We start from the raw sequence: 71,659 nt of genomic DNA, 5'->3' as shown, positions 1-71,659 counted from the left end.
ATTTGAGCACAAGCTAGGCTTCCAACCATAAGCAAGCCTCCAATATAACTCCAACAAGCACCAACAAGCTCCAAACTCACAATAATCAAACTATATACACATAAATCATCACAAATCAACCTAGGGCTCATTATAATTAAAATTTCACAAGGGTTCAAGACCTTTTACCTTTTCCAACAGCTTTGAAAGCCAAAATCCAATGCTAAGCAAAGATTAGAGTGAACCTAAATACCCAAAAATCACAAAACCTTACTTAATCAAAAGCCCTAAACTCAAAATTTTGAAGGGAAGAACTGAGAAGATTTCATGGTTACCTCACTACTTTCTTGGGTGGGTTTTGTAGAGCTCTCCACGAGGAGCGCATAGCCACAAAAGATGCGGCGATTGAAGCTCTATAGCTCAAGATATGAGCTTGAGAAGAAAATGGTGAATAATGTTAATGGAAGGTTTCTTCTCCTTCCTTTCTCAGCTAGTGGTGTTGTGTTGTTGCTAAAATTGGTTCACTTAAGTGTTTATATATGTTGGGCTTGGGCCCAACTTGGGTCCGGTCCAACCCGTTAGCATTTTTAGCCCGTTTGACCCAACTTCGGGCCACACCTTTAAAGTTAATGCCCGATTTTCAACTTATATTATTTTTCTAAGATTTTTTACTGTTTTCACTTTTTCTCGCGCAGTACCGGGTAGACTTGAACCGGTTCAACTGGTTTGACTATCAATTCGCGATTTTTCGCGGTTTTTTTGCAGAAAATACATTTTCTGACTCAGAAAGATCTACTGAGTCCAAAAATCATATTTAAATCCTCAAATTCTCACTCTAATATTTCAGAACCTAATTTGGGCAATATTAATTACTTAATTTGGCAGTTTATTAAGCTCGGTTCTTACACTCCCCCCATCAAATAAGAAATTTTGCCCTCAAAATTTAACGATTACCTGAGAATAGCTTGGGATAATCTTTTCGCATCTCGGACTCCAATTCCCAAGTATGTACTTCAACTCTTGCTCGCTCCCAAGAAACTTTAACCAATAAAACTTCCTTTCCCCGCAGTTTCTTCACACTAGTGTCATCAATTCTCTGGCGTTACTTGGAAAGTCAAGTTCTCCCTCAACTCAACTGATTCTGGCTCCAACACATGAGCCACATCTGACGTGTACTTGTGGAGCTGTAACACGTGGAATACGTCATGCAAGTTAGACAAGTGAGGTGACAAAGCTACTTGATATGCCACCGGCCCGAATCGCCTCAGAATCTCAAACAGTCCAATGAACCTCAGATTCAACTTCTTGGTTTTGATCGCTCTTCCAATCCCAGTTGTCGGTGTAACCCTCAGAAATACATGTTCTCTCACATCAAACTCTAACGGCTTCCTCCTCTGATCTGCATAGCTCTTTTGTCGACTCTGAGCAGCTAAAATTCTCTCCCGAATCTTCTTAATCTTCTCAGTAGTCTCTGCTACCAAATTAGGACCCAATATACTTACTTCACCCAACTCATACCAACAAAGTGGAGATTGACACTTCCGTCTATACAAGGTCTCATACGGAGCCATCCCAATGCTCGCATGAAAGCTATTGTTGTACGCAAACTCTACCAATGGCATGTAACGATCCCAACTTCCAGGTTGATCCAATACACACGCCCTCAACATATTTTCCAACATCTGAATAGTTCTTTCTGCTTGTTCGTCAGTTTGCAAATGATATGCGGTACTGAGACATAGCTTCGTACCGAAAGCTCTTTGAAATGCTCCCCAAAACCTTGATGTGAATCGGGGATCATGGTCCGACACTATGCTCGATGGTACACCATGCAACCTTACGATCTCCTTAATATACAACCTCGCCAACTCCTCCATTGAACAGTTCACTCGGATAGGCAGAAATTGCCATTGTCCCCTTCCTTCTCTAATGGGCCATTGAGGCACATTTTATTGAGGCCCAATTGTGTTTTGTATATGATTTTCTCTGAATTTTTGTCATCAAACAAGATTTTTGTTGAGATTGAACCCTCTAAACAGTTAGTAGCTTCCATTAATTGCATGTCTAGCCCTTTATTATTATTTTATTCATCACGATAAAAAATTTTCTGGATAACGTCGTCTGCGCCGTCATTCGTGCCCTACTTTGCATTGGGCTTGACAAGGCGTGTTCCCTTTTCCTCTTCCCTTTCGTTACTATTTTGCTTTGTAGTTGCTGGTTGGTCGCCGCTTGCATTTTCTTAATAAAAGGCTTCCGGCGATGGTCTGGCTACCACTCCCCTACACTGTTGCTTAACTTCTAACTCATTTTCATTCACAAAAATTTTATACTTATGCCCCTCAAGGGTCATCATGATTCTATTATGGATAAAAAGGATCCATCTCCATATCTTGTGCTCGTATCACATTCGATAATTGTTCCCCATATTTTTGTAACTTTTAAAAAAAATTTTCTCACTCCAGCCATGCAGCGACATACCATATATAATGATCCATATTCTTCTGCTCATGTTCATCTCATTATCTGACCAGGGTCTAACTTTTCCAAAGTAGTTAAGCAGAAAAGATGAGGTCAATGCTTCTTTCATGTTTAACCTGAATCAAATTCTAGCATCATTTTGAATGACCTCATTCTTCTTACTTCCTTTAGTGTGTGACATTCCTTAAACAAGTTAGGAATGATTTCCTGTTTGTTTAATGGAAGGATTGTTTCCCCTATAAGGCTTCTTCTCAATCTCTCCATGTTATTCACATTCCCTTCGACCTCCCCTAACAGAATTGGTTCACCTGTCCATATGGTGCCCATACTGTTCTTTGCCTTATTCCTCAAAAGCACACTCTTGTACGACTTCTCTTCATTTGTCATTTGATTTCCTTTCTCTCTCCTGTCTTGGATGGTCTTGGATCGGTTATATCGCTTTGACTTTTCTTTCCCAAACTGCATCCTTTCACTATCCACCTTGCTCCTCTTATCATCATTCCTCTTATATTTGGCTTCTTTTACGATCAAAGGGACACTGTCCACTTCCCAGCTGTGTAGGTTTTGCATTGCACGTTGTGCATGGTTATTGTAAGCATATCTTACGAACACGAATCTCCACTTTGAGCAAGTTCTTTGCTTTTTGCTAAGAACACATCCATCACCTGTCCCTCTCTACTAAAGATCTCCCAAAGTCATTGCAGTTTGATTCTTGTGGATAGGTTATCCACAAACACCATATAAGTGGATCTCTCTAATTTTTTAAAGTTTTCCACTACTTCTTCCACTCTATTTGCTCCATAGTTGTGATTGGCTTGGTTCCTTGGTTGGTAACTTGGCATTGGAATATATGAGGGCCTGACCCTATTATATTTTCTTCTACTACCCATTGTCCCTGTTCCCTCACCTGATCTATCTGGTTTTTTCTTTCACCTCCCACTCCCTTTATATGCATGTTTAGCAAATGCAATGATATATTTTGAATTGGTTTGGGAGGCTTGTATTAGAAAACCGTAGCTAACAACGATTATGATGTTAACTTAGATGTATCTAACTCAAACATCAACTAGCAGGGACGTTACTAGCCTAATGTGTAGGCCACACGTTAGATCCGTTATTCTGTTTAGATGATACACAAGAGGAAAGGGCTACCCTTATAGGTGGAGCCACCCAAGTGTGGACTATTTGATTTGATTTCTGTATTGAGAACTCCCTTATTGATTCACTTATTAGTATTAATTAGTATTTTCTAATTAAAATTGTAACACCTTAATATTCAAATTCTTAGGCTCGAGTAATAAGTCAATGATAATAAGGTGGTACGACTCTCAAGGTGGATTTTTTTTATACATAAGTATAAGTATAATTGAAAAGAGTATTAATCGAGAAGCTTCAAAAGAGTGAAAATAAAATCGTGAAGTCGTAACACTCACGTATCGAAGCCTAAGAAAATTCAACGCGTTCGGCTAACGGATGAAATAACTACAGCATATAAGGAAGAAATAGAATAAAACAGAACAGACATAAATATAAGTATACTAGCCATTAATCACAACCCGCGAAGTTTAGGTCGACCAAGGTTACAGTGTTAAAACAGTTGACAACAAAAATTTTTATCTCTCCCAGAATACCTCTCAACCTCTGTAGGCAAGTTCCAAAATAATATATATACATCAATGAAAGTTTTTCCAAAATAAAAGGAGAGATCCTAAAACAAAAGTAAATCAAAAATCCAGTAAACTTCGCTGCTTCCCAGATGAACCACTACTCATTGTTGAGCACCAAGACTTGCATCTGAAAAACAAAAAATATGTATACGGAATGAGAACCCCCGACCAATGGGTTCCCAACACGGTAAAAATGTCAAATAAATACAATGCACTATAATATAAATTCACTAAGCATCTTAAACTTCTTATCTTGTCATGTCCAACCTAAGTTCTCACTAATCCATAACTTGGCAACTATCATAGGGGATTCTAATTCTAACCCAATACCCTTCATACTTCACCACCTCCCAACCGACTAACCCAAGAACCGAATCAAACACAAATAATACAGATAAGTAATATACAAGTGAGGCAAGTAAGTCAATTAACAAATAATTATGAAACATGTACAATTAGAAAAAACAAAGCAATTAAGCAAACCCAAACAATTCAAACATATACAGATGATGTATGTCTATCCTCTGGCTAATGAGTATCATCTGTTGGTTATCAAGCAAAACCCGACATGTTCGGTAGCTAACCCGAACACTGTCTTTCTGTTGCACATTAATATCATTAGAGAGAATATGTGTCCTGTCACCATTAGAGGGAATACGTGCCCTGTCACCATTAGAGGGTATATGTGTCCTGTCACCATTAGAGGATATATGTGCCCTGTCACCATTAGATGTATATGTTCCCTGTCACCATTAGAGGGTATCGGTGCCCTATCACCCTTACAACCAGAGAGAAAATACAAGCATACTCACATTCAACATTTTCCATTCATGATTCATTTACCACATTCATTCATTAATCATATATGCATCCACAGCATACTCACCATATTTTCACGCTTCCTCAATTAATCATAATCATTTCATCATCAATCATATTTCAGCATTACTTCTTTATTCATTTTCCCTTACATTCATTCATTCATTTTTTTCAAACTTCTTCATCTCTAAGTTACCACTCCCCCTACCTTCTTCTCACTGCTCAACATACAACTAAGGTTTAGGGGCTAAAAGAGTAAAAATAGAGGTTTAGAGGTTTGAAATTAGGTTTTAAAACGCAAAATCCACTTTGCTGAAAACAGGAGTCACGCGTACGCGTGGTGAAATTTGCCCATCTCGCATATGCATTACCTCGTCCGCGTACGCATGCATGCCAAATAGAAACTTCCATCCGCGTATGGAGGGGTTCGCGTATGCATGCATTGCAGATTAGTCAAAATGGCTAAGTTTGTAGAGTTTCAATTTTGCCTACCGAACTTCCGATGCACATAACTTTCTCGTTTTAAAATATTTTTCATCCGTTCTTCGAACGGCGTAAACTTCACGGACCCAATTTTCATGTGAAATAAGTTTGAAACAATTTGGGGGGTCCAAAAGCCGAGTTATGGCTTGTCGAAGTTTAATAAAAAATCAAATTTTTCACAAAAGCTCTTAAACCTCTATTTTCACCAAATCAAACTCAACACCAACTTTCTATACATGCAAACAGCACCAAAACATACCATATCACATCAACACAGCCCCACCTTCTATCACAACTAATCATGCCTTAATTCCTAAACAATCTCATACAAATTCATCAAGCTCAACTTCAATAATCAACAAATCCTCATGTTCAAACATTTATATATTACTATCATTCATTCAATTCATCATCTCATCAAATCACCAATCAACAACCATCACTTACCATTCTTACCTCTTTTTGGCCTCTGGTCTAAATTCACGGCCTCCGATCCAATATTTCATCAATTCAACACAACTTATAAACACACAATAATTATCCAACACCAATATCAATTTCATAAATACAGTATCACTTTCCTTCATGCATTCTCTACTCACATCAATCTATTCAAATATATCATTCAAGCTTAATCCTAGGGGCATCTAACCTAGAAATACACATCATATCACACGGTACTTAAATGAAACTTAAACCGTACCTCTTTGAGCCAAAACAATTGAGCCTCTCTTTGGAAGTCTCCATCAACCTTAGCTTCAATCCTCACTAAAGCTCCACAAGCAATATCAATCCCTACTTGTGCACCAAAAATTACCCAATACTCTAACATAACCAATTTTCACACTTATAATCAACCTAGGGTTCATGAAATTGAAAAATCACAAGGTTAGAGAGTTTCTTATCTTAATCCATAGAATTTGTTGATGAAACTCATCAATGGCTCATATTAGAACACCCCTAAATAACCAAAACTACAAGATTTTTTCAAAACCCAAACCAAATTTGAAATAAAAGGGAAAAAATAAAACTGGACAGAGGTCATTGAGAAACTTACCAAAATACCTCGATAGAATTGAAGTCGGTGAGGAGAGCAACGTGTGGCTACAAACGGCTCGTCGATTGGAGCTCTGTAACTCAAGTTATGGTGGTTTGAAGTTGGTGATGAATAGTGTCAGCAAAACCCTTTCTCACTCTCTTCTCAATCCGAGCTCTTTCTCTTTCTTTGAAGGAAATGAGTTGAAAGCTCATTAATGATGAATATATATGCTGGGCCTTGGGCTCACTTGGGCCCAGTTCGTCTGGTTTGGTCCGTTCGGCCTAATTTTGGGCCAAATTTTTTAAAATTATTGTCAAAATTCTTAATTTAATTAGTTCTATCTCATTAAACTATAAAATTCTATTTTCTAATTTCTTTAAATAATAATTAATTTATTCATTAATTATTTACTAATTTTACGGGTTTTACAAAATTCACTTTAATAATAATTTTTATATGGTCTTATGTGGATTATAAATATATTGTCTAGTCATTGAATTACAAAACTCATTCTATTTTTTTAAAAATATTTTTCAGAAATAAATAATTAAATATGTGAGCTCTTCTATTCAAGAGTAAGGATCTGCAATGGACATCTATTTCTTAGCTTGTTGAGTTCTTAGACATTGTATGATTCATATGTCACAGGTAGGATCCAACCATTTTGATCTATTTTATGTTTTTGTTAAGATAATGTATAACTATTCAATCAAGTATTTGTAAATTTATTAAGAATATTTGTAACTTTCTTATTCAATTTAAATTCGAATTCGTTAAGCTTGCTAGAAGATAATTTCCCTTAGCTCCGGTATGCCTCATTTTGGATCGTGACAGATACATATACAACAAAGTATAAATCATACTTTTTGTTTTTAATGTACCAAAATTCTTTAATGTTTAATTTAGTTAAATTTTATTTTTAATTTTGGAATAAATTTTAATTTTATCCTTCAATAATATCTATTTTTATGATAAATAATTATTCAATTATTTTTTTAATTGCATCTAAATAAATTATTTTTAATCACATTATTACTTTCATTCTAAATAAATATATTTTTTAATTTTATTCTTAATTGCATTACTTTTATTCTAAGTAAATTTATTTTTTATTAAAAATAAAATAAAAATAAATTAAATAATTATCTGTCATAAAAAAATTAAAATTATTGAAAAAAATAAAATTTATTAAAAAGTTAAAAATAAAGTTTAATTAAATTAAACATTAAAGAAGTTCGGTATATTAGGCTGCGTTTGTTTACGGGAACGGGACACTAAGACAGGAACACAGAGATACAAAATCATGTTTGGCAGATGAGACATGGACAGAGACATTGTGTCCAGAGACACTGAATTAGTGTATTTTGTATCCATCATGACAAGAAGGACACATAGACACTAATAAGGGACACAATTTATTTTTTTATTTTTTCTTTCATTATTCCTGTTAATTTTTCATAATTATACTTTTTATTATTATATTTTTCTTCTCAAATTTTTTGAATGAAAGAAAATGAGAATAAATTAGATTTTCATAATTTGTTCTACTTTATCACCAAATAGAATACAAGAACACTAAATTCTGTGTCTTTGTCCTTTATATCTTGTTCTTAGTGTCTTGTATTGTCCTATTCTCAGAAACAAACGTAGCCTTAGAGATAAGAAAATATAATTTATACTTACATACATACTTTTTTTTTTCTTTTTCCAAAAATTTATATACTAGTCATTCTACAAGTATGAGTAAAAATCTTAAATTCGTAATGCAATTCCTTCAATTAAAATTCATTATCATTTTACTTGATTTGGTAATTCTTTTAAGAGTAATGTGTCTTTTTTTTGTCCCCAATATTTTCGTTCTATTTAAATCTCTAACTAATGTTTTAAAATCATCTCAATTTTGTTTTACTATTAATTCTGTTAACAGATCGACAGGACAACATTGAGATGATTTTAAAATATTTGAGACGATTTAAACATTTGGGACAACTTTAAGATTTACTCTAAATGTTGGAGACAAAAACAATACTTTACTCTAGTTACACAAATAACAAAATTTTATTAATTCTCTATTAAAATGATATTATCTCTGTAAAATGCGACCGTTTTTATTTCACTATCAATTCTAATATAAATTTTAATTCTTAATTAGTTTATTTCTTATATATATCAAAAATAATATTTTAAAAATATTCTATTAAAATAATTCTAAAAACCAAAACCTTGTAAATGCATGCACTCATTTTCCTCAACCTTTGAAAAAAATAAAAATAAACGAGTAAGAGATCCTGTTTAACATGCAAGTGAGGCCCAAATTAAACAATGAATTTATATAAGTTTAACTTGAGAATTTTTCTAATTAATATCAATAAATATTTTAAAATTATATTTTATTATAAATTATTTTAAATTCTAAATTTATATTCTAAATTTCAAATTCTCTAAAAAAAATTTTTATAATAAAAATGACTAATATTTCCTATTAAATATATTTCTTCATTTTATAAGATGTCCACAGAGATAACAACAATTAAAATAATCTCATAATTGGTCCTTTTGTCTTTAAGGATCAAACTAGCGTGAATTAAATTTTTCTTTCCGCCAAAGGTTAAAGGAGGAGCATATCAATTGAGTCACTTAAAAAATTAATTATAAATTTAATTGAACAATATTTGTATACTGAATACTCCTTAAAATATAGCTGCCCAATGTAACATCCCAACTTTTTGAATCAAGTCATTTTTTTAATAATTAATTAATTAATTAAAATGGTAATGATTTAAGATTTAAATTTAAAATTTAAACATATGAAAGCACTAGTGGTAGTAAATCTCTAATCGACAGTAAACAACCTTTTAAAACATAGTCATAACTAATTCTACATTTATTAAATTTGAATGATATTTTGTTATATGAAAAGATAAGAATACTAGCTCTATTCCTTAAGTTCAATATAAAATCAAATTCAAATTAAATTAGATAGATAAATCGGTTACGGGTTCAGAGTAGAAAATCGCACTCTTATCAGCCAGCCTAATATACTAACAGTATTTCGAGAATATCTCAAGCTGTGGTTATCCGATTTACTTTGTTTAAGATTCGTTTTAAAGCTATTTCAATTTTCTATAAATTTGTATCTAATAACTAATTCCAAATTCCAAACGTATAAAAGTTATAGGGCTCACAAAGTGACGATCCAGATTGAAGATTTCACCTAAATGCCTCCTAACATAATCTGCACATACCTGAGAGCTATTTGATCCTTCCTTTCTCATTCTATTCCCTTTTTCTATACAAAACATTCTAGTATACACAAAGTCTAGCTATGGAACAAGTCTATCTTCACTAACAAACCGCATCTATTTGCATCGAAATACCTATCGGAACTTTACTCGAGGTATGGGGTTTTGTACTAATTTTTATATGTCATATCTTAAATGTTTTTGAACATATATGTTAGCATTGCACGTCATGATATAATGTCTCTCTTATTCATACGCATTATGCATTATAATAACAATCTTATATGCATTAAAAAACTGAGGGAATGATCCTTCGGTAAGGGAAGGTGACCCCCAAAAACAAGATAATCGAGATGATCCTTCGGTAAGGAAATGTGATCGAATCGAGATGATCCTTCGGTAAGGGAAGGTGATCGCCAAAACGTTTGGGATAAGAACCTTCGGTAAGGGAAGGGGACTCCCATCAATTTTATAATAATATATCTTGGTTACCATAACTTCCTTCTTGTGTATGTCTAAATAACATTAATTGTAAATTGAACTGAGGGAATGATCCTTCGGTAAGGGAAGATGATCGATCGAGATGATCATTCGGTAAGGGAAGGTGATCGCCAAAACGTTTTGGATAAAAATCTTCGATAAGGGAAGGGGACTCCCACCTTTTATACCGGTTTGAGCTCAATACCTTCCATAAAAGCTACGAGAAAAAGTAATGAAAAGTGCAATGAAAAGTGTGATCATGATTGTTCTTCTTTTATCTTTTTTTTTTATTTATGATTATGTTTATTATTGTATTCAAAGATCCTTCTTTTTTTCCAAAGTTCCTTTTTGTATGATGTATGATATTGTTTAAGATCTTTATTTTATTCAGATCTATTCTGTTTGACTTATCTATGGCAATGTTACTGTCCTTCTCTTATTTATTATTTATTTCGTCTTGCTTTATGGCCTATGAGAACATCATACCAAGGTTTATGAGTTACCTTCATATGTTTTAACGCTATAGGCATTTTGTATGCATTACACGTGTCATAACATAAGTAAATGAGAAGCATCTAAAAGTCACCCCACTCCGACTAATCAAGACTTTTGAAAATAATAATTGAACAACATTGCATCATCACTGTTTTATTTTAAAACTCGGAGTGGCTGGGGATGGATACGATGACACCATATAGATAAACTACTGAGAAACTTTTGTTTCTCACCCCTCTCTCCGTACCATCTTCAGAAACGATGCAGTACGAAGCAATACAGTTGAGGTGAAAAGACAGGTGCACTAGTGGGAGCAAGCTATCGAGGACGTAGATACAAAACATTAAACGTTTACTTTAAGAAAGAAGAATATGCGATTGTTTTAGCCAAAGTTAAACAAATTAAGAGAATTAGGATTTCCTATGTGTCTTGTTTTATCCTTATTAACTGATTGTAATTGTAACTATAATGTTTCCCTTTTATTTGGTATGAGTAAAGCTTGTCATTATTGTGCCTTCGTAGTTTAACACACCGATTTTTCATGTTAGTATTTTTAAATCCACTTATATTTTTCAACTAGTAACTATTCTAATAAAAAACTAATTATTCAATATTTTTATTTATAAATTATTTTATATAAATATTTCACATTTGTTTTAAAAGAAAGATTTCGCAAGATTTTGAATATTAGCTACTAAATATAATCCAAATAAAGCTTAACTCAATTTAAAAGTATTAGGGTGTTACACCCAATATTTTAAAATTATTTTATTTATTTTAAATTTTATTAGACTCTAAATCATAAATTTTTAATTATAAATCATAAACTATAACTCTTCTAAAAAATAAGAATTTTTAAAATTAAAAAATAACTAATATTAACTAATTAAAAATTTAGTTTCTATATTTTCTCATCCTCAAAAACTAAATTAGGGACGATAAAGGCTTCTATTATTGTAGTTTTCCAGGATCTTTATCAGCAATTACAAATAAAAATTTCGTATAACAAAATAAAAAATGAAAATTTTTTTTTCTTTCCTATGCTCTTGAAGAAAAAAGAAAGAAACTTAGTAAAATGTATAACATATTTTGGCAACTTGGACTTTGGACTAGAAACAAGCCAATTCATAGTCAAAACCATATATGTGAAAGCAAATGCATATGTGTGAAAATAATTATCCTCATCTAGTAGTAGTGAAAGAGCACAAAACCTGAGAAATTGAATTTGTATCCTACCAAAACACAAGCTCAGCAAGAATAAAATTTGGAACCGGGTCATTAGCTTTTTGCAAACAACGTCTTAAAAGTTTTCATTTCTTAAAAAGAATAAATAAATAGCATGACAAGGATATACCTCTTAATCTTAAAAGAACCTAAAGAAAAAACACACACAAAATTTATTATAAATATATTTGAATGAATACTTTTAGCCTATTAATTCTTCATACTCGTGCATCATCAGTTTCTCTTCATATTTTCTCCAATTGCATCTATCATCCTGCTTTTGTTGTTCGAGATATTGGAAGGAGTTTAAGTAGTCATCATCTCCTTTTTCAACTACTCCATCTGTAGCTCCGATTTCTACTGTTACATGGTCTTGCGTTCTTAGTGTTCCAACATGCGATTGAGATTCCGATTTGGAACGAAGAATCATGAGAGAGTAGCAAAAGATGGCTGCAACGATGGAAAACATCAAGTTGATCTTCATGAGTTGAACAGTTAGGCATCCAAGGAAGAAACTGAGGAGCTCAGCTTCAAAGCCAAGATCAATTTGCCATGACAGGGACAAAGACATCAAAGCAAAAGAAGCACTCGAAAAAATGCCTAGTAGGTCTGGTTTTCCGTTGTTAGATTTATCATAGAAAAATGAGTAGAGAGAGGTTAGTAGCAAAACCAAAACACCCACGTAAGCTTTAAGCAAGAAGCTCCTTGAAATCCTGTATTTCTTGGGAAATAGCATGATGATGCTGATGCTGAAACTTAACAGGGTGTAAAGAATGATCTTCAACAAGTTCCACTCTCCAAATAGACGTTTGAAAGAGGAACTCTTAGCATAACAGAGAAATCCATTGACACTTGACATAAATCCCACAAATCTCCATAGTCTTTTCTGGTTTAGATGGTAGGAATTCTGGGTTGGCATGCCGCTTAAATTTACAAGTGCAGAGCCTTTCAATTGTGTCTTGAAGGTTCGTGAAGTTGTAGTGCTGAAGGTCTGAAATGGCAGCTAGTCAAATGGCAGTATTTAAAAAATAAGGACCGATTGTGGGATTATTTTAATGTGGCTACTCCAATGAATAGGGTTTGATTTTTATTTGAAGTAAAAGTGTTATTTTTATTCAAAGTGTTGCTAAACAAATAAGTTACACTTTTTAAACAAAGATCATCATGAGAAGATGTTTTTGACACCTTCATAGAAGTAGTTGCCTTATTTTAATTGTTGTTATCTCGGTGGACATCATATAAAATGAAGAAATATACTAGTGTTTAATATCACGAGAATATAAATTTTTTAAATTTATGTTAGTTTTATTCGGAAATTATAGATTATGATAAAAAAGATGTATAGAATTATACTATTTTTATAAAAAGATCGTAAGGAGTAAAGTTTTTATCGACTAAAAAGATTAGAGTCTCTGTAGATAAAAAAAATTAAGTAATAAAATTTTTAATTATTATTTTTATGTAAAAGAATTTAATTTTTTACTAATAATTAATTTTAAATTTATTATCTAAAATTTGAAAGAATCTAATGTGTATATTTTTATATTTAATTAGATATTAAAGGCTTTTTGAAAAGTTTCAAAAACTACTTTGAGCTTTTGACTTACGAAAAGTTATATTAATAATGATTGGTATAATTTTTTAATAATATTTTTAATTTTTCGAAAAGTTGTTTAAGAGCTTTTGAAGAAGTAAAAAAAAAAATTATCTTCCTCTCAAAAGCTATTTTATCACTCCTATTTATTAAATAATTTTAAAACAAATACTTCTATAATAACTTTTCAAATATAAAATAATTTATTTATAAGCTGCTTTTAATATAAGTAGTCCTTATGTTTTAAGCTATGTTTTCAAAAGAACTTAATTATGTAACCAACTTAGGTTGGTCGAGTGGTCAGCTCACTTGTTCGCTTAAGCAAGTGTCGAGGGTTCGAATCCCGTCTTGTGCATGCAGCAACTCATTAGCCAGCGGCAAACCCTTAAATGGAGCTCAAATAGTCCTTGACCTGTCGGGTTGGGGGATATCGTGGGAAACCAAAAAAAAAAAACTTAATTATGTTATTTACCCAAACTGATCCTTAGTCTACTCTGTTACACAAATAAAAATAATTAATTTTTATATTTGTAATTTAAAAATAATTTTTTTTTTATAAAATATGATTAAATATTAGTATAAAATTAAAATATTTATATTGATAATTATAAAATTAACTTAAAATAATTTTTTTTAAATAATTGAATCTTGATTCGAATTATTAATCACAACATTAGTATTCTCTCCAAATTATATGTAATAAATATTTGAAGGGAGAAAAGTAAAAATATAGATTAAAACAATAAGCGTTGAAAATTTGAAACTAAATAAAAATTTTAAAAATATGCATATAATAATATACAATATATTTTTTATGTGAATAATATTACGAAATTTTTTTTAATTATAAATTTAATATATTTTTTATATATATTTTTATGAATTTATTTGAATTATATTATTCTATTAATTTATTTTTTATAGAATAAAAAAGTAAAAAGAGATAGAGGATGAGAGACAAAATAGAAAAGATAAAGAAGAAAAAAGAGAGAGGGAGTTTGTTAATTTTGGAGAGAAAAATTTTATTTTAATTATAATAAAAAATTTCTCATAATACATTTTGGTTTGTCAAATTAATAATATAAAATATAAATTATAAATTGTATAACAGTGGAAAGAGTATATATATATATATATATGGATGTGAGATGGATTATATACTTCATCATTGTAATTGGAGAGTTTTTTAAATTGTGGAAAGTAGGAAAATTATTAAGTCTGATTTTTGTATCTCAAATTTTTAATCATATTTAGAAGTAGAAATTGGAGGGTTCGATTTTTGTACTTCAAAAAATGGAGAGTCTGATTTCTGTACCCAAATTAAACGGTGCTACATTTTAAATTAGTACCTCAATAGTCCATAGTCCAAAAAAACATTGTTGTCTTCCTAATATAAAAAATAAAAAGTGGAGAAAGATAGATAATAGAATAGAAGAAGGGAGTTTATTAATTTTGAAAAAAAATATTTTATCTCAATTTTAATGAGAGGATGTTATGTGATACATTTTAGCACTACAAGATTTTTATTACTTGGTGGAGGTTTTATAATGAAAGTTTTTAAAAACCTCCACAACACCATCTATTTGTAGCAATTCATTCAGAGTAGTGCTAGGGAGCCAATGGTTTAAACGTACAATGTGTACAATGGGCTAAATCTTTGGTTTATGAATAAAATGAACATCACCTATACTATCCAGAATAACCATAACCAGGGATAATAAACATCTCATGTTATAAAAACTTAATTTTGGGTTCACCAAGATTCAAACTCTTGACCTTCTGAATCTCGAACTCTAATACCATGTTCTGAAACCACTCATCTCCAAAGCATAACCTGACAGGAAAATATAACATTAATAATCATATCTCTAATACTTTCTAAACCTTCATTGTCTACATTGTACGCTTAAGTCATTGGCTCCCTATTCTTTCTCATTCACAAAATTCCCCTAAATAAAAATCTCAGTATTTACACAAAATTAAAATACCCACACATCTAAAGCCCACCCAAACACTCAAAGCCCATACTAAAATGAAACATAGGCTTAGTTTCGAGTGAGGGAGAGAGTGAGCAAGACCTACTAATGAAAACCCTAAATTGCAGCATCTTTGTCGTTGTCGCCATCGCCATCGCCATCGCCATCGCCGTCGCCGTCGCCGCCTCCTCGTCACCGCCACAGCCACAGCCACAGCCGTTCATCTCCTTGCCGCTAGCGCCAATACGACAACGTGCTTTGACAATCTCTTTTCCCGTTGTCTCTTCCGTCGACGCATCTCCTCAGGTCGCGACGTGGTAATTTTTGAGATCTCCTTCTACATTCTATTGTGCATTCCTTCAGATTTGCATTTCTTCTGCGTTCTTCCGTCGAGGCTTTTTTGTGATTTTTATGATCTCCACATTAATTTAGTTTGATAGATTACTTCTCTGATTTCGGATTTGGCTTGTTACTTTTGTGATTATTCATTAACTTGATGGCAATAAGTAATGATATTGTTGCTTACTGACTTCGCGACGAAATTTTTGGTATAGTGCAAGAAATTTTTGCTAATTTTTAAATTTTGATTTCGCGACGCTCTTTTACTTTGATACTAATATATATATATATATATTTAAAATCCTGATAAATTGATTTTATTTAGAAACAGCTATGTTGCTTACTTTATATTTTTTTTCATATATATTCTCCAGGGAAAGAAAATTTGATATCGAAAAAACAAAGCTAATGTGTGCTAACATGCTCAAGTGGAGGAAAGAATTTAGTTCAGACACTATTGTAGAGGTATTGCTTTGAATTCATTAGATATGTCATATTATCATGATTAATTATGAGTTTGATTTAGGGTGTGTTATTGTATTGGACTTTGATTTCAAAGAAATCAATGAAGTGATAATCCTTCCTTGAGCCTTAGACTACAACGAATATCCATGTGAGTATGAAGAACTTTACCTTAAATCCTCTTGTATTTGTCATGAAAAATAGGTACAACCTAATAACTAAAACTTGTGATTTATCTGTAAGTTCTTGGTAACTAGTATGATACTAAATTGCTTGAAAAATGGCTTTTCTTTTAATTCTTGCTTGATTTTTGTACATCTTTAAATTGTATTCGAATAAAAGAAAACCGAAAAAATAATAAGGTGTATGTTGTCATGTTTACTCGTATGCAATGCAGTTACGTCGTGAGAGGATTGATGAAAGAATGAAGGCATTGCAGGAATTAGTTTCCAGCATCAATAAGGTTAGTGGTTTTAATTTCTATGCATTGGTATTACAAATTTTAAAATTTGAATATCTTTGGTTTGCTTAGATATTGTGAATTTATGTTGTTGTAGACGGATAGAAATATTTACAGCCATAGATTTTAAGCATATTGAAGCAGGTGAGAAATTAGTGGTTGGCTTTTGATACCTTGTCCAGTTGTACAAGATGAAATTGAACTCCTAACCTAACATTAAGTCTCAAATAAATCATGCTAGCTAGGTTTAAGCATAGAATTTCCATTTTTTTTCCTAAATAAGTCAAATATGAGTAAATTTGAATATTATCTCTTTGCTCATGTTGAACCTCCTTGTTAATTATGTGTGCTTCGCCACTAATTACTCTTGATTGTTGCACACAATGGTATATGTATATATATATAGGCTTGAAAAGATATGATTCTAGTTCTAACAGACTAATAAATCAAACAATTTTGTTGAGTGGGTGTTTTTTTTTTTATATTTTACCATTCAATTATACAAGTGATGGAGCCCAGACACTCATGTTTTATGATGTCTCTCAGGATGAGCCCCCAAGTGAAAGGAAGATTGCCAAATTGTGTGAATATGCTGCAAAAAAATCCTTTTTGGATTCCAAAGGTATCTTTTATTTTTCATTTCATTCATATAGAAGTTTGAGAAAGGGGGAAGGAGAATAATATGAATATCCTTCAATTAATTGAATCTGTTGCTGAAGTTCATGAAATCTACTTTTCCCGCTAGATAGCAAAATATTTTGAAGAAAGGTGCTACAAGGAGCTCCGATCTAAGCACATCAAACTTGTCAATATTGTACCTGAAACTTTCAACAAGTTGATTTCTCATTGTAAAGTGCAAATGTAAGTTTTTAAGTATTTGGGTGGGCTTTGCATTTTGAGTGTCAATTTGAATTTTGATTTGAAAATTGAGTATATGTGAAGATTCAGACAAAGTGATAGAATTTTTTGTTGTTCAACTCAATTTCTTATCTTGAATAGTGTGGAAATTGGAATTGTCTCTCATAGTGTATAGTGTTATGTTATATGCTGTTGATTTTGTTGTTAAAGCTCTATTAAAGCTTGATCTTTAATGATAGTCTCAAGGTACTTTGGTCATGTATAATGTCCTTTTATGTGGCGAAGTTTGTTCCTCGACCATACCTCCGTCATGGCTAGTGCCTGTTTGTATAATGCATCTCTTGTTTTAATCTAGTGTAGGATTCCATGATTAAGTGGGTTTTATTATATAATTTTTTTTGCTAACTATTTCTCATATTTTTATCACTTCCCAGGATTGAAAAATCTCAAATCACAGTTATACTCAGCTGTCGAGTATTTTGAACTTTCATACACCAATGATGACCAAAAACAAATGTGAGTTACTTTCTGCGTGCTATTATATATGTATGATGGTAGCATTATATCCCTTATTCCCATCTCTATTTTGTTTTTTCTTTTCATGTTATGGTTGCAGATACGTAGAGACATTAAAGGATTATGCGGTTCCTAAAATCTTAGAAATTCATGTCGGTCCTCTTTTAACACTTCTGGATACTCTAAGTTGACATCCTTCATTATTGATAAGTGTTTGTATCGATCCATGTAGAATAGAAGTTTGCATTTAGATGTTAATATCATGATAATTTCAGATGTTTAGCAGTATAATATCTTGTTAGCAAACTAGCTTCGTTAGCACGTTGGGTTGGCTACCAAATAGCTGAGTTCAGTTTAGTTTGTTCTTAATGTAATTTGTTAAATCAACAATAGTGGTTTATAGTTTTCTGATCCATTTAGTTTCAATTTTAAATGGGGGCACCGTTCAGTTTGCTGCAAATTTTTTATATTTGAAAATTTAAATTTTGTGAGGGTTTTAAATCGCCACAAAAATTTCAGAAAAATCGCCACAAAAATTCAACTCAAACCCCCCCCCCCACAAAGGAGATAAAGAACCGCCACTAAATTATGTCCTGGGAGTTCTGTAAAATCGCCACAAATAAGCTCGTAACACCACAAATTTTGGAGGTTTGAGAAACTTCCACAAACCTTTTTATGGGAGTTTCAAACCACCACAAATTAGAAAAAATACCGCCGGAAATCAACTTAAATCTTGTAGTGTAGTTGTTAAATTTGTAATATAATATAAATATATTTTTGATGGTTTTCAGTGGTCTTTGAAACAGCTTCTGGAAATTTTTTGTCTTTTTGTCTCGTACCCAGCCACGAGACTTTTTCTTTTGTCTCGTACCCAGTCACGAGACTTTTCTTTTAGTCTCGTCGATCAGCACGAGATATTTTCAGTTTTATCTCCTGGGCAACAGAAACAGAAATGGAGTAGAAGAGAGAGAGAATTACACCAAGATATATCCTGGTTCAGCTGCTAAGTGCAAGGCATCCTACATCTAGTCTCCATCACAACAATGATGGAATTTCACTATAATCATTCTTGATTACAAATACCAATTCTCCCTAGGAACTACCTTTCCTATCCAGGACAAGTCCAGAATCTAAACCCAATCCTGAACTTGACTTGGTTACTGCCAAGCTTTCACTGCAAAGTGCTAACCCAACTTGCAAGGGGATTCCCACAGAATTATGAAACACAACACAGATGTACAAAGGACCTCTAAGGACATTTATGGATTTTTTTTTAATTTTGCACTCTCTGCCTTTTTCCGCTTTATGGCTTTTTCATTACAAACCTCACTGTTTGTCTTTTTTCCATGAGACTCAAGACATGACAAAATTAAACAGAAAAAGTACAAAATGAAAACATTGAAGGAGAAGAACTTATGTAAGCTTGGGGAGCTATAGAAACTCTGTGCTCACTCTTTTCCTTGAATCAAACCCTGACTGTTCACCCTTACTTATAGGGAGAAGCCTCCAAGGTTGAAACTAAACAGACCCAGCTAATCTTCTTCTTCTTCAAGTCAGAACCGGTTCGGCCAGAGAGAGAAAAGAGATAACCCGTGCAAAACCCAACATGCAATTACCTCTAGTCCTTCCTTGGTCACCAATCTTCATCAATCCGAGCCCTCCATCCTTGCCTTGCTCTCCAAGATGAACTCCTGGCCCTTGATGCTTCATGATGATGATAGCTTCATCTGCTCCAATCTCTGTCTCTTCCATCACGTAGCCACTGTAGCTACCTCCTGTGGTGGTTGAGCAACATCAGAGTCAAGCCATCCTCTCCAAGGATCTTCTTCTCTGACCGAAATCTTATCTTCCATTTTTAGGTATGGAGAAGCCAAGATCTTATCACCAAATCTTACCACAAGTGATAAGAATCTTAGCCACAGCATACTTTTAGTTTTTTTTTCTTGCCATCATTGTGATGGTCTTGTAGCGTGCTTCTTCTTCTCTACGGTGGCTAGTTGTAGCTTCCATGGTTTGCTGTGTAAAGACCGAAAAAGAAGAAAGAAATGAGAGAGAGGAAAGAGAAATTATGAACAATAATTAATGAAACAAAGAGAGAGAATAAAAGTGAATTAATTTCCCACTCCCTTTGCTGAGTAGCGTGTAGCTTGATGATGTCCATCAAATCAAAGACCAACTCTCTCATGTTTCCAATAAATGTATTAACTTCACTTTAATGAAATTTGAATTTCACTACATAATAGAAATGGATTCCGTTGGAAGCTAGAAGCAATACATTTGCTTTCTCTCAAAATTGGTTTCGGACCAAGCATTGGATCATTTAACAAAGATTTCAATTGGGCTTGTAGCAATAATGATTTAAACTGGCCCAAGTAATGTGATAACAATTCAGCCACTAGAAACAAAACATTTTTGCATCAATGCTGAATGTATTTTTAAAACACTTGGGCTTGCACTAATTTTTCTTTTATTTTCGGCCTAATGCAAAATCTGCATCACAAAATTATTTAAATTAGCATATATGAATTGAATTCAAGTTAATAATTTTGCAGTTAATCATATTAATAATGTTTGATCATCATTAAATTAAATTAGAGTTTTTCAAACTCATCAATTTCCCCCTTGATGACAAACATTATTAAAATTGAAATGGAAAGAAATTTAAGATTAGAGTATAGAATACTCCCTTTGCAGATTAGTATTTCTTCCCTTTCCAAATGTTACAAGGCTCCCCCTTAATACATGCTATTTTACCAAGGGAAGCTTTATACCTGTAACTTTAGAAATCAAGCTTAGGCAACTATGTTATTCAACATATTAATTTTTTGATGTTGAATGCTTGATTTATGAGCAGAATTGGATGACAAACAAAACTCTTTTGTTATCATAAAAATGATTTTTCTGCTCAAACTCTTTACAAAACAATTGATGCAAATAAACATTGATGTTTCCTGAAGTTGCTTTTCAAGTTATTTTAAAAGTATTTTCCAATGAATAAATCAGAGCAACTTAATCATAGCAAGAAAAATTTTTCTAATCAAGCATGATCATCTCAGACCATAGCAACTATCAAACTTCATATATCACAACTTAAAGGAACTGCCAAAAATAAACCCAAAACAACAATCATTTTATCAAGGTAAGACAAATGCATCACAATTACAATCAAACAAGCATTGCATTTTACCAAGATAAACATTAGGCAGCAGCAGCAATCAAGATAGAACAAATGCATTATCAACATGCATTATCAACATCAAATGTATCATCTCAACAAGACATTGAAACAAGGGTGATCATGAATTTTCAAAAGAATTTCATCCCTGTTTTGTTAATTTCAATTTTTCTGCACCATTTCTCCCCTTTTTGGCATCAAGGGCTCCTGCAAAAAATGACATAGAACACAAAATATGTAAAATATACACAAAATGTTAAAAGTGTATCATCAAGTCATAGGTCCAACAGTATCCAAACAGACAAAATAGAGTATCAAATTGAGTCTAAACATGCCAATATCAAATATTAAACAGATTAATCATCAGATAAATGAAGCTCAGATTCCTCAGCCCCTTCGTCACTAGCAGCTCCCAACTCCTCCTCAAGGCTCTCCAGCATCAGACTTACCCTGTCCTTGCATCTCATCCAAGCCTTTTCATTTTCATAGGCTAGCTTGCGTGCCGCCTTATGGGATTGTACCATGAGCTCCGACATATTTGAAAATTCAGTGAGAATTTCTTTGATAGATTCGGTTGCCTAGGAGGACTCAGGCCGACTTTCATATTCACTATCCGAAGCCACAGATTTCTTCCCTTTGGTTCCTTTAACAGCTCCTCCTCCTTTAATCATAGATAACTTGTTTTCTACAGCCTCATTTAGGAGATCAATTTTAAAATATTCAAAAATACTTGTTAAAAACATCCCATAGGGCAGATTCGCCTTCTTGGTGCTTTTAACTGATTCTCACATGTGTCTGATCATAAGGTAATCAAATGATATAGGAGTAGATGTGACAAGAGCAAAAATGATGAGAGAGTCAGAGAATGTTACTCTATTATGGGAGCCGCTTTGAAGGGTCAGGATGTGGGTGATGATCCTGTGAAGCAAAGAGTTGGTAGGACCGAGAGCTTTGTGGGTAGGAGTTGTGCCATCTAAGCCGGATAGATTTTCACAGATATATTGGAGGACAATTTTGTAGGTGACTCCGACCTCGGAGTCCCATTTTTCGGCCATATATGCTCTCGGCCCCTCCTCTTTGTAGCCTAGAGCCGTCCTAATAGTTTCAGTGTCAAGAGTTATGTGAACCCTCTTCACATAAGAGTGGATGGTGCCATCAATCAGTCGCATGTTGGCATAGAACTCACGTACCAAACTGGGGTAAACCGGTTTCTGGATGTGGAGCAGTGGTGTCCATTGGAGAAGTTCAAACAGAGAAGAGACATTGATCCCTTTGTTGGTAAGTGAGTCGAGATTGACGAGATAGGTGGCACAAAGATGGCATTTTTTCAGAACCTCCTTATGAAATTCATATGAAGCGCATGAGTTGAACCTGGCAGGATCATAGTGAGAGTGTGGTTTGCTGAATTTATTCTTGAAATCCAAGGACTCCAGGTTTGATGGTTCCTTGGTGTTGTGCAGCACGAACCCTTTTGTTTTCTGGGCACTCCTTCCGGATGTGGCCCTTTTTTGTGGTGATGGCAGTGGTGATGGAATGGGTGAGGTGTGTGATTCTTCCTCTTCCGCCACAGGAACCTTTTCTTTCTTCTTCCTTGAAGAAGTTTTCGTGGCTATGACCTTCCTTCTCATGGTGTCTGTTTGTTTCGAGGGTGGTGAGGAAGAAGATGAAGATGTAGAATGAATATGGATGTGGGTGTGAGTTTGAGGTGTGGATGATTTTTGAGAGAATAGAATCCTTTCACTTTTTCTAGGGGTGGTTTTCTTTTTCATGGTAATGAAAATGGAGAAGTGGAAGATGGGGGGTTGAATTTTGAGGGAGGAGGGAGGTTAGGGAAGCATTAAATATGGAGTGGAGAGAGAATTGGAGGGAGTTTAATGACCATTAAGGAGCGGTTAATACCCAAAGGAGTTTCTCTTTTATTTGAAATAAACTGAAAAGTGGTTTCCTAGAATCAAGGGATTAGTTGAAGAAAAAGATTTGATTTGACAACATCCTCTTCCAACAAGATTTGATGAGACAACAAAAGGAGATTGTGATTTACACAAAGAGAAACTAACAAAACGGTCAGAGTGGGGTCAAGGAAATTTGGTGGGGCCCATAAGAATTAATTTCGACGTAGTCTCCCCCTTGATCACAGCCCTTCCAACACACTCTGATTTTTATCTCCTGCTTTCCTACGAGACAAAACTGAGCAGAATCAAAATTTTCACAAGTTATCAATATAACTTAAATCAATCATTCCCAAACGTTTTCTCAAAGTGCAGAATCTATCTTCATAGAGGGGTTTTGTAAAAATGTCAGCAAGTTGGTCTTCAGATTTTACAAATTGAATATCAATAGTATCCTTTTGCACATGTTCTCTAATGAAATGATATTTAATTTCAATGTGCTTGGTTCTTGAGTGCAAAACAGGATTTTTTGAGATGTTAATAGCACTCATATTATCACAAAATAAGGGTATACTATTGATCTTTAATTTGTAATCTTCCAACTGCATTTTTAACTAAATTAATTGCGAACAACATGCAGATGCAGAAATATATTCAGCTTCAGCTGTGGATAGAGCCATTGTGGCTTGCTTTTTGCTTGACCACATGTTGAGTGAGCTTCCAAGGAAGCAACACATATCGGATGTACTCCGTCTATCCACTCTATCTCTCGCATAATCTGCATCACAAAATCCTACTGCACAAAAATCATCAGATTTAGGCTACCACAAGCCATAATCACTAGTTCCCTTAATGTATCTAATGATGTGCTTAACGGCTGAAAGATGGGATTCTTTTGGATGAGATTGAAATCTTGAACATACACCCACACTTTGAACAATGTTCGATCTAGAAGAGATAAGGTACATGAGTGAACCTATCATTCCTCTATACCTTGTTTCATCCACATCTTTGCCATCATCATCCTTTTCAAGTTTTGTGTTTGGATGCATTGGTGTACCCATTGGTTTGGAACTTTCTAGGCCAAACTTTTTGATAAGTTCTTTTGCATACTTTCCTTGGTGAATAAAGGTACCACTAGGAGTTTGTTTAATTTGGAGGCCAAGAAAGAAAGTTAGCTCTCCCATTAAACTCATCTCAAACTCACTAGTCATGAGTTTTCCAAACTCTTCACACAAGGACTCATTGGCCGAACTAAATACAATGTCATCCACATAAACTTGAACTAGGAGAATATCATCATTAGATGTTTTAATGAATAAAGTTGTGTCGGTGGTTCTCCTTTGAAAGTGATTTTCCAATAGGAAGGCACTAAGCCTTTCATACCAAGCTCTTGGAGCTTGCCTAAGGCCATAAAAGGCCTTTGAGAGTTTAAAAACATGATTTGGAAAATCTTTATGTTCAAAGCCGGGGGGTTGAGCCACATACACTTCTCTATCAATAAAGCCATTAAGAAAAGCACATTTAACATCCATTTGAAATATTTTGAAACCCTTATGGGCATCATAGGCAAGAAGCAACCTAATTGCTTCCATTCTAGCTACCGGAGTAAAAGACTCATCAAAATCTATACCCTCTTCTTGATCGTAACCTTGGGCCACTAATCTAGCCTTGTTACGAACAACTTGTCCATCCTCACCAAGTTTATTTTTAAAGACCCACTTAGTACCCGTCACTTTCTTACCATCCGAATGAGGTACTAGTGTCCAAACCTCATTCTTGTCGAATTGAGCAAGCTCTTCTTGCATTGCTTTGACCCATGAAGGATCTTCAAGAGCTTGTTTTACATTATTGGGCTCCATTTGTAACAAGAAGGCAAAATTGCTTGGTTCGGATTGTCTTTTGGTTGATGATCTTGTTGATACACCTTGAGAGGGATCACCAATGATAAAGTCATGAGGATAACCCCTCATGGACTTCCATTCTCTAGACTTCTGGCACTACAAAATTTATATATATTTGTGGGTATTTTTTAGTGAGAGTTTTTAAAACCTCCCTAATATATTTTATCTATGACATTTTTGATAAACTCCCACAAAATAACTAACAATAAAACCCATTGTTATCACTTAAATTATCATATAATTAAAACTCTTTTCAAAATCCAAAAAAAAACTTGAAGAGAAGAGAAAGAACAGAGCATGAGAGCTCACTGAAACCCTAAGATTGCGATAGCCATCACCACCGCCATCTCCGCCGCCGTCGCCGCCTCCTCCGCCATTGCTGCCGTCGTCACTACTAAAGTTCATCTCCTTTATGCTGTTGCCACTGAGATCGAGCCAAGACGCCTCCTTTATCAACGCGTTTCTAGATCTTGAGAAAGCACCTCTTCTGTCAACTCTCCTCCGCAAATGACTCTCGTGTTCTCCATCGGCATTCTCTCGCTTCTGCATGCTCTTCTTCGTTCCACTCATTCTCAATTTTCGGTTCTCTTTCTCTTTTTCCTTTTTATTCATTTCTTTATTTTTCATTTTCAGATTCTGAATGCTTTGCTATATGATATAACATTCAATGAGTTTTATTATCTCTTAATTGATGAACATTGTTTCAAATTCGCAAGCACTCCAAGTGTTTGATGAATTGTTTATTCTCTTAATCATTGTATTAATTCTTGTTCGGTGAACCGATACTGTGTCTTATTTGCTCACTGTAAATTAAATATGATCATATCATAATTAGACTCTCCTGATAATAGCATTTCCCCTATTTCATGTCATACTGCAAGTGGCAGCAACTATACTATATATTTGGCCACTATATATTTACGAGCAATGAATTTAGTAGTTCATTGTAATGAATTTTTTGTTTGATCTATTCAAGTTCAATTCCCTGAGTATATTGTGATCTTTTCAGGTTCTTGTAGTGTTATAGTATATATATGAAGTTTTGTTTGTTATTCTTGTTTATAGTTTTGATTTAGTAGATTGAATATTACAACTTAAGAACTTTTCTTTACAACATTGTTGGACAGGTCCTGATGTTACTGGAAAGCATAGGTGGATCAGTGCTAACAATGAAATCACATATTTTGGTTCATCTTTTGAGGTGAGTATTCTTGTTTTCAATGTTATCATCGACACTAATTTCTCTGCTTTGGAAGATTTCAAGCTCTCTAATTGTCAATGTTAAGTACTATTACGTCATATAAACAATCATTTCATTCCTTTCTTCCTGTTAGTTCAATTTTCAGTTTGCTAATGGGTGGCATTCTCAATTTTTTTCCAGAATTAGAATAAGTTATATAACATCTGGAAGATTACCCCTGAGAGAGTCATCATTGCTTCTAAGATATAAAATGTCCTATCTTGGTTTCTTTCTTTAGAGAAGAGGGAAAGATATCACGCAAACTTGTTGAGTGTATTAATACATATTATATTGTTTCAGTATTGTATAGAGACTGTGAAGTCCAATTCAAAAATAGAAGAGAGTAGTTATGCAACAGGGCCTTCCTCGCCCTCTCCACCTCTTTGCCGTTAGAGCAAGTGATTCCCACAACGGTAACCATGCAGGTCTACTCCACAAGCTTGGCCTCTCCGACGCAGAATGCGAAGCCGCTGTTGTTGCCAGTAACGTCCCGGAGGCACCTCCGATTCCCCCTAAACCAGCTTCTCTGGTTGGAACTCCCGTCGTCCCTTCACTTGTGAGTCTCCGATTCAATTTTTGAATAGGAACCAAATGTGTTGACTTTAGCCTTGCGCATTCTTGCTGATGATTTAGAAAAACTTGTTGAGTTAAGCAATTGATTTGATTTGATTTTGTATCAGCCACTTAACAGGCGTCCTCGACACAACCGGAGGATGCCGGCGCTGAGGGAAGCTTTTCAGGAGACAACAATATCGCCTGCGAATTTCGTGTATCCAATTTTCATTCATGAAGGTTGGTCTTGTTTTTACTTGTTTTATGCATTGTTCATGTGTAGTGGAGGTAGTGTAATATGCTATGCTGGATCTGTTTTGATTCGTAGCAATTGAACTTGTAGGTGAGGAGGACACTCCAACTGGGGCTATGCCGGGATGCTACAGGCTTGGATGGAGGCATGGACTTGTGCAAGAGGTTGTTATTTACTCTTGTTTCTGTATCTCCTACTAAAAGTGCTCTAGTAATCCTCCTTAGCATTACACTTGATTAATTCCCTTTTTATGGATTGGCTTTAATGTTTTCTAGCATTATTCATTTATTTGAGTTACTTATCAGAACTTTGAAGCTGTTTAAATATGTTCAAGACGTTTAGATAGATTTAATTGTTTCTTTAAATATCTAGGCTGGAAGGAACTTGGCTAGTTTTGTTTGGGTATTCTACTTCCTGTCCTGAATTTTATCATGTTATTTTATAGTGTTAATAGTGTGGTGCTTTTTCCTAAAATTCCAGATGCCTTGAAGGTTCTATTCTGTTACTTACATACTCTAGATTTTCTGTAGTGTGATTTCAGTCCTGTATGACAGATTTTTTCCTTATAGTCTTCCACAGGGAATGAAGCATTTTTTCCTTATAGTCTTCCACAGGGAATGAAGCATACAATGATAATGGTTTAGTGCCTCGGTCAATACGTTTGCTCAAAGATAAGTTTCCAGACCTTGTAAGTGAACATAATTTGAGGTTAATATTTTCTGGTGCTAACATGTGAGTTCAAACAAGAACTAACTATGTATTGCATTACACTATGATATACATAATAAAGAACTATCTTCTAATGAGCGTTGAAGTCATACAAATTATTGTAGCATGACTTATAGGTCAGAGGCTGCTGTCCATTTGGTACATTGCGCCAGGCTTGGCGGTGTACAAATTTCTAAGATTAAAATTGACTTTATGGTCCTAAGAGACCCACAGTACCACGTATTTGCACTTTTAGGTATTAAAATTGACTTTATTGCTCACATGAATTCACACAAGAACGCTAAAAAATGCAGGTATACTAATACTACAATACAATACTATTAGATAAGAACATGTATATAGTGAATAAAAAAGTGATATGTCTCTTTGTGTGTATTTTAATTTGCAGGATATGTATGACAATTTTAGCCAAAAAATTGAAGATGTGATGACCGCAAAGGTAATTCCATTCCCACTTGATGGAGAATATACTTCTTTCTTAAACACTGGCTGAAGAAATCATCCAAGCATAGTTAAGCTATATATAAACATGCTATATTATTAGTTAACCTATTATCTAATTATCGCTCACATATATAATTATTCATGTGTATCTTTAATTTTTCATCAAGCTGAAATTATTGATAGAAACCTTGATTCTTATGGATCAGATATGGTTGGAGAAGAGAAATGTCACGTATATAATTAACATGTGTTGTTAATTATTGCTATGAATTGGTGGTGTAGTGGACATGCTACAATCTTGCAAAGCTCAAATGTTGCTTGGGAATATAGGGTCAGTGGTCTTTTCTGGTATGCTAGTGGAGCAATAATTCAGGCATGAATCTTATATTACATTAAATATCTTCTCTGCATGCTGCTGTTTTTTTATTTTCTTCTTTTTCAAATTTCAATCCTCCTAAATTTCGGAATTTAGAAAGTGAAGTAAGCCTGAGATTTGATATTATGCATTGAACATGAACAGGAATTGTTGTTTGGAGTAATGGCTATAGAGATTAAAAGAAAGGCTCCTCATTGTAATAGAAATTCCTAAATACTTCTGTTTTAGCTTTAACAGCTACTGGAACAGCTAGTGTAAGCATTAGGATTTGTTAACTACATTGTTAGTTTGTCATTATTTCTAGATGATAATGATATTGCAAATACATTTATCTAATTATGTTCATTGTTCAGGAGTTTGGACATAAGTTTGTATTTTATCATGTTATTTTTAATATTTTCTAGTTGTAATTAATGTGATTGGTATTTTTAATATTTTGTAGTTGTAATTAATGTGATTGGAAAATAGTGGTACAATGCTATATTTAGTTTTAATGTATTTCTTTTCTTTTAATTTTCTTCTACATTTTTAATGTCTTGTTTAAATATTTCTTTTTAATAATAAATGATTAGTAGTGTAATAATAATGTAGATTAATTTTTAAAAATTATATTGACAGGTTTGAAATCTCTATAGAATAGTTATTATTTTTAAAATGAAAAATCTTTTTGTGGGGGTTTTAAACCGCCACAAACATTGACCAAAAACTGCCACAAAAGACCAATATAAAACCCCCACTAAACACACACAAAACCTCCACTGAATAGATTGTGGAAGTTTTTAAAAACCCCCACAAAAGACCTCGTGGCACCTCAAATTTTGGGGGTTTTAGAAACCTCCACAAACCATTTGGTGGGGGTTATAAACCTCCACAAATAAGAGAAAAAACTGCCACAAATAAATAAAAATCTTGTAGTGTGGATTGGTGTTGAGCTTTGATGAGCTTCTGTGGATCTCACTGTTTCAGTTTCTCTTGCTGGCTCAGGAGATAAAATGGAAATGTCTTCTCCAATCTGACGAGACAAAACTGGACTGGCAGATTCTTCATTCTGCGCAGACTTGGGATTTTCTTTACTTGTTCCAGCTTCTTCACAATCTGAATCATTATCTATCACAGTACTGGGAATTAAATTAGAATCACAAAAAGTAACATGTATGGATTCCTCTATGGTCCTATGTTCTTTGAGATAAATCCTATAGGCCTTGCTAGTGGAGGAGTATCCAACAAACATCCCTTCATAGGATTTTGGATCAAATTTGCCAAGGTTTTCTTTATTGTTAAGTACAAAGCATTTGCATCCAAAAACATAAAAATACTTAAGATTTGGAGGGGTTCCTTTCCATAGCTCATAGGGGGTTTTCTTCAATCCTTTTCTAATAATTGTCCTATTCAAAATGTAACAAGCTGTATTTACAGCTTCAGCCCATAAAAATTTAGGAATCTCATTCTCACAAAGCATGGCCCTAGTCATCTCTTGAAGGCTTCTATTCCTTCTCTCAACCACCCCATTTTGTTGAGGGGTTCTAGGGCATGAAAAGTTATGAGTAATTCCAAAGTCATCACAGAATTTTTCAAAGTCTTGGTTTTCAAATTCTCTTCCGTGATCACTTCTCAAATGGGCAATTTTTAAATCTTTTTCATTTTGAATTTTATTGCAAAGGGTTAAAAAAGCATAAAAAGCATCATTTTTATGAGCAAGAAAAAGTACCCAACCAAATCTAGAGTAATCATCTACCACCACAAGACCATAGTATTTACCTCCTAAACTTTGAGTTCTTGTTGGACCAAAAAGATCAATGTGTAACATCTCTAATGGCCTTTTGGTTGAGATTCCATCTTTTGGTTTAAAAGAGGATTTTATTTGTTTGCCCAATTGGCAAGCATCACAAGTAAGATCCTTATCAAATTTGATATTTGGAATTCCTCTACCAAATTTGTCTTAACTAGCTTAGAGATTTGGTACATGCTAGCATGACCCAACTTTCTATGCCATAGCCATTTTTCAGATTCAATAGAGGTATAACATGTTACATTATGTTCTTTCAAGTCCTCAAGAGTTAATCCATATACATTATTGCACATTTTAGCCTCAAATAAAATATCCCCAGATTTTTCACAAACAACCAAACACACAAACTTTCTAAAAATAACTTCAAAACCTAGATCACACAATTGGCTTACACTAAGTAAATTATGTTTCAAACCATTTACAAGAAGAACATCATTTATACAAGATGAAAAGCTTTTACCAACTTTCCCAACAGCCACTATCTTTCCTTTAGCATCATCACCAAAAGTGACAAATCCTCCATCATATTCATCAAGCTTTATGAAGAAGGTTGTCTTTCCGGTCATATGCCTAGAGCATCTGCTGTCCATATACCACATATTCTCCTTCCGTTTGGATGCTAGGCATACCTACAAAACAAGCTCAAGTGACCTTAGGTATCCAAATTTTTTTGGATCCTTTCACGTTAAACCATCTCTTATGTCCTAAGCCATTATAATAAAAAACAACTTTATAAACTTTATCACCTATCATCCTCTCACCAAAAAAGCATTGAAGCGGTTACATATTCTACAAAACCTTGGAGTTGCTGTTTTGTTAAAGCTTGTTGGGTTTTGAAATCTTGTATCATTTGAAGATGAGGCAATGTTTTTAAAATGAGGTTTCTCAACAGATTTATAGAACCCCAAGCCAGCTTTATCATAAAGAGATTTTTGACTAGCCAAGATTTGATTAAGATTTTCAGAACTTTGAGTGAACTTGGCTAAGTCTTCTTTAAGCCTTTTGACTTCTTTAAGCAACTCTTCATTTTTTTTAAAACAATTTACATATGCAATAACTGAATGGTCACTTTCACAGCTCCTAAGTTGGGCTTTTAACTGCTTATTTTCTTCAACAAGATCACAAGCGGTTTCGGCCTCCCTTAGTTTTTCTTTGAGAAATCCATTTTCTGCTTTAAGAATGATGATTTGTTGTTCAAGTTCTTGATTATCCAGCAAAAAGCATCTTATTTTTTTAGAAAGATGATCTATCATAAGGTAAAGAGATTCAGTGTTACGATTAGGGATGATTACCTGTTCAACGTGGTCAGCCATAAGACATGGTTGAGACATGGTTTCGGATTCTTCATTGTCTTCAGAATCATTTTCCAGATCTTTCCATGATGCCATCATACCCTTTTTCTTTCCTTTCTTCGGCTTTTCTTCCTTCTTCAACTTAGGGCAATCATATTTGAAATGCCCCATTTCCTTACAGTTGTAGCATGTCACCTTGCTGATATCTTTCTTCTGTTTTCTTGAGCTGCCTCCTTTGCCTCTCTCCTTGAGCTTCACCATTTTTCTGAATTTTTTGGCAAACAACACAAATTCATTTTCAGAATCACTGGATTCATCATCCAGGGGGTTAGTTACAGATGTAAAAGCAATTTCTTTCTTTTTTGAATCCTTTTTCAAATAAGTGTTTTCAAAAGCAAGTAAATTTCCTCTCAAATCATCATATGTCATGGAGTCAAGACCACTACTCTCAGAAATAATTAATGCTTTTGTTTCCCACTCTTTTGTGAGACATCTCGACACTCTTCTCACTAGCACAGATTCAGGATACTTGATTCCCATAGCATCCAAGCTGACAATGATGATGTTGAAGCGCTCAAACAATTCATCAATGGATTCTCCTTCCTTCATTGTAAACATTTCATATTCTCTGTTTAACATATCTATCCTAGTTTTCTTTACAATGGTGGTTCTTCATGAGTAACTAGAAGTTTGTCCCAGATTTCCTTTACCGTTGTGCATCGTGATACCCGTTGGTATTCCTCAAAGCTGATAGCACAGTTGAGTAAGTTGATGGCCTTGGCGTTGAGTTCAACTTTCTTTCTGTCTTCTTTGGTCCAGCTTGCTTCTGGTTTAAGAGAGACAACTCCTTCAGCACTTGTGACGGTTGGATATTGAGGACCCTCCAGGATAATCTTCCAAAGTCTGTAATCCACTGCTTCCACAAAGATATTCATTCTCTCCTTCTAATAGGTGTAGTTTTTCCCATTGAAAAGAGGAGGTCTGTTGCTTGACTGTCCTTCGGTCAGGTTGTAGGACACCAGATTTGAGCCACTGTTTTTTGTCATCTAGATCTTTTCTCCAAGATGCAAAGCTTGATCTCTTTGAGACCAAGCTCTGATATCAATTGATGGTTTTCAGTAGCTAAGAGAAGGGGGGGTTGAATCTTAGCCCCTTTTTCACTCAATAATACTTGCTGGTCTTTGAAACAGCTTCTGGAAACTTTTTGCCTTTTTGTCTCATACCCAGCCACAAGACTTTTTCTTTTGTCTCGTACCCAGCCACGAGACTTTTCTTTTTGTCTCGTCAATCAGCATGAGATATTTTCAGTTTTATCTCCTGGGCAGCAGAAACAGAAATAGAGTAGAAGAGAGAGAGAATTACACCAAGATATATCCTGGTTCAGCTGCTAAGTGCAAGGCATCCTACATCCAGTCTCCATTACAACAATGATGAAATTTCACTATAATCATTCTTGATTACAAACACCAATTCTCCCTAGGAACTACCCTTCCTATCCGGGACAAGTCCAGAATCTAAACCCAATCCTGAACTTGACTTGGTTACTGCCAAGCTTTCACTGCAAAGTGCTAACCCAACTTGCAAGGGGATTCCCACAGAATCATGAAACACAACATAGATGTACAAAGGACCTCTAAGGACATCTATGGCTTTTTCTTTTAATTTTGCACTCTCTGCCTTTTTCTACTCTATGGCTTTTTTATTACAAACCTCACTGTTTGCCTTTTTTTCATGAGACTCAAGACATGACAAAATTAAACAGAAAAAGTACAAAATGAAAACATTGAAGGAGAAGAACTTATGTAAGCTTGGGGAGCTATAGAAACTCTGTGCTCACTCTTTTCCTTGAATCAAACCCTGACTGTTCACCCTTACTTATAGGGAGAAGCCTCCAAGGTTGAAACCAAACAGATCCAGCTAATCTTCTTCTTCTTCAAGTCAGAACCGGTTTGGCCAGAGAGAGAAAAGAGATAACCCATGCAAAACCCAACATGCAATTACCTCTAGTCCTTCCTTGGTCACCAATCTTCATCAATCTGAGCCCTCCATCCTTGCCTTGCTCTCCAAGATGAACTCCTGGCCCTTGATGCTTCATGATGATGATAGCTTCATCTGCTCCAATCTCTGTCTCTTCCATCACGTAGCCACTGTAGCTACCTCCTGTGGTGGTTGAGCAACATCAGAGTCAAGTCATCCTCTCCAAGGATCTTCTTCTCTGACCGAAATCTTCTCTTCTATTTTTGGGTATGGAGAAGCCAAGATCTTATCACCAAATCTTAACACAAGTGATAAGAATCTTAGCCACAGCATACTTTTAGTTTTGTTTTTCTTGCCATCATTGTGATGGTCTTGTAGCGTGCTTCTTCTTCTCTACGGTGGCTAGTTGTAGCTTCCATGGTTTGCTGTGTAAAGACCGAAAAAGAAGAAAGAAATGAGAGAGAGGAAAGAGAAATTATGAACAATAATTAATGAAACAAAGAGAGAGAATAAAAGTGAATTAATTTCCCACTCTCTTTGCTGAGTAGCGTGTAGTTTGATGATGTCCATCAAATCAAAGACCAACTCTCTCTCATGTTTCTAATACATGTATTAACTTCACTTTAATGAAATTTGAATTCCACTACATGATAGAAATGGATTCCGTTGGAAGCTAGAAGCAATACATTTGCTTTCTCTCCAAATGGAACTAGTGAAGCTGTAATCCGTGATGTCCTGTGAAAGAGTCTCTCGCTGCAACACCTGCATAAAAGAATTAGTAGAAAAAATACCTTTTTTGTCAAATTTTCAAATAACTGAATCCTCTCTATCACTCGATAATCTCACAACCCGAAGCCGATCATGAAGCTGGGTGAGTAACTCTAACTCCCATTGGAACAGTTCTCTCCTCCACTGGAGGTTCCATACCCACTCTAACCCATCCCAGAACCCACAGTCCCCTATTACGAACCCTTGTTGATTTGAAATAGAGAAGAATCTCGGAAAACTATCTCTCAACGATCCACTTTGTAACCAAGCATCCTCCCAAAAACGAGTTTTTCTACCATTACCCACCTCCATAGACAAACCACTAATCATCATATCTCTGACATGTTGCTCCTTTATATTAAGCTGGCAGATATCTTTCCACGGGCCCCCTCTTGATGGCAAAGTTTGGTTTGACAGCACTACAGTTGGGTCCAACTGATTGCAAGAGCATACAACTTTCTTCCCCAGCGGGCATTCCTCCTTTGAGAAGCGCCACCACCACTTAAACAGAAGCACCGCATTTCTAAGTAAAGCATCTCCCACCCCCAAACCACCTAGCTTTTTTGGAGCTTGAACTACCTCCCATTTCACCAGGGGTAAACCGTTATTCCCATCCTCTTTACACCACAAGAATCTTCTCTGCAGTCCAATTATCTTTTCTGCAACCGCCTTTGGCATCTTATACAAGCTTAAGTAGTAAATCGGTAGGCTATTGAGAACAGATTTTATGAGGACCAACTTACCCACTTTATTAAGAGATCTAGCTTTCCATAAGATCAGCTTCTCTTTCACCTTGTCTATGATTGGTTTCCAAGTCCTTACCAACCGAGGATTAATACGAAATTCCTAGGTACCTAACAGGTAACACAGCTTCGGCACATCCCAACAAACCACACACATTCGTCACCCATTCCTTCTCACAGTTGATTGAAATTATGCTCGACTTATCAAAGTTGATACTCAGGCCAGACATTAACTCAAAGCACCTCAATAGCCTCTTATAATTCACAAGCGTCTCTGTGTCCTGTGGACAAAACAATATCGTATCATCTGCAAACTGGAGATGCGACAGTTCTATATTGTCCCTTCCCACTAGCAGTGGAGAAATTCTTCCATTTCTTACCGCATCGCCCACCATCCTGTGTAGCACATCAACAATAAGAACAAACAGGAAAGGCGATAGGGAGTCTCTTTGTCTGAGTCCTCTCTCCATCTTGAATGGTTTGGATAGAAAACCATTGATCAACACCGACATAGACGTTGTAGTCACACATTCTTTCACCCAAGTCCTCCATGTAATACCAAACCCCATCTTCTGTAGCACTATATCCACAAAACTCCATCTCACTCTGTCGTATACTTTCTGGAAGTCTAATTTAACAATAGCCGCCTGCTTCTTTCTCAACTTCAGGCATTGGACCGTTTCACAAGCAATGAGAGCACCATCATGTATTTTGCGGTCCTTAACAAACGCAGATTGAGTCTCCCCCACTAACTGTGGCATCACTAACTGCATTCTTCTTACCAGCACTTTGGATATCACCTTATAAACACAGCCAACCATACTAATCGGTCTAAGGTCTTTGATTTTCTTAGCCCCCACAAATTTTGGAGCTAGCGCCACCCAAGTGACATTAGCATCTGTTGGTAACTTAGCAGTCTAAAAAAAGCCCAACACAGCTCCAATAAACTCCTGACCAATCTCCCCCCAACACTTCTTTATGAAGTTCATATTATAGCCATCACCACCCGGTGCTTTACTGGACTCACAATCCCAAACTGCCTCTCGTACTTCCTCGACTGATGGCATTTCCTCTAACACTGCTGCATCGTCTTCATCAATCTTCTTGACCAGTCCCTCACGGATCCCAACCAAAGGAGCATGCTCCTGCCTATACAGTTCTTTATAAAAGCCTGTAATCGTAGTCTTTATTCTGGCCTGATTTCGTATCAGTCTTCCATTAATCACTAAAGAATCGATTATGTTGTTCCTCCTTCTTGCCGATGCTATGTTGTGGAAGTACCTAGTGTTCTTGTCCATTTCTCGAGCATGTTGGGATCGGGACATCTGCTTCCAATGGATCTCTTTTCTGACATACCACTTCGCACAGCAAGTCACTAGTGCCTTCCTTCTAGCCTCCATTGTTCCATCATAATTACCAGCACTAACCATATCATCAATCTTCTTAATCTCTTCCTCAAACTTTTTTATCCTGCTGTCCATGTCCCCAAAATTATTCTTGTGCCATCTTCTTAGCGGTACCATCAAAGCCTTCAGCTTGTTTGTGAACGTATCATCTCCCAATCTCCTCTACTCATCCTTTACCAACTTCAGAAATCCTTCATGTGTGAACCAGAAATCCAAACTACGAAAAAGTCTCGGACTGGCACAAAATTTAGAATCTTCTAAGATCAACGGGCAATGATCAGATAGACCTCTCGGTCCCCCTTTCAAACGAGTATCTGGAAACTCCTCAAGCCACTCCAAACTGACCAAGATCCTATCAATGTGGCTACAAAATTGTCCTCGGAACGATGTGAATTTCCGATCGGTCAATGGTAAATCTACTATCTGTAGGTCTTGCACCCATTCCTTAAAATCCTCCGCAGATGCCGGTAAACTAACAGCGCCTTTCCTTTTCTCCACCCGTAGTATCTCATTAAAGTCTCCCATGAAACAAAACGGGACCTGACATAATCCCACGATGTAGCTTAACTCTTCCCACATCACCAATTTCTCATTCCGAGCATGTGCACCATATACCAAGCAAAAAGCACATTTAAAATTATTTTTGTCAGCAAACCTTCAACGCACAGCCAACCATCTCCTTTGTAACAATTCGAACATTTAAATAATAAATTATCCCACATTAACAGTAAACCACCAGAAGCACCCATTGATTCCACAAACTCCCAACCCACCATATCACAACCCCACAAGCGTACTACATCAAACTTAGTTATCACCTCCTTTTAGTTTTAACATTTTAATATAATAACAATAACAAATTATTTGACACATGATTGATTGAATTGTAGTCATACTCCTTATTCCCAACAATCGCATCTTCTCCCCCCCCCTCTCTCTCTCTCTCTCTCTCTCTCTCTCTCTCTCTCTCTCTCTCAAGCACAGCGACAATGGTGGCAGTGACTCCCACCAGCGCCGGCTCTCTCTTCCCCTCTTCTCTTCTTCCTTCCTCCTTCACTCTCCCTTTCTCAGATTCTGTCTTCTTTTCTTCTTTGCTAAGTGTGTGTGTGTGTGTGGTGACTGAGAGATAGTTAGGGTTAGAGTTTCATAAAAAGAATAAAAATAGTGTAGAAATTTTGATAAAATTAAAGGATAGAGTAGTAATTGAATCTAAATGTATTCCAATATAATTATTTTAAGAATATTCTTTGTTTATCAACTTACTAATTAGTTTCAAATAAGTACTCTAATTTAAAATTAGTGATAATATAATTAATTTTCTTTTAATTTATAAAATTAAAGTATTAAATCCTAAATCTCAATTATTCAAATTGAATCAAATCTTGATTATTTTTAAATTACTATTTTAAATATTAAAAATATCTAATTATTTTAAAATTTATATAAGTTCAAAATAATTTTTAAACTCAAAGTATCATAAATTCGATTTAATTGCTCTTAATAATATAATTTTCTGAAAATAAAATTCTAAACAAATATAATAAATCGTAAATAATTCATTAGTTTAATTTTGAAAAATTCGGGGTCTTACATTACCCCCTTATAAAAAAATTTTGCCCTCAAAAGTTTATACAATATGCAAAAATGTTATATGATTTTAGCACTTTACCAAACATGAGAAAGTAGTATAATGGGATGAAAAAAGTTACAAGATAGGTTTGTGTTAAAACGATGCAATTGACATTTACCTACTCTCATTCCCTTGACAACTCAGATATACATGGCACTTTTCACTTCGTTCTTCAATCTCCTCAAAATACACTCTTAATTCATAATCTCCTTGGTTCTGTTGTACGTATCCAGGGTAGCAACCGGTCTCATGTCAAGCCTTAGAATTACAAGTTTCCCAATTTCAAGATCGATAAGCTATATCCTAAAGAACTAACGTATCACTTGTTATATCTGAGAATGGCACATGACACTGAAATAAGTTCGAATTTATTCAAAAGGATACAAAACTTACAAAGAGAAAAGCAAACATCACAGATGATGTTCACAAGAATGCGTAAGGATGCTTAAGATCGCAATCAAACAATGATATATAGAAACAATGAAGTGTGCAAGAAATCGCACCCTAACAAGGAAATCTGAATCAAGGAACTTTGATAAAAATAATAAAAGAAAAGATGGTGTATTAGGTCAAAACAAGTTCAGGTTGAATCAAAGAAGTACCAAGTTCACAAGAAATAACCACTAAAGTAAATGGTAATATTCACAAAGATTTAAGAAAATGATTACGAACAAAATCAAATAGGACATCCATCAACAATGGATAAAACTAAGAGAATTATTTCACGTTCTCAAAGAAAAAGATAAAAGACGAACATTTCAAAAGAAATGATGAAAGCATAAATGCTATCACGTCAAACAAATTTAAGTTAAAACAAAAGATGCAAGGTTTTATGAATTGAAGATTAATAAGGTTCAGGGCAAAGGTTTTTTTTCTTCAAAAATCTTAGAGAATACCTAGATGCACAATTAAGTAAGGATACGCATAAGCAAAAAGACAAAATCAACAACAGAAAAAGAAAAATAAAAGATAAATTAAAAATACGATAACACATTCTGAAATAGACAACTTAATAATCATAAAAATCGAAAATAGTAACTATCACAAAAATCAGTATGCTTCCTTTTCCTTTCTATAGAAACCTTGGACTAAGTCTTTGAGATTATTATCATGACCTTGGACATTAAATAATTATGCCAATATAAAAGTTGATATCTTCTTATTCTAAATAGTACACAAGTTATGTAAAACATGATAAAAAATGTAATTGATCTCCTTATTGTTTCTTATGCCAAAATTTACATATACATTCAATTCATTCTTGTCATTGTTGTAAAATACAGCCAAATAATTTTCTATAATCATGCAGTTAGACTTAGTATGAAGTTACAAGTAAATTCACATAAAAAATAATGATAATGATAAAACTAAAATTTAAAGTATTGACAATTAATACATTAAGATCAATTATAATAACTATTTTTTTTGTTTGGCCTAAATCTCCAATTATGAATTTGCTTTTAAAATACTCAAGATAAGACACCAAAAAGAGAATTCATTTTCATAATTAGTTAACTGAACTTAGACAAATATATATTAAAAAATATATCTCCCAAATTGTTATTTTATTTTAGAAAATATAATATCATGAGAAAAAAAACTCTTTTTTTTTATATATCGAGTCCTTCACAAATTTTCAACTCGGAGTTGAGGCAAGCAAGCACAAAAAAATAACAAGTATATACAAATAAAAAAATCTAGAAGTTCAATCACAAAATAGTACTACTATCCACTACTAATAACTACTAATAACAAAAACTAAATCAATCAAACAAATCTAAAACACTAATAATAACAACAATAAGACAAAAGAGAAAGAGTATCAGAAAATCTGACAAAATACTACTGAGTAATTATTGACTAGAAAATTGAATTCTAACTATATCAATGTGCAAGAATTTACTGTTTACAAACAATAATGATATCAATCAACATACATCACTCGAACAACAACAATAATAACAATTCATATGCAACAACCTATTCTAATGGCTAAAGATAAAGAATTTAGCAACAATATCAGGTACCATAAAAGAAAATATAAAATTATATTAAAAAAAATTGTAACATATAAATATTCAATAATGCTAATAATAAAAATAACAAAAATTTTGTTACAAGAGCACAAACATTTTAAACTACCAATCTTTTAATAATGAAATCTTAACTTACTGAAAAATTTACTACAATAGTATTTATATGTTGTGATTATCTTAATAAAATTTTGGGTATTTTAATATTAATTTTTGCTTTTAATTTAGAAGCATCAAAATTTACACAAATTCTATATTATCACATTAAGATAGATAATATCTTTTCAATTTTAGTAAACATTTAATTCAAAGTATCATTGTGTAGATCAAATTAGTATATAATGTCACTTACACTATTTTATTCCACGAACCCAACCAAATGTGAATCATGAAATATTAGGTCTCATTGAAAAATCAAATAATTTAAAACTAGAGTTATTAAGGGGTACATAATAAAAAAGTATGGTTTATAATAATTAATTGAATATAACAATGAAAAAAACTCGTATAAAAAATTTATTCAACTTTAAAAAATTAGATATCTAGTTCTTTTTGCCGGAAATCGCTAGTAGTATTTTCCAATATCTAAGATTTACAATCCCAATCTCACAAAGGCACTACAAATCAAGAAAATCAATCTCCTTAAATCTCTGAAAATAAGAACAATAGTTGAGAATAAGAAAATTTTCAGAAAACAAGAATTAAAAAAATTCTCAAATTTCAAATCTTAGTCAAAAGTAAAATTATCGTTTAATCACCAACAAAGAGTAAGTGTTCCCAATCTAGATATCGCCTTATCAATTAGAAAAATAGTTCCGTGATAGAAAAGTCATGTTCAACAACATAGTAACACAACAGAACCAAATCATTAAATTAGAAAAGTACAACCAAACTTCTGGATTGAAAAAGACCTTCGATTCAGCTAACTAATCATCTAAACATTTCACTACACCTAATCAGAGAAAATCACCAATCCAAAAAATAACAATAACACTCCATTCATAAGTTGTATCACATAGTCCTTCTCTTTGAACAACTAAATAACAATTTTTAAAATTGTTGATTTGAAAGAAAGAATAAAAAACGAATCAAAATTATGTTATAACTTCAAAGATTATCAACATAAGAAGCAAAACTCCAACATTTCTCATCAAATCCAAAACAAAACATCTCGATCAGTAACTCAGCAAATTCATGCAATCCACAAATGCAAATATTATTCTATAAATTAAGGAATTAAATAGTAATTCATAGCAAACACCAATCGAATATTCTATGCATGTGATCCTAGCATCAGGAATCATACAGAATACAAAGACGAAGAAAATTATAACATACATTTACAAAAAAGAGAAAAATTAAAATTAGCTATAAGGCAAAAATCATGAATCAGAACTGAAACTGAAATCATTGTAAAAGCAAGTTAAAAAAAACTACCAAAGAATAACTCAAGGTTGGGTACAAAGAAAAGAAAAGAGGTGGCAAGAAGCGGCAAATGACATATGATAACAAAAACTAGAAGATAAGAATGACATAGAAGGTAAGGATGACATTCCTATAGACTTCTGATAGTGCCACAATTCGTATAAATAGGCGCGCTTCTATCTATACAATTGTGATCCTATCATAGGACACTTGCTCCATATTTCACATGTTTACCTAAGCTCTGATACCACTTTGTCACGGCTCAAAATGAGCCATAACTGCCGCTCAGAAAAATTGTTCTCTAGTAAGTCTAACAAATTCAAATATAAGTTGAATAAGAAAGTTATAAATATTTTTAATAAATTTACAAATACTAGAATGAATAGTTACACATCATTTTAACATATACATAAAATAGATCAATATAGTTAGATCCTGTTGATGACATATGAAGCATACAACATCTAGGAATTCGAAAAAGATTAGGTACTCATCATTGCAGATCAATTTTTCTTAAACAGAAAGTCTCATTTCGAGTATTTGTTTCTGAAAAATATTTTTAGAAAAACGGAGTGAGTTTTTCAACTTAGTAATTAGACAATATATCTACAATCCACATGAGACCATATAAACATTATCAAAAATAGTAAATTATACAAATAAGTGAATCAATAAGAAAGTTTTCAGTGCAAAAATCAAATTAAGTAGTCCACACTTGGGTGGCTCCACTTCTAAGGGTAGCCTTTTCCTTTCGTGTGTCCATACAGAATAACAGATTCAACATGTGGCCTACACGTTAGACTAATAATGTCCTTGCGCTAGCTGAGATTCGAGTCGGATGCATCTAAATTGACGTGCGTCATAACTGCCGTTAACTACAGTTATTTAATATGAGTCTCTCAAACTAATTCAAAACATATAATTTCAAATACAACAAATTTTTTATATTTTAAATATGTAAGGTATTAAATTAAATCAGATAATACTTTCTCATAAGAAATTCTTTCAATCATACTTTTTCAATCATTAATGTCAATTATATTTTACAATCTCAGAGTATATAAATGAGTATCAACAATAATTCAATGTTTCAAAAACATATATTCAAATAAAATCGAATATTCTAAAATAATGCAAAACTTTATCAAACATGTATTCAGTCTCATGTAAAGTTCTTAAAGTGTAAGCTTCACATAAATAAATTATTTACTCTAATAAATCTATTATTTTAATCAAACAAAAATTCTTCAAGTATAATATCATAAATATATATAAACGTTGGCAATAGCATAAACTAAAAGTAATTATAAACGTAAAGCCTACTTATAATATGGTCCTAAGAGACTGAAGAGATCGAATTGGAGTGCCAAATTAAAGGGTGAGGATGGGTGAAGTAGAATGGAACGAAATAGCACAGAATTTGGACTGGAGCAGCAGGAGTTCCAACAACATTTTTTTCGGTAGGCAAAATGGCAAACAGGGGCACAACGGAGCAGAAGTGGCAAGCCAGTGGCACGCGGCAGCAACGACTAAAGGTAGAGCAAAGACAACATCATCAATGGCAGTGATAAAACAGTGACAGAAACAAAACAGAACAAGCAGTCACTAACTAGGCTAGAATGGTGGTGAAACAGAACTGACAGAGGTGCAAAGCAATTCCTGCAGTGTTTTCAAAGGGTAAGGGCAGCGACGGAAGGATCCAATGAAGGAAGAATAAAGGATAGAGCACGACTGGGCAGGATAGCAGCAGCTTTCCGATGAGCTCTCCTTCAGTAGCGGAACAATAGCTCAGCAGCGACGGTGACAGAAAGAGATCCACTCCCTTCTTCTGCTCACTGCATCTCCTTCTCTCTGTTTGATATTCATGCCCGTAGTCGCAACGACGACGGCGGCGACAGTGAAGTGGCTCGACGGCGGCAAAAGCATCTAGCTCCAACCGCAACGTCCTTTTTGTCTTTGTCTCATTCTCTCTCCTCTACTGTGACAGCGGCAGCCTTGACGGCAACGAGAAGGGCTCTAATCGGTGATGACTCTAACGGCAGCGGCGGCATTGCGACTTGGCAGCGACAGAAATGCGCCCTCCTTCCTATCCCCCGTCGCATCTTCTCTCTAGCACAACGATGGTGGTGGCAGTGATTCCACCAGCGCTGCCTCTCTCTACTCCTCTTTTTTTCTTCCTTCCTCCTTTGTTTTCCCTCTCTCAGATTTTGTCTTCTTTTCTTCTTCGCTCAATGTGTGTGTATGTGGTGGCTGAGAGATAGTAAGGGGTGAGGTGAGTGTTAACAAAATTAGGGTTTGAGTTTGATAAAAAAAATAAGGACAGTATAAAAATTTTGATAAAATAGGATAGAGTAATAATTGAAAACTAAATGTATTCTACTATAATTATTTTAAGAATATTATTTATTTATCAACTTACTAATTAGTTTCAAATAAGTACTCTAATTTAAAATTAGAGATGCTCTAATTAATTTTTTTAGTTCATAAAATTAAAATATTAAATTCTAAATCTCAATTATTCAAATTAAATCAAATTTTCATTATTTTCAAATTACTAAAACTCTTAAATTTTAAATATTAAAAAAATCTAATTATTATAAAATTTATATAAATCTAAAATAATTTTTAAACTCAAAATGTCATAAATTCAATTTAATTATTTTTAATAAAATAATTTTTTAAAAGTAAAATTTTAAACAAATATAATAAATTGTAAATAATTTATTATTTTAATTTTTAAAAACTCAAAATCTTATATATATTGAGAAATAAAATTTGTATTAAAATTAACAAAAATGCTATTTGTATATTAAAATTAGCCACCCACTAATGTATTTGTATATAAATATATGGGTGGTTTAATTTATTTTTAATGTGTATGTATATTTCAGTATGTATTTTATATTGATAGCTGACTTTGATGGTTGATTTTAGTGTACACGTAACATAATTCTAAAATTAATAATGAAATAAAAATAATTTTATTTTACAGAGATAATATTATTTTAATAGCGAATTAATAAAATTTTATCATTTCTATAACTATTTTGACAAAATAATTATAAATAATATTTAATTGAAATTAAATTAAAATCAAATATTGAACGTTAAATATTATATTTAATTTTAAATTATTGTTTATAACGTATAGTATTATAAATAATTATGTGATATTTTATGAGATAAAATAAAAACTACCATCGAAGTTATTCTAAACTGAATGTGTTTTTGCTTGGTTCAAAACCAAGTCCAGTGATTGCAATAGTGTGTAGAAATTGGAATTGAAGTCTTAACAAATACGTCGATTGCTAATAAATTATAGAGCAGTTATTACGTATGACTTATGAGTCAATAAGACACGCGTAAACTTATTCAGCTTTGAGCTTTCCATGCTCCAATTGCGACAAATTTCTCTCTCAAAAGTCAAAACCTTTCTTCCTATAGTCTACAACTTCATTACTTCACAATTATAAGCGTGAGAAATGTTAAAGTATATATTAAAGTTTTATCAACTAAATCCAACTAAATAAAATAATAAAATTTATTTAAATAAGTGAATAAGAGTTATGAAAATAAATGTTATTAATGTTAAGATAATTTGATTAAATTTAATTAATAAAAAAATTATATATATAACATTATTCTATATACATTACGTAAAAAAATTAATTAGCATTCATATTGTATTTTCTCCCTTAATTTATATCCAGTTTTTTAAATAAAAAATATTACTTTCATTCTTTTTGTTCGTTTCTTTTTTAGTATTCCACCAGGGTCGGAGCCAAAAAACTGAAACTAAACAAGTTCTCGGGTTACAGATGCACTCGTAACATTATTATAAATTAATGATTCTAGATTAGAGGGAATAATATCTAAAAAGATTATTCTTAAAGTTAATAATTAAAATCATCTCTAAAAAATATTTTAATTTTTATTTTTATCTTTAAAAGATAAAATTAATTAAATTCGTTTTTAAAAGATAACTAATCTCATCGTAATAGTCTTTTCATCATGATATCTTGCGCTGAGATGGCTAGCTCATTGATGTGGTTCGTTAATTGCCAGAATGACACACAATAAAACGACATAATTTTAATTCAAAGCTCTCAAAATCTTGAAACAACATCTTTTAGTGTGCCGAAAGAATATTCAAATGTTACAAAGCCTTACTCCCCTCTCATAACAACTATGTCTCTGTTTTACTTTAAAACGTATTATTTCTCTCAAATTATGTCCTAAATCTTTCACCTAAACTTTGAACCACTGCATCAACATTTATTAGTGTTGGTTGACGATTAAAATGGAAAAGTTATCACTACTGAATACATAGCTAATCGTCTCCTGGAACAGCATTGACAAAAGAGAAAGCCATAGCGACAGTACGAGATAATGATGAAAGCTTTTTCATAATTTTTGAGTTATTCTGTCGTATAATATTTTCATAGTGTCGTGGTGTGGGTTTCTTCCATTCGACAAGCTGCGAATACTCCCCACTTTGATTCATCTTGCTGAAAATGAATCAAAATCCTCAATTTTCAATCACATTTTTCTGATATTTGATTCAATTTAGGGTTTGTAAAATGGCTGGTTTTGGAATCTAATTAGGTTATTCACTTGTATTCGTTTGTTAGCTATTTCTAATAGGAATTTAGTTCCAGTTATTGGATTCAAATTATAATTTCGTGAATGATCTTTCAAATTGTGGTTTTTATTTCTTGGATTACTCTGTAGACATAATGATAGATGAGGGTGTTATTTCAAAGTGTGTGGAAAATCGTGGTAAAAGAGAACACTTATTTTTTTTCCTCCACTTCCATTGCTAGAAAATGAAAATCTCGTTGATAAATGTATTTGTAATAGAAACTGCTATTTATTTTGGAATCTATACATTGTTAAACCTAATTCTATAACAGAAGAGGTGAAGCAAAAGTTTCGATGAATTAGACGGTATATATTCGATACTATATCTAAATGTTTAAATATAAGGGCGGAATGTGAAAAATAAATTAGTAAGTCACTGATTCAAAATTTTGCTATGTTAGAGGATTTTTAAATTGGATTGACAGAATTTTAGTAAGATTGGAGTGGTTGAAGATGTTTCTACGAGTATAAAATTAGGAGTACACTATAAAAAGAGGAGCATAAAAATAATTGATGAATTTTTTTATAATTTTTTTTAATGTTTTTATTTGCTTGTTGTTATTCTTGCTCCATTTATTGTGTTAAGTTCTCTTGTTCAAAAAAAAAATTATAAATTATATATGGAAGAGTTTGCAATTTGAATATTGGAAAATCTGAATTAATTTCTTAATGAACGGGTCACGCTCTTTTCTTAATGATTAGTTCCTGTACTAAGAAAAAACATTGATTTTTTTTGGTATAGAGACTAATTAGTCCCGTAAAAATAAAAATTAGAGGCTGAAAATAATATTTTTTTTGTTAAGAGTCTCGTTGTCTTTTGAAATAATTGTTAGAGGCGTTTAAGATTTTTCTCTTAAATGTATATGTTATTATTGACTATTTTAGCAGAAGAATTATCACTATATTAAAAAAAAAAATAACGAAGAACCAATCAAAGAAATAGCATAAGAAGGGTTGACACTTGACATTGAGACTGTACATTGTTATTCTTTTGTGATCAATCAAATTGGTGAGGATACCGCTCCCTTCTCTGAGTCACTCCCTGGGCTGATATATAGGAATGTAGGATCATATCAGTTCAAGTATTGCCTTGTATTCTTTTGAAAAATTTAGCAATCCTCTTTTCTCTCTTGTGTGCATGTAAATCAGGCCTAAAATATTAAACTATCTCATGAATCATGATGGCGGATTGGCACGGTGGAGAAGTAGCTCGTTGAACTTTTTTTACAATAAAAAATAATAAAATTAATTAAAACTAATCTAATAAAAAATAGTGAATAAAAATCTAATCATAATTTAAAAACAAATAAAAAATAATTAAATTACAACATAATTTCTGAATTTTTTTAAATTTTTAATATTAATAGAGTTGCCAATTATAATATTTGTTTTTATCGTTGACTAAATTATTATGTAACATGTATCACTAATTCACTAGCATTAAATCATTAATGAAAAACAAGTCAAAGACTAATATATGTCATGTTTGATAATTTTAGAGATGATTTTGGTGTACGAGACTAATTTCAAAAATTATTTTGAAAATTTAGCCAATAAATAATTTTGTTTTGTGATCTCATAATTATATATTGGTTGAAGTTGGCTGATTTTTATTAGTTGGTTGTGGACTTTTTTTCCAAAATTTTTTTATTTATTTATATGGTTTAAGATTATTTTTTTTGTGTTATGAAAACAAATGAATATTTTTGCTGGTGTTAATTTTTTTGCTAATTTAATGTTAGTTTTTATTTTAAAATTTAGGTTGTAGTGTTTATAATTTACTTAATTTAGAATTTAAAATTTAAATATAATTTATAGATTATAATTTAGAGTTTAGAGTTTTATTTTATTATTAATTTTAGAATTTAAATTAAAAATAGCAATGAATCTATCTAACGTGAAAAACCGATAACACGACTTACTTAATATGGAAGAATATAGAATTTGTCGTTCAAGATTTAGTCCAAGTTCAAACAGTGTGTAACGTATAACTATTAGTTTATGGGTAGAAACTGGATTGTCAGCAACTTCATCAAGTAATAATTTCAAAGTCCAAGTAAACACGCGATTTGACTTTCAGACCTTTAGTACTACAACTTCACCAATCTTAAAAACACAATTGAAAGGTCCTGCACTTGTAAATTTAAGCGGCATGCCAACCCAGAATTCCTACCATCTAAACCAGAAAAGGCTATGGAGATTTGTGGGATTTATGTCAAGTGCCAATGGATTTCTGTGTTATGCTAAGAGTTCCTCTTTCAAACATCTATTTGGGGAGTGGAACTTGTTGAAGATCATTCTTTACACCCTGTTAAGTTTCAGCATCAGCACCATCATGCTATTTCCCAAAAAATGCAGGCTTTCAAGGAGTTTCTTGCTTAAAGCTTATGTGGGTGTTCTGGTTTTGCTTCTAACCTCTCTCTACTCATTTTTCTCTGACAAATCTGACAATGGAAAACCAGACTTACTAAGCATGATTTCGAATGTTTCTTTCGCCTTGATGTCTTTGTCCCTGTCAAGGCAAATTGATCTTGGCTTTGAGGCAGAGCTTCTCAACTTCTTCCTTGGATGCCTAACTATTCAACTCATGAAGATCAGCTTGATGCTCTCCATCGTTGCAGCCATCTTTTGTTACACTCTCATGATTCTTCGTTCCAAATGGGAATCTCAATCGCATGTGAGAACACTAAGAATGCAAGACCATGTAACAGTAGATATTGACGCTGAAAATGATGACTACTTAAATGCCTTCCAATGCAGTTACGACCATGGCAAAAAACAAATGCAGGATGATGGATACAGTTGGAGAAAATATGAAGAGAATCCATTGAGAAGAAGGGGAAATCAGATAAGCTTCTACAGATGCTCACACCCGAATTGCAAGGTTAAGAAGAAAGTAGAGAGAACAATAGATGGGGAAATTATTCATGTAAACTACAAAGGTACTCATGCCCACCGTAATTGCAAGCCTAAATTTCCTATAAAGAGGAACTCATCATCTGAATCTTTTTATTCACTTCTACCTTCAGAACCTTCCCATACTAAAATTATAGATCAATCATTGGCCTTCAATGGCGATGGACAACTGGATCATGATCCGGCACCAGAGAGCTCATCATTATCAATATGAATGTTGAATACGAGCAGGATGCCTGCAAATATGATGTACGAAAACAAATAATCATATCTATACAAACGTGATGTTAAAATAGATAAGGTTGACAATGGGTTAAATAGGTGGAATTATGTACGTTTTTATTTTCACACACTTAAATGAGTTATGAACGTTTACTCCCTATTTCAATTCCACACCCTTAGAATGGTAATTTATTAACCTTAGAACTTTTTTTTTTTTTGGGTAAATTATACTTTTTGTCCCTAAAGTTTGACAAAAGTTTCAAAAATACCCCTAAGTTTTATTTTGTTTCAATTTTGTCCCAAAAGTTTTCGATCTGCATCAAATACACCCTTGGCGGCTAATTTTTCAAAAAATTTAAGACCAATTCAACAACAATTTCATAAGAACAACCTTCAACACAAGCAAATTAAGCATCATTTTCATGCATTATTGTTAGATTGGTCTTAAATTTTTTGAAAATTTAGCCGTCGGGAATATATTTGATGCAAATCGAAAACTTCTGGGACAAAATTGAAACAAAATAAAACTTAAGGGTATTTTTGAAACTTTTGCCAAACTTCAGGGACAAAAAATATACTTTACCCTTTTTTTTTTGAAAAGAGAATCAAGCTCAACACATGCAGTGGAGCATATAGAAATACATTACATGAAATTTAGCAACTCCTATGTCATCTCTGTCATAGCCATCAACAACACGAGTCAATTTTTGCACCACTCTCTAGAGCAACAAAATGACCTATTCACACAGTCTACCACATCTGCTGTCTTATTCTGGAAAAATCCAACTAACCATATTTTTCGCACGTCTTTTCTCAAAGTCATAGTCCTCCAACTCTCAAAGTGTTCTTTTATAGAACCTGGGATGCTCCAAACATGACCCATATGTCTAATCCAAGCGCACCACACCTGCCAAGCATACTCACACGTAACAAACAGATGTTGTACAGATTCAATTTCTTTACTACACATAACACAGACATTATCACTTCGTTCAATGATGCCCAATCGACTTAGCCGATCCTTTGTATTGACTCGACCTACAAGCACAAACCAAGTAAACAACTCTATCCGAGGAGGGACCATTCCTTTCCAGATTTCATTTGTGAACTTGTAGCTAAGAATATCGTCCGTCAAGGTCTGTTCCTGCAAAACCTGCACAAATGAGTTAGTACTATAAACGCCTTCTTTATTAAATCTCCACACCACTCTATCCTGTGTGTCAGCTATCAGTCTCACATCTTGCAAGGTATCAAGCATTTGTACAATATCAGACTTAGAGAGTTTAAGTAAAAATTAAAAAAGACAAATAGAAAGAAAAAACTTTACATAAATTTTATGTCAGTAAGAGAGCAACCATAAGGCAAAATATTTTCAATATCCGTGCACAAAGTATAACAAAAATAAGCCAAATGATGTTAATTATATTAGATTAGATTCTCTATATTTGTACAATAATAATCCTTGGTTGCTTCCTCTAATGTCTCCAACTCCATGATGGAGACTGCTTCACTGCGTTGAGCAGAAAACACTGAATCATCAAGCTCTGGAATGAGATCCTGCAGTGTACCAACCACCTTCACCATGCTCGGTAAACGAGTCAACGAAGAACGCCTCTCCGTTACAAAATCATTAGCGAGCTTTTGCAAGGTAGTTACGACATCGCTGTAAAACAACATGAAAGTGACGTCAGCAAAAGAAGAGAAGCCCAAGAAAACATGATCACAGAGTCTTCTTTCGTTGGGCAATACAATCCTCAGAACCACGTTTGAAGCTTTCACCCACCTCCTAATCCTCTCTCTCTCGTCAACCCCTTCAATCTTGTTGATAACCTTTAACCGCAACATTGATAGACACATGTCCAAGAACTCCCTTCTCCAGCTATTATACTGGTTCGAGCATTCATTCTTGAACCCGGAATCCATCATCAGCTTAACCTTTTCATGGAGGTCGTCGACTGCTTTCGGCGGAAGCGCATTGATAAGAAAATTATGGTCATTCACCAGTGTCATTGGAATCGGAATTTGATCATCTTTGTCCACAAGGTATTCCTTCAAATGACACCATAACACCTCAACAAGTCCCCAATTAGCCCTATGCAATTCTTGAATAACACTCATGAATCTTGGTGGTTGAGGAGAAATGGATTCTTCTTCTTCTTCTTCTTCCACTTGGATTACGACATTACGTTGATCTTCTTGGAGTCCTGCTCCTTCATGCAAGTTCTCATCTAAAGAAGAACGAAGAATGTTGAGGGTATAGCTGAATCCTACTCCAAGAATACCTAACCATAGCTTTATCTTCATGAGTTGCACTATTAAAGCTCCGAGAAAGAAATACATCAGATCCACTTCAAATCCGCAAGGAATCTGTCTTGACAAGCAAAGCGACATGATAGAAAACGCAAGACATGATATCAAGCTAAATGCGTCTGGTTTCTTCTTTACAGCTTTGCTATCCAAGAAGAAGGAGTAAGCAGAGGTTATGGTTAACACTAAAAGTGCCATGTTACCTTTGAACCGGAGACTCCTTGAACTTTGCCAAACTTTAGCGTAAAAGATTGCAATGCAGATGATTAAACTGAGTTGAGTGTAAAAAAATATTTTCAGAAAGGTCCACTCTCCAAACAGATTGTTGAAGGAGGAGCTAACTGCGTAACAGAATAAACCGACTACTGATGAACCCAAACCAACAAACCTCCATACATGTGGCTGCGTCAGCCATCTCCTAATTTCGATGAGCTTCATGTTAATTCTGTTACAGTTTTGCTATAGGAGCCTACTTTTTCTTGTAATAATTGTAGGGGAAAGGAGGACTCTACAATTGCAATTTTCACTTCATAATTGTTATTTTTTTAACGTGTTTCGCGGGTGAGTTGTTATTTTAGTACATGTCAACTAGCACACCAAATTGGAATCAATAAACTCTTGTCAACTTTCAACAGTAGAAATAGACACTAATCTTATCTCTGCAACCCTTGGATATTCGTGTGTGTGGTCCACTCTAACACTCAAGTCTTTCTTATACGGGTGCAGTTAATTACTTTCAGCAATATTTGGTTGATATTTTTAGATGGGTATGGGAAGACTATGTGAAATTCATCGGATATGGTTCTTGGATGAATATGGAGAGACTATGTGAAATTTATTGGACATGGTATACTCAAACTGAATTCTCCTTCGAAACGGTGCTAAACTAAGCACTTCAATGATAAGGAGATTCGAATTCACGACCTCTTAGATGAGTATGGAGAGACTATGTCATTTAAGGTATAACTCATTGGCGCTTATTGTTGTTATTGTCGTTGTTGTTGTTGTTGTTGTTGTTGTTTCAAAGGTTGTACGTGAAATTTATCGGACATGGTATACTCAAACTATTCTCCTTTGAAACGGTGCTAAACTAAGCACTTCAATGATACCCAAAAATCAACTCATCCGTCATCACATACTTCAAATAATTAGCTCTAGATGATTCATGTCTTCGCCACGTTTCTGTAAACTCAAAAAGTCAAAATCATCACCCCTTTCATTTTATTTTATTTTATTAATTTATTGTTTTGATTTGCATGGTCAAGTAATCAAGTCCAATCCCCAATTGTGACTTGTGAGAATGACTTTATTTTATGGGTGAAAACTAAAAAACTAACTTAAAAAACAGGGTTGTGATATACTGAATTACTGATATTGTCGTAGAAAGATAATATTATGCCATAAGTCAAAAAATAAGAATAAAAAAGGACTGTGGTACATGTGACAAAAATCAAAGAAGTGTAAGCAAATTTGTCAAACTAGTCGCAATGGAAGAGTAAAGACGCCACTAGAGTAGGAAGAATCCATACACCTGCTGAAATTTCAATTTTTTTTCTTTTCTCGATGAAACAAGTAACAAAAGATCAAAACAAAGAAACAAATATGACCAAACACTTGTAAAATTTTAAGCGGCATGCCAATCCGAAATTCCTACAAGCTACACCATAAACGGGTATGGAGAGTTACAGGATTTGTGGCCAGTGTCAATGGATTTCTCTGTTATGCTATGAGTTCTTCTTTCAAACATCTATTTGGAGAGTGGAACTTGTTGAAGACTATTCTTTACACCCTGTTAAGTTTCAGCATCAGCACCATGATGCTATTTCCCAAGAAATGCAGGCTTTCAAAGAGCTTCTTGCTTAAAGCTTATGTGGGTGTTCTGGTTTTGCTACTAACCTCTCTCTACTCATTATTCGATGATAAATCTAACAATGGAAAACCAGACCTACTAAGCATGATTTCGAGTGCTTCTTTCGCTTTCATGTCTTTGTCCCTGTCAAGGCAAATTGATCTTGGCTTTGAAGCTGAGCTCCTCAATTTCTTCCTTGGATGCCTAACTATTCAACTCATGAAGATCAACTTGATGCTCTCCATCGTTGCAGCCATCTTTTGCTACTCTCTCATGATTCTCCGTTCCAAATCGGAACCTCAACCACAATCCAGAACGCTGAGAATGCAAGACCATGTACAGTAGAAATCGACGCTGCAAATGGAGTATTTGAAAGCGGAGATGATAACTACTTAAATGCCTTCCAATCGAGTTACGACGATGGGGAACAACAAATGCATGATGATGGATACAGTTGGAGAAAATATGAAGAAAACCCATTAAGAAGGGGAAATCAGACAAGCTGCTACAGATGCGCACATCCCAATTGCAAAGTTAAGAAGAAAGTAGAGAGAACAATTGATGGGGAAATTATTCATGTAAACTACAAAGGTACTCATGCCCATTGTCGCAAGCCTAGATTCACTATAAAGAGGAACTCATCATCTGAATCCTTTTATTCATATCTATCGTCAAAGCCTTTCCACACTGATATGATAGATCAATCATTATTGGCCTTCAATGGCAATGGACAATTGGATCATGTAACAGAACCAGAGAGCTCATCATTATCAATATGACTTGTGAAATGCTGAATTTTAGCATGCTTCGCATAAAAATGTGTCAGGGAGCAGATGAAGATCACTCAAGTGGCCATCTAGTAGAGAATCCGTTGGAGTCAGTTATAGCTGTTATAGTTTGTTAGTGCCATGCTGGCAGTTAGTTATCTCAGAATGTATGGGTTTGTATATAATCATATGATCTCTTGGACTTAATTCCATTCACAATTCAAACTCAGTTTTTGCATTCCTTTACTTATATCTATACTTTAGCATGGAACTTCATATTGAACTTTGTCCGTCCATAAAAGAATTAATAGGTGATTTACATTATCAATTCTGAAATTATTTTTGAATACTTGTTCACTGATGGCTAAAGGTATGAAAACCAATTAACCTGAGACCAATCTAGAATCCGCCGTACTAGTAGATAATAGAAGCCCCCCTTATTAACCTGAGACCATAGCCCCAAAGAAATCCTATATTTTAAGCACAATATAAGACAATTTTGAATTAAATTGAATTCATTCGAATGACGGCATAATCCTAGCATTAGTCACTATCGTTATCCCAAAGATGAATTAATCTTAGCCTTCCATCACAAACCATCGTCTGTCTTAATAATACATTGTAGACTAAGAGAAACAAAATGGGCATAGGTCCAAAAACTTAAACCTTTCAAACACGTTACAAGTCGATTATCTTTGAAAACAGAGGAAGGCTCGCTATTTTACCGAAGAATGAATAGCAACAATGGCTCCTCTTACCTTCCGTTGAAGAAACTCTTACGAATACTCATACGCACTCAAATATATCATGGAACCTTTGCTTAACCAAAGAAAGATGTGGCTGAAGCATCCACAACTATGGAGTTTTGTTCGTTTTGCTTCAGGCGTACTTGGATTGCTCTGTTACGCTTTAAGTTCCTCCTTCAACTCTCTGTTCGGGAAATGGAACTTGCTGAAAACATTTCTTTACTGTGTCTTCAGTTTCATCATCTGCACTGCAGTTTTGTTTGTAAAGGTATTGCTCCATTTTATTTTATACTGATCTTGATAATAAACTGCAGTAGACAAGAGCTTTTATGACCAAAATGTTAAAAGAGATTCTTGTTGTTCACATTTCTTTATTTGAGAAGAGGCTTTTGCACCATTGGCGTGTTAAGTATAGAATCATTCATGTATCTTTGTTTAACTGTTTAAATTTTTACGAGAGATGGTTGGTAAAATTTTTTATAAATATTTACATTATATAAACAGATTAAATTTAGTGATTTTTTCTTACAGGTATCACATGGCCCAGGAAGTCTCCGACTAAAAACTCATCTGGCATTTTTGGTTCTGATGATTACATCTTTCTACTCCTTTTACTTTGATAAAGCCGTGAATGGGAAACCAGATGCATACTCTATAGCTTCTTGTGCTGCTTTTGCTGTGATGTTTCTTGGCTTGTCAAGGCATAGTCACTGCGGATTTGAAGTGGACTTGCTCTATTTCTTTCTCGCGGCTCTAACAATACAACTCATGAGGATAAAGTGGGTTTTTGGAATACTTGGAGCATGTTATAGCTATGCTCTCATCATGATCCATAGCTGTGTGGATGCTCAACAAGAAATAAATGGATATCATGGAGTCCCAGAAGAGCCTCATGTCATTCAAGTAGATCCACCAGAACTGTTATTAAATTCTAGCATTACTCAAGACAGCGCAATCACCGAAGTTGATTCGCATTGGCAAGAAGTCAATAATGATTTTGCTCTCATCAAGCCGGGCCTCTTGTCTTCTCTAAAGGCACTTAAGAAGCAGAATCGAAAACTTTTAGGCCTACTTTACGGCCAGTCCCTGATGGAGCCTTTTCATCTCGATGACAATTTGTTAATCGACATGCTTCCGTGTGAAATTATCAACAACATCAACGAAACTTTTAAGATGGCACTGGCTGCTGGATATGAGAAGGAGTGCTGCCACTTATACAGCAATTGCCGCAGGGAGTTCTTGCAACAGTTTCTTTCAGAATTAGAGTTGAAACACACACCTGAGGACCATAATGTTTTCATCACACACAACATTCTAAGTTGGAACAGAACTTTTAAAATCGCCTTCCGTGTACTATTTCTATATGAACGCAGGCTTTGTGATCGCATCTTCTTGGGATTCTCCTCAGTGGGGGATCTATCTTTTGTGCTGGCTTGCAAGGAACTCACAACTCATCTACTAAACTTTGTGAATACAATAGTAGTTGACATCCGTTCGCCTCCGGCCATGTTTAGAAGAGTGGTGAGTATGTTTGAGGAGTTGAATGACATGATTACCGAGTTGGAATCATTATTTCCTGATCAGGCCGGTGCATCGCTGAGAAACGATGCAATCAAGGCAAAGAGGAGACTAGGTGAGAAAATAAGAGACGTTTTCAAAAACTTGGAGAATCTGATTCACTGTGATTCAGCCATTGCAGATGTTCCAGGAGGCATTGAACCAATCACCCGCGATGTAATGAATGGTCTTGGTGCAATAGTAAGAGTCATGCCTATGATTGAGAAAGCTTTCAAAGAATATCCTATAACAACTTGTCCTTCATTTCCTGCCATGATAGCTTGGATGATAGAGCTGTTGGAGAACCATTTGGAAGCCAAGTACAAAATTTACACTGGAACTTCTTTGGATTATGTGGCCATGATGAATAACATTATGTATATAAAACTAGAGACACTGAAGCATTTTCCCTCTGCTCGATTGATAGACTTCGGCAGAGTCAAACGATATAGTTTCGCTGAAATTTTGGGTGATGATTGGATACAAAAGCACACAAAAAAATTCCAGAAAAACCTTGAAGACTATCAAAGAAGCTCATGGAATGAGGTGCTAGGCTTGTTGAAGCTAGACAACAACAACGAATCACTGGCAAAAGATGTAGCAATTGAGTCCATGAAAGAGAAGTTAGAGTTGTTCAACATTCAATTTGAGGAGATATGTTGCACTCAGTCTAAATGGTTTGGCAGCTATGAAATACGGAAAGAGATAATAGTATCCGTAGAAAACATGTTGTTGCCGGCATATGGAAGCTTCATTGGAAGGCTCCAGGATGTTCTTGGCAAGGCTTCTTATGACTATATACAGTATGGAATGCTTGAAATTAAAGCTCGGCTCAATCGTTTGTTTCTCGGAGGCAAACGGATGAGTCGGTAGCTGAAAGAGCGGGAAAAGCTTGAGTAGGATTAGAAAACAGGTTGCCACAAACTTCGATCCAAAGGAGTTATGTCCTTGTATAATCACTTATGTTTTCTGGTCAAGAACTCAAAACCAGTTCAAGTCTCCTTTTATTTTATGAACTTATATTTTTCATATTTGGTTGGTTCAAGTACAAGTTGCAATAATATGTGGAATTGGAACATATGCGAAGTTAGAGAGCTCAACATTATTGTGAAAACTGTGTTAGTGATCAAGAGATTAGAGAGAAGAAGCTAGAAACAGAGAAAATAGTGATTCTCATATTTTGAAATTATAGGAAAGTGTGAACATTTTGAACTGTAGCACACTAGTTACCATATATATAGCATCTACTCTAACTATTAATTAATTATGGATCTAACAGACTATGTTAAATATTTAACCTGAGTTGGTCATACCTAACTCTTAGTAACCTAAGTTAAATACAACTAATATGGTTTCACAACTTTTATCAATACTCAAACTACTCAATATCCTCCCTCAAGTTAGAAACCAAGAAACCAGAGAAGATTCACAACTTGCATCTTTACATAAATTGCTCAATATCCTCCCTCAAGTTGTGAACTATTGAACCACTTTTGATCCTTATGCATCCTTTGATTGAGAAGCATATAAATCAAGTAACCTCAACTTTCTCTGTGCTGCATCAAAAGGTCCAGGAGCCAATACTTTTATAAAGCAATCTGCAGTTTGTTGTACTGAAGTAATGGGTAGAAGCTTCACCATTCCCTTTTGTGCCTTTTCTCGAACAATGGCAGTCTACTTCTATGTGCTTGGTTTTCTCATGAAAAAACTGGATTGGCTGCAATATATAGAGCTGATTGATTGTCACAAAACAGATTGAAAGGCTCCGAATGAGGAATTCTAAGGTCTCTAAGTAAATAAAGCAGCCACTGCCCTTCCTTTATAGCTTGACCCATTGCTCGATATTCAGCGTCAGATGAAGAATAAACACCTATGTCTTGCTTCTTGCTTCTCCATGAGACTAAGGATGTTCCAAGAAAACAAAAACAAAAACCTATCATTGGTCTCCTAGTATCTGAGCATGTGGCCTAATCAGAATCAACATATCTTGTGAGCTTCAAATTGCTATCTGCCAAAAAAAAAAAGTCCCTTGGCTGGGCTCTGCTTCAAATATCTCAGCACTTGGAAGTGCAGCGTGAAAATGTTGATCAGTTGGATGATCTACATATTGACTTAGTTTACCTACTATGAAGGAAATGTCAGGTCTAGTATTTATGAGGTAGAATAATCTACCAACCAACCTTCTATAAGAAGTAACATCATCCAATTTGGTTCCACTATCTTTAGATAGTTTACTGTGCTTGTGTGGATGAACTTTTGAGGTATAGCTAATCTCTTGCATTGTTGTAATACGTCTTTTCTTTAATAGAGTGAAAATAATTCGGACATCGAAGAATACCGTGGGTGGGTACCTGCAAAAGACACTCTGACCCTCAAGTCAGTAAGTGTTTAAGAGGTATAAAATTTCTATGATTATAGAATGTTAAACATGAAATAGAACTTATCATGTAGTCCCTTTTGAGATATAAAAATTGGTGCCTTCATAGGCATAGGATTGATGAATAGAGTTGATGTTATGACTGTTGGTCATTAAGTCAGAATAATGGTTATTAAGATCGTCTGTTACAAACTTAGAATGAAGGAAAATAAAGTCGAGTTATAACTCATAATGCACAATAAAGACCGAGCTATAAGATGACGGATCACAGCCTCCAAGGTTTGTTTGCCGATCATATGATCCAGGCTAAGCTCAGAAAATTAAATGAGTTATAACTCGGTTAAAAGATAAGTGAATAATGATATGATGAGCCCCCAAGCTTAGTCGGGTTATTATGTCGGCACTTATTCAAAAATTAATTGAGTGGTAAGAGTCATTCAATCAAGATAGTTGTGCGGGGGATATTTTTCCACTTGAGAATAATTTTTCATGACATACGCATATCATTTGATTGTATGTGAATTGAAAAGTTCAGAAATAGATATCCATTGACGGAATTGATTGTATGATCCAAGAATATAATAATTAATTGTCTTGGAAAATTTTTCGACCCACAACAACTTATTGATGAATTTCTCGCTCAAAGCAATTTGTTATTGAATATTCACAATTTATATTGAAGGTCATATGACATGAACAAGATAAATTGAGAAAATAAATATGTATAAAATCGCAACATATATTGAATAATATATATTGTAAAAGTACAGGAGTTTAAAGTAGAAAAATATACCTTGAAAGTTGATAATTGTAGAGAAGAAGTCGATATATGAATGTCATACATACCAAATATGAATTACTTAATTTAATTTGTTAATATTATAACTTTGTTTCATAGAATCTACATTAACTTGTTAATAAAGCAATAAAATAATTAGTCATTTAATAATATAATAAATCTTGTTTAGCTATGAGGTATATTCTTTGTGCAAAAATAGCAAATTTGTATGTTTGTAATATTTTTTGCTTTGAAGGTTACAGAAGGCTTAGAGAAGGGGGTTAAATCTATGGCCTTCTTTTGCTTTAATAAACGACTCCTTTGTTACACGACTTGAACCTGATTTCTATTTGAACTGTGCAGTGAAAAATTTAAGAGACAATTTCTTTTTGTCTCATAAATATCAGAAAATAGAACAGAGAGAGAGGAAGAAATTGACACAGACATGTATCCTGGTTCAGTTGTCTTGTGCAATGCAACCTATATCCAGTCTCCACCACAACAGTGGTGAAATTTTCACTATAATCAAAGTATTACATACACTAATTTCCTAGGATTCACTCAATCCTATTTGGACACTCAAGTTTCTTCCTAAACTTGACTTGGCTATACTAATACCTAACTCTTTATACTAAGTGTTTACCCAACTAGCAAGGGGTACCTCACAGGTACTTGACACAAGACAGAAAATTACAACCAAAGCAAATCAGAATTCACTCTTGGCTTTTCTCTCAAGTGTTTCACTCAGCCTTTTTCACTCTTAGGCTTTTTCTCAATATCTCTCTTTCAGCCTTTTACCTCTCAAAGATAATACAGAAAGATATACATTGAAACTGAGATACAAACCGTAAAACATGAAGGAGATTGATGCATAACAACCTTTTTTGCTATAAGTTGAACCAGATTTAGCTATCTCTGATGAAGTTCTTCATCTTGGCAGAATGTTTCTTTAACTTAGAAAAACTGTCCAAAATGTTGAACTCTTCACAGGGAAGCTCTCAAACAAACTCAGATTCTGATTCTCTCTCATTTTTTAAAATCAGAAAAGCATTTTTCCTTTTTGTACCTCTTACAGAGTCACAGTTTAGATTTCTCCTTAGTAAACTTTTTGAACTCTGAGCTCCCTTAGCTTGTCATCTCACTTATTTCAATTAACCCCAAGTTAGAAATTTTAAAGCTGGTTCCTTTTGCTTGACCAAAGACTTTAGAGCAGAAAAAAGAAACTTTTCAATGGTAAACCCAAATCCAAACCCTTGAGTTTATGCTTTGTCCCCAATTTGAGCCTTTGATTCACAATAGTGATTATCATAAATCACTTTCTCTCCATATATCCCAATTTGGCATTGCAGAACTTTGAAGAAGGAGTGAAGAAAATAAATTGTATGTAAATGGAAATAAATCACCTTTATCCTTTGACTTAGCTTAGCTTGCTTTGATTAGGGCAATTGGACATTTGCTTTTGTGATTTACCTTTCTCTTTCTTTCTTCTCTGATGAATGAACCAGGAAGAAGCTTTCTCTCGTTCTTCATGAGTTTGACCACAAGCAATGTGAATGTTGGCTTCAACTTGGATGAATTGCATTGGGCTTGGATATTCTTGTCAATTCGTCCGATCCAATAGATATGCTTGTTACTATCACTTGAGCTTCGATTGGAGATATGGGCAGCTCCTCTTTCCTTGTTCCTTTTTGTTTGGGTTGCTTTATTTATTTGGCCTGCATCACTAAATAAAATAATCAAAACTAATTGAGTGTTTAACCCATTAAATCAATGTTTGTCATCATCATTTAAGTTAGTTAATTCTTTAACTCAACAATCTCCCTCTTGATGACAAACATTATTATAAACGAGAAGGTCAAAGGAATTGAATTGAATAACGTTAAAGTACTTCCCTTTAGATGATATCCGTTCTCGTTGACTTGCTCCCCCTTTCTTTTTTAAAAGTTGCTCCCCTGAACTTGTGTTTTTCTTTTTGTTTCCTGTTCACACATTCATAAAGAAGACACAACTATGTACAACATGCAAATGATTATCAGGAGATGGTGCATTCCATAAGAGTTTCAAGCCTTAGATTAAATTTACAAAACAGAGCATGTCCTCATCAAGCATAAAAAACAATCAGCCAATACAAAACATGCTGAAACAGAACATACAAAACAAAAAAAATAGAGCAATATAAAATAGAGTAATACTAATACTATAATACTAATACTACTCCCCCTTTTATCATCAAGGAAAGAAATGCACGCATTTTTAAACCTGCAGCAAACTGTTATGGTGCAAAGTCCATAATACTAGATAAACCAAGTGCAAAAGAAAACAGTGGTTAATCGGTTTATAGTCATCCGGGACAGGACAAAGTTCAAAATAAACTACAATTGTTCTATGAGACAATTATCAAAATAAAACAGCACATAAAAGATCAATAGAAAAGACATCCTCAGGCATATGAACCATCCTCTTCAGAATCAGCAGGATCTTCACGGTCAGTGGCCATAGTGTCATCCTCTTGGAGATTGTTAATGAACTTCATGAAAATTGCCACTTTATCTCTGGATTTTCTGAGGAAATTTTTATGCTTGGTAGCAAATTTCCTCTGTTCTTTGCTCATTGCAATTTGATGGTTAGATTGAGAGATAAATTCTTGAACTACATCTTTCACCACTCCATATAAGAGTGATTTGTGTCCAGTGAAAGTTGAAGTCCCAGAGGCAGATGGAGGAGAGGATTCTTCTGGTTCATAGTTGTTATCATCATCATCATCAAGAACTACCCTTTCAGTTCGAGTTGGTCCCTTTTTCTGCTGTTTCACAGAACCACCTCCTTTTAGATATGAGTGTCTATTTTCATATGTCTCATTTGACAAGTCAACACCAAAATGATAAAAAATGCAGGTTAAGAACATGCCATAAGGAAGAGCTTTATCTTTCTCACTTCTAATGAAATCAAACATATACCTTACCATTAAGTATGCAAAAGAAATTTCAGTTTTTGTGAGGATAGCACATAGAACTAGAGTATCACAGAAAGACACCCTTTGATATGAGCCACTTTGAGGAAGGATGATATGGTTCACTATGCGATGCAACTGGGCACGAGTGTAACCAAGATCTTTGTGAGTTGGAGTGATGCCATCAATAAAAGAGATGGGTTCACACACGGGCCAGAGCATCATTGTCTGAGATACCTACTTCGTCATCCCACTTACGAGAGGTGTAGACACAAGCACCAACATCAGTGTATTTCAGAGAATCACTGATGGTTTCATTGTTTAGAACAAGGTCACGGCCTTTTACGTAGGAGTGAATGCTGCCCTTATGATAGGTCATGTTTGCATAAAACTCCTTGACTAAGACTAGGTAAACAGGTTTTTTTATTTTGAAAAATATGGTTCCAGTCCAGAAATTCAAGATTATCAACAAAAACAAAACCTTTCTTTTTCAGATTTGGTAAATCGACTAAAAAGGAGGGACATATGGTACGATAAACAACAACACCCTCATAGAAATCATTGTTCATAGCAGAGCAAAAACGAAGAGGATTGTAATCTGAGTGTGAGGTCATAAAATGAGATTTGTGTGCAAAAGGATCAATGGATGGCTCTTTAACCGATTTTAGAGGGATACAATGGTTACCTCTTTAAGGATGATTAGGAGCAGACCTAGGCTTAGGTCGAGAAGGTTCAGGCGTAGGTTCCTCAGTAGCAGGGCGCTTCCCCTTCGAAGTACTTGGTTTGGAAGGAGAACTAGGTGGAGCCATTAGCTTGGCAGAAGAGGGACACGTTAGAGTGGTTTTGGTTCTTGCCATTGGATCGGTGCGAGGAGGAGAGGTAGGAGGAGATGGAGAAGGTGTGAAAGCCTGATCTTTGGAGCGAGTAGAGGGTCTAGGTTTCTCTGGGAGTTTGAAGATTTTAGCCCTTGGACTCTTTTGAATCACAGTTTTCTTCCTCACTGGAGTGAACCCAGGTTTCGAATGAAACAAAATACTAATGGTAGTGGAGAAGAAATGAAGAGGTAGTGGAAGTAGTTATGAAGAGAGAAGTTTGGTAACTGCACCAAGAAAGGAAGTTTCTTGAAAACATGCAACTGCATCACCTATGACTAGACCTTAAAAAGACTTGACATCACAAAAGATGATTTGATTTTATTAAAAAATAAAACAAAGCAGATTAAAAAAAAAAGTTTTTCACTAAAAGACAAAACACAAAATAACACATGAATAATGTAACACTCATTGGGCCCAGAGATGTAGAGTTTAAGAAAATATATTGGACCACAGCAACTCTGAACTGATGGGTTGGCCCAGAAGATTCAGATCGTGCAAATGAGCCTAGAAAATGATATTCAGAATGATGGTTCTTTATTTGCCCAGAATTGTCTCATCCCCACCTGAGAGACAAAAACTTCAACAAATACATCAGCAATGCTCAAATAAAGTATCATGACTTAAAATCCCTAGATTTGTCCTAAGTTTGCAAAATCTGTCTTCAGCTAGAGTGTAACACCCCAATTTTTAACACCTCATGATCGTACCAAAAGTAAGGCATTACTAACCTAATCCTTTACGCGTAAATCTATCGATGGTTTTACTAAAACTTATAACTTTTCCAACAAGAACAAAAACACATATTCACATACTTAATATTAATAATACATTGTAGTATTACATACAACAGCAATCACAGAACCTACCCCTCTGAATAAAACTCTAACTAACAAGGCGAGGGGAAAATAAATTCTAACAACTCAATTCGTAAACATATTCCTCTGTGCTCCTGAAGCTTCGCAATAAGCCTTCGCACCTGTAGCTGAAAGGGGTGGAAATAGGGGGTAAGAACTGGGGAGTTCTTAGTAGGGTCGGGGTTAGGAGTTAAGTTCATTCTATATATACATGGTTAGCAATAACAGTCAACAAGGTACGATCTAATTCAACAATTAAAGAACACAGAATTCAAACAGTCATTTAGCACACCCACAATCACAAAAAATACACTCACAAAAAAATATGCGCAAACAAGTATGATGCATGGCTATCCCTAGTGTAGGTAATGAGCTCATCTGTCAGTTTTGACCCGCTCCCGACGTAACTCAGCAACCTTTGTCTGAGTTTGGTTTCCAGTGTCATAACCTCTGTAAGTGTAATGTCCTGAATTTTTTTTAAAACCTTTTACATTTGATTTCTTTTATTACTATCCAACCCTCCAATTTTATCAAATTCCTATACTACCCTTATTTCTTTTACCAAACCCTAACCCTAATTCCCAAATTAAACCTACTAACACTCACTTTATCACATACACCCCCACCCCCACATATAGAAGACAACAAAAAGAGAGGAAGAATAAGGAGAGGGGGAGTGATGGAGGAAGAAAGAAGAGAAGAGGGAAAGAGAGAGGCGGCACCGGTGGGAGTCACTACCACATCCGCCACCATGTTTGAGAGGGGCCAGAGGAGTGGAAGAGAGAGGACGTGATGGCCAGAGAGAGAGAGAGAGAGCAATGACGCTGCCGTTGCTGTTGGGGTTGCCGTCGTCACTGAAGGAACTCGTCGCTGAGCTACTATGTCGCTGCCGGAGGAGAGCTTGTCGGAAAGCTGCTGTCCTGTCCGGCCGTGCGCTATCCTCCATTCTTCCTCCACTGGTTCTGCCATTATTCTTGCCCTTTGAAACCATCGTAGGAAGCATTTCACACCTCTGTCAGTTCTGTTTCACTACCATTCTAGCCTGGTTAGTGGTTGTTCTATTTTGTTTCTGTTTCTGCTACTGTTTTACCGCAGTTGTTGATGTTGTCATCGTTGCTCTGCCTTTAGCCATCGTCACTTCTGTTCTGTTGTGCCCCTGTTCGCTGTTTTGCTTGCCTATTGGAGCTGCCGCTGCCACCGTCCAAATTTTGGGCTCTTTCGTACCCTTTAGTTTGGTACTCTGGGTTTGGTCTCTTCAGTCCCTTGGGATCAAGTTGTGAGTAGGCTTTACATTTATAATTATTTGGCTTTATATATATAATTATCTTAATATGTGCTGCTTGAATTTATGATTATACTTACAAGTTATCAACCAAGGATTTGAATTTAATTTTAATAACGGATTTATTAGAACTAAATATTTATTTTTGTGAAATTCAGATTTTTAATATGCACATGAGACTGTATACATGTTTGATGAAGTTTTGTATTATTTCAGAATATTTGATTTTATTTGAATGTGTTTTTGTAACATTAAAGTATTATGGATACTCACTTATATGCTCTGAATTTGTAAAGTATATTCGACATTTCATATGATTGAAAAGGATTTTTTTATTAGAAAGTATTATTGATTTGATTTGATACTGTATATATTGAAAGATCAAAGATTGATTGTATTTGAAATTATATGTTTTGAAATTATATGTTTTGAATTGGTTTGAGAGGCTCGTATTAGAAAACCATAGTTAACGGCGGTTATGACGTTAACCTAGATGCATCTGACTCAGACCTCAACTAGCAGGGGCGTTGCTAGCCTAACGTGTAGGCCACACGTTGGATCTGTTATTCCGTACAGACACACTAGAGGAAAGGGCTACCCTTATAGGTGGAGCCGCCCAAGTGTAGACTATTTGATTTGATTTCTATATGAGGACTCCCTTATTGATTCACTTATTCATATAAATTATTATTTTCTAGCTAAAATTATTTTTATAATAATGTTTAGATGGTCTCATGTGAATTATAGATGTACTGTCTAGTCATTGAGTTGCAAAACTCACTCTGTTTTCTAAAAATATTTTTCAGGAATAAATATTTTATTATGTGAGTATTTCTATTCAAGGGTAATGATCTACAATGGGTATCTATTCTTTGTTGAGTTCTTAGACGTCATCTGCTCCATATGTCACAGGCAGGATCCCTCTATATTTATTTATTTTATTTTTGTTAAAAATCTGTAATTATTCATTCTAGAAAGTGTAAATTTATTCAAAATATTTGTAATATTTTTATTTATTTTATATTCGAATATGTTAGGCTTGCCAGAGGACTATTTCCCTGAGCGCCAGTCGTGGCTCATTTTGGGCTGTGACAGAGTGCTATCAGAGCTTAGGTTTAATCTGTGTAATATAGAGCAAGTGTCCTATGGTAGGATCACAATTGTATAAATATAAGCGCGCCTATTTGTACAAATTGTGGCACTATCAGAGGCCTATAGGAATGTCATCCTTCTCTTTTTGTCATTCTTGTCTTTTGGTTCTTGTTATCATGAGTCATCTGTCGATTCTTGCCACCTCTTTTCTCTTCTTTGTACCCATCCTTGAGTTATTATTTGGTAGTTTTTCTTGAACTTGCTTTTGCAATGACTTTAGTTTTGGTTCCGGTTCGCAATTCCTGCCTTGTAGCGAGTTCTAATCTTCCTCGCTTTTGTGAATATTTGCTTTAATCTTCTTCATCTTCATGTTGTTTTCTATGGTTTCTGATTTCAAGATTTCATCCATAATCTAAAAGATTTGATATCTTTTTGTTGTGAATTATTATCTTATTCCTCTCATAGAACAGTATTTAGATTTGTGGATTGTGGATTCACTTAGCTGCTGATTGAGATGCTTTGTTTTGGATATCGATAAAACAAGTTTGTTCTTCTTATGTTGATGATCTTTGAAGTTAACATAATTTTGAACCACTCGTGATTCTTTCTTTCGAATCAATAATTTTAAAAATAGTTATTCGGTTGCTCAGGAGAAGAACTACGTGACGAATATATGCATGGAGTGTTATTCTTATTTGCTAGATTGGAATTATAATTTTCTCTGTTTAGGTGTGGCAAAATTTTTTTTTTATGATCTGTTAGTTGAATTGAAGATCTTTTCCGATTTGATAGTTTGGTTGAACTGTTTTTGTTTGATAATCTATTCTGCGATGGCTTTGTTTGTTGAACGTGACTTTTCTTTCAAGAGCACTATTTCTTCTGAGAACCTTCAAGTTCTTCCCTTTTCAATCTTAAGGTTCCTTTGATTCTGAAATTTTCAATTTTTGATTCATTTTGTTTTTGCTCAGTTACTGACAGCACTTCATATTTTTCATGGTAAAATGACTCAAAATAGCATGCAAATTAGGGGGCATGAATTTTTGTGAATAGAAATTTTTATGTAGTAATCACTTTTTCAAAACCCATGCTTTCTTTTTTCTTTTCCTTTTTCGTTTTCCTACTGGTTAATGCTGCTTTGGATTAATACCCTTACCTTGTTGTGAAAAATAACTCAAACCAATTTAGTTTATTGTGTACTGAATATTGCATTGAATTCTGAAGAAGGGTCTTTCTTTCCTCCTTCATTTGTTTTTCAATCATGTTCTGAAATCTAAGATTCTTTGTTGTTTTTCAACACCCGAGTTGAGCATTATTTTCAACATCTTTCAAAAGTTTTGAACTTATACTTGTTGGTTAGTTCTCTATTTTTGTACATTTTATTTGTTTGATTTTTTAATACTGTAACAGTATTTATTTTATGGGAAAGTGCTTTGAATGTTCAAGCTTCCTTCCTTTATAGACCTTTGTTTTAAACTTTTAATCAATGCAAGTTTTATCCTCGCACTTCTGCAATGCTTTGCTTGTTTGAATTTTCATTGAAGACCCTTTACTCATAAGTTCCTAATTCGTTTACTGATTTTCAGCTGTTTCCTAGTTCCAAATTTATGATCCGAAAAAGCATTTTGCTTGAAGTTACTTTACCTTGTGCAAGTTAACCATGTTCTGGTTTAAACCTTGAATTATTGCATATGTAGGGGGGGTTTAATTTTAAATGATTTTAATTTTAGAATACCCATAAAGTTTATTGAATAGCTGCAAATAGGTTTAATTGTTGTGAGTAATTGATTGATTAAATGAAGGCTGAATTGTGACTGTCAAAATGTGATTGGAATTGTTGATTTAATGATATTGATTGATTATGTGAATCGTGAATTGTTTGACCAATAATTACTCGGAATTCTAAATTTTTGGTGGATTACATTGGATAGATTGCCGATAAGCTGGTTGATTGATATATTGTAATGATGGTAAACTTGACTGATGGTTGATTTGAAATTGATTTTGAGAGGTATTAAAAAGGGTTGAATTTTGAAATACTAAACTACTTGCTGAAAATCTGAGTTTTGAAATAAAACGGCGACTTTGAAAGTGAACCAGTAACTTAATAGTGATTGGAATGATACGAGACTAAAAGCTAAGTGAACTACAACAATTATAGTTATTAATATTCAAGTTTGAAGGTTTCGTATTAACTGGAGAATTAGTTATGATTTTTCAAAGTTGAATTATAAAATCTGATTTTTGCATTATTTTAAACAAAGTTAGAAACTTAGAAATCTATAACTAATTCTGTGATGATCGGAATTGCATGGGACTAAGTCTGGATTAAGCTTGGGAATATAAGGAGCTGGACTGGTGAATTTGAGACCTTTCCGTTAAGTCTATGATTTATGGTGAGTTTTTGAATTGTGTTTGTCAAAATCTGATTTTGTTGCAGAATGCTCAATACAACAGCAACTTGTTTCCTCTACTGAAAATTCTCTAGTTTGAATTTCGAAATGAAATCAATTTTAAATAAAACTCTAGTCTTATTATTTTAATTACATAAAATTCTTTTGCTATGTGCTTGAATTATATTGAAAGCTAAATTACGTTTAAAGATTTAGACAAAATAAAAAGTAGCAGTTATTATAATTAATGTTAGTTTAAGTTAATTGCAATCACATCAAATTTTAGTTTTATTTTCATTATCTTATATATGCTTTATTTGTAAATTAAGTCATAACTATGTGATCATATGGAAATATTTGAGTGTATTTTACAATGATAATAAGTTAGATGTACATGTAAATATTGGTTTAGAGGATAATGAGATGATTGCTTATATTCTTCCGTCATGTTTTACATAATCTATCTATTAATGACATAGTTACTTAATATCCAAGGTCATGATAACAATCTAAAGGCACTTCGTTGAAGGTTTCTATAGAACGGAAAAGGAAGTATACTGATTTTTGTGACACTATTTTCAATTTTTATGACTGTCAAGTTGGCTATTCTAAATTGTGTTGTCATATTTTTTATTTATGTTTTACTTTGCTTTCTTTGTTTGATTTTGTCCTTTTTCTTATGCATATCCTTGCTTGATTGTGTTTCTAATCATTCTCTTAAACCTTCGTGAACATTGCCATCGACTTTAGTGGTCATCTGGTCTGAACTAGTTGCTCTTTTTATTCAGCTTGAATTTGTTTCGATTTAATACTCCATCCTTCTTTTCTTGCTTCTATCAAAGTTCCTTGATTCAGATTTCCTTATTAGGATGTGATTGACTCTTTCTAGCACATTTCATTGTTTTTGTACAGCTTAATTGCAATCTTATACATCCTTCCAAGTTCTTGCGAACGCCATCTATGATGTTTGCTTTTCGCTTCGTAAGTTTTATATCCTTTTGAGTAAACTTGAGCTTGTTTCAGTGTCACGTGCAATTCCTAGATATAACAAGCAATATAGTTTTTAGGACACGACTCATAGGCTTGGAAGGTGAAACTTGTAAGTGTACGACATCATAAGAAGATTATGAAGCAGGAGTGTTACGAGGAGGAAATTAAGGAGATTTTGGTACAAGTTGAAAGGTTATTCCTGATGATTAACGTTCGAATGTACTTTGAAAATGATGAACAAAGTGAAAAGTGCTATGTATGTTTGAGTCGTCAAGGAAATGAGAGCAGATGAAGGTCAACCGCGTCGTTTTAATACAAACCTATTTTGTAACTTTTGCACCCCATTAAAATTCTTTCTCATGTTTGGTAAAGTGTTAAAACTATATAACATTTTGCATACTATATTAATTTTTTAGGGCAAAAATTTTTATAAAGGGAGTAGAATATAATGTCCTGAATTTTTTTTTAAAACCTTTTACATTTGATTTCTTTTATTACTATCCAACCCTCCAATTTTATCAAATTCCTATACTACCCTTATTTCTTTTACCAAATCCTAACCCTAATTCCCAAATTAAACCCACTAATACTCACTCTATCACATACATCCCCACCCCACGGACAGAAGACAACAAAAAGAGAGGAAGAATAAGGAGAGGGGGAGTGATGGAGGAAGAAAGAAGAGAAGAGGGAAAGAGAAAGGCAGCACCGGTAGGAGTCACTACCACAGCCGCCACCATGTTTGAGAGGGTCCAGAGGAGTGGGAGAGAGAGGACGTGATGGCTAGACAGAGAGAGAGAGCAATGACGCTGTCGTTGCTGTTGGGGTTGCCGTCGTCACTGAAGGAGCTCGTCGCTGAGCTGTTGTGTCGCTGCCGGAGGAGAGCTCGTTGGAAAGCTGTTGTCCTGTCCGGCCGTGCTCTATCCTCCATTCTTCCTCCACTGGTTCCACAATTATCCTTGCCCTTTGAAAATGTCGCAGGAAGCGTTTCACACCTTTGTCAATTCTGTTTCACTACCGTTCTAGCCTGGTTAGTGGTTGTTCTGTTTTGTTTCCGTTTCCGCTACTGTTTTACCGCAGTTGTTGATGTTGTCGTCGTTGCTCTGCCTTTAGTCGTCGTCGCTTCTGTTCTGTTGTGCCCCTGTTCGCTGTTTTGCTTGCCTATTGGAGCTGCCGCTGCCACCGTCCAAATTTTGGGCACTTTTGTACCCTTTACTTTGGTACTCCGGGTTTGGTCTCTTCAGTCCCTTGGGATCAAGTTGTAAGTAGGCTTTACATTTATAATTATTTGGCTTTATATTTTAATATGTGCTTCTTAAATTTATGATTA

The 71,659-nt window shown here is 34.2% G+C and overlaps 8 protein-coding genes and 1 pseudogene across 8 annotated transcripts; 5 read left to right on the top strand and 4 right to left on the bottom strand.

The window, feature by feature from the left end:
- Window positions 1-12,031: 12,031 nt before the first annotated feature.
- LOC107608445 (uncharacterized) lies at window positions 12,032-12,870 on the bottom strand. Its single transcript, XM_016310238.3, has one exon. It carries the CDS (start codon window positions 12,823-12,825, stop codon window positions 12,109-12,111), a length of 717 nt encoding a protein of 238 aa, XP_016165724.1. The 5' UTR covers window positions 12,826-12,870; the 3' UTR covers window positions 12,032-12,108.
- Window positions 12,871-15,514: 2,644 nt separating this feature from the next.
- On the top strand, window positions 15,515-18,571 carry LOC107610066 (uncharacterized). Its single transcript, XM_016312138.3, has 7 exons — window positions 15,515-15,793; window positions 16,190-16,280; window positions 16,675-16,740; window positions 17,284-17,359; window positions 17,487-17,598; window positions 18,030-18,111; window positions 18,212-18,571. The coding sequence occupies exons 1-6, from the start codon at window positions 15,585-15,587 to the stop codon at window positions 18,076-18,078; spliced, it is 603 nt and encodes a 200-aa protein (XP_016167624.1). The 5' UTR covers window positions 15,515-15,584; the 3' UTR covers window positions 18,079-18,111; window positions 18,212-18,571.
- A 7,626-nt stretch (window positions 18,572-26,197) lies between these two features.
- On the top strand, window positions 26,198-28,138 carry LOC107607035 (delta-aminolevulinic acid dehydratase 1, chloroplastic-like). Its single transcript, XM_088495149.1, has 5 exons — window positions 26,198-26,280; window positions 26,620-26,875; window positions 27,000-27,111; window positions 27,215-27,288; window positions 27,694-28,138. Exons 2-5 carry the CDS (start codon window positions 26,669-26,671, stop codon window positions 27,766-27,768), a joined length of 468 nt encoding a protein of 155 aa, XP_088351275.1. The 5' UTR covers window positions 26,198-26,280; window positions 26,620-26,668; the 3' UTR covers window positions 27,769-28,138.
- An 8,021-nt stretch (window positions 28,139-36,159) lies between these two features.
- On the bottom strand, window positions 36,160-36,723 carry LOC107607037 (uncharacterized). Its single transcript, XM_016309026.1, has one exon. The coding sequence runs from the start codon at window positions 36,721-36,723 to the stop codon at window positions 36,160-36,162; it is 564 nt and encodes a 187-aa protein (XP_016164512.1).
- Window positions 36,724-36,810: 87 nt separating this feature from the next.
- LOC148550598 (uncharacterized) lies at window positions 36,811-37,173 on the bottom strand. Its single transcript, XM_088494548.1, has one exon. The coding sequence runs from the start codon at window positions 37,171-37,173 to the stop codon at window positions 36,811-36,813; it is 363 nt and encodes a 120-aa protein (XP_088350674.1).
- Window positions 37,174-48,484: 11,311 nt separating this feature from the next.
- Window positions 48,485-49,645, top strand: LOC107608227 (uncharacterized). Its single transcript, XM_016310083.3, has one exon. The coding sequence runs from the start codon at window positions 48,530-48,532 to the stop codon at window positions 49,505-49,507; it is 978 nt and encodes a 325-aa protein (XP_016165569.1). The 5' UTR covers window positions 48,485-48,529; the 3' UTR covers window positions 49,508-49,645.
- Window positions 49,646-50,825: 1,180 nt separating this feature from the next.
- On the bottom strand, window positions 50,826-52,341 carry LOC107608253 (uncharacterized). The gene is made up of 2 exons (XM_016310099.3): window positions 51,299-52,341; window positions 50,826-51,178 (listed from the first exon to the last, which is right to left on the bottom strand). Exons 1-2 carry the CDS (start codon window positions 52,258-52,260, stop codon window positions 50,941-50,943), a joined length of 1,200 nt encoding a protein of 399 aa, XP_016165585.1. The 5' UTR covers window positions 52,261-52,341; the 3' UTR covers window positions 50,826-50,940.
- Window positions 52,342-53,372: 1,031 nt separating this feature from the next.
- On the top strand, window positions 53,373-54,450 carry LOC148550597 (uncharacterized; annotated as a pseudogene).
- Window positions 53,431-57,871, top strand: LOC107609545 (exocyst complex component EXO70B1-like). The gene is made up of 2 exons (XM_016311547.3): window positions 53,431-55,452; window positions 55,716-57,871. The coding sequence occupies exons 1-2, from the start codon at window positions 55,246-55,248 to the stop codon at window positions 57,612-57,614; spliced, it is 2,106 nt and encodes a 701-aa protein (XP_016167033.1). The 5' UTR covers window positions 53,431-55,245; the 3' UTR covers window positions 57,615-57,871.
- Window positions 57,872-71,659: the final 13,788 nt, after the last annotated feature.

Source organism: Arachis ipaensis, chromosome B7, assembly GCF_059453495.1.
Source record: "Arachis ipaensis isolate K30076 ecotype BB chromosome B7, ASM5945349v1, whole genome shotgun sequence".
In the NCBI taxonomy this organism is placed as follows: domain Eukaryota; kingdom Viridiplantae; phylum Streptophyta; class Magnoliopsida; order Fabales; family Fabaceae; genus Arachis; species Arachis ipaensis.
Note: the sequence above shows the minus strand (reverse complement) of the source record. Positions and strands in the feature narration are given on the sequence as shown.

What these genes read in the sequence shown, in the direction of transcription:
- LOC107608253 (XM_016310099.3), bottom strand. Translation starts at nt 52,260, where the DNA reads ATGAAGCTCATCGAAATTAGGAGATGGCTGACGCAGCCACATGTATGG. An exon ending in GAGAGAGAGAGGATTAGGAG is followed by an intron (nt 51,179 to 51,298) that starts GTGGGTGAAAGC and finishes GTTGTTTTACAG; the next exon opens with CGATGTCGTAACTACCTTGC.
- LOC107608227 (XM_016310083.3), top strand. Translation starts at nt 48,530, where the DNA reads ATGCCAACCCAGAATTCCTACCATCTAAACCAGAAAAGGCTATGGAGA.
- LOC107608445 (XM_016310238.3), bottom strand. Translation starts at nt 12,825, where the DNA reads ATGCCAACCCAGAATTCCTACCATCTAAACCAGAAAAGACTATGGAGA.
- LOC148550598 (XM_088494548.1), bottom strand. Translation starts at nt 37,173, where the DNA reads ATGGGAGACTTTAATGAGATACTACGGGTGGAGAAAAGGAAAGGCGCT.
- LOC107607035 (XM_088495149.1), top strand. Translation starts at nt 26,669, where the DNA reads ATGCAACAGGGCCTTCCTCGCCCTCTCCACCTCTTTGCCGTTAGAGCA. An exon ending in TCCAATTTTCATTCATGAAG is followed by an intron (nt 27,112 to 27,214) that starts GTTGGTCTTGTT and finishes TTGAACTTGTAG; the next exon opens with GTGAGGAGGACACTCCAACT. An exon ending in GGCATGGACTTGTGCAAGAG is followed by an intron (nt 27,289 to 27,693) that starts GTTGTTATTTAC and finishes TTTTCCTTATAG; the next exon opens with TCTTCCACAGGGAATGAAGC.
- LOC107610066 (XM_016312138.3), top strand. Translation starts at nt 15,585, where the DNA reads ATGAAAACCCTAAATTGCAGCATCTTTGTCGTTGTCGCCATCGCCATC. An exon ending in GTTCAGACACTATTGTAGAG is followed by an intron (nt 16,281 to 16,674) that starts GTATTGCTTTGA and finishes TATGCAATGCAG; the next exon opens with TTACGTCGTGAGAGGATTGA. An exon ending in ATCCTTTTTGGATTCCAAAG is followed by an intron (nt 17,360 to 17,486) that starts GTATCTTTTATT and finishes CCCGCTAGATAG; the next exon opens with CAAAATATTTTGAAGAAAGG.
- LOC107607037 (XM_016309026.1), bottom strand. Translation starts at nt 36,723, where the DNA reads ATGGACAGCAGGATAAAAAAGTTTGAGGAAGAGATTAAGAAGATTGAT.
- LOC107609545 (XM_016311547.3), top strand. Translation starts at nt 55,246, where the DNA reads ATGGAACCTTTGCTTAACCAAAGAAAGATGTGGCTGAAGCATCCACAA. An exon ending in CTGCAGTTTTGTTTGTAAAG is followed by an intron (nt 55,453 to 55,715) that starts GTATTGCTCCAT and finishes TTTTTCTTACAG; the next exon opens with GTATCACATGGCCCAGGAAG.